Raw genomic sequence first — 72,089 nt, 5'->3', positions numbered from 1 at the left:
AGTAGTCATTTGTACTGCTCTCCAAATGTCAGGAAGACTACTCTTAGAAGCTTAAGAAATAATTATACATGACACAGCATATTTTTATTTCTGGCTTCAGATCTAAGAAAATAACTTAAAATAACTTCAGTATTAGAAGGTGAACATTGGAGGAGCAGAGTGACCTCTTTAATATAGTAGGACAACACGCTACTATTAAGTTGAGGTTTCATAAATTGTGGATATGAATTAGGGGAAAAAAATCAGCACTCTTTTCTTTTCTGTTTTTTTCTCATTTTCCTTTTTTTCTTCCCTTTTCTCCCCCTGAATGCTATCATGTAGACCTCCGAGTTGTGTTGCTAATGTTAATAATGCTTGCACATATGCTTTTGCCAGTAAATAGATATGGAGCTGAAAAGGCACATGTAGTGGTATGATAATACTGGAGAATACTTTTCACAGGTATTTTATTTCTCCCGTAAAGGAAACTGATAATAATTTGAAAAGGAAAGGCTTATTTGATACTGTTGCTTAATATTGTACTATTCTTTTTTAAATGTTTATTTATTTTTGGGAGAGAGAGAGAAAGAGAGTGAGCGAGCAGGGGAAGAGCAGAGAAAGAGGGGGACTGAGGATCTGAAGCAGGCTCTGCATTGACAGCAGCGAGCACAATGTATGGCTCGAACTCACGAACTGCGAGATCATGACCTGAGCCAAAGTTGGATGCCCAACTGATTGGACACTCAACCAGGTGCCCCAATATTATACTACTCTTGATGAAAATATGAACTTTAGTTTAGCCTGGTATCGAATTACTTAGCATTTTAATAAAAATATGAGAGTTGAATTGGTAGAATAAGGATAGCCAATTCAGAAAGATGGAATAAAAGAAAAACATAAAAGCGTGAAACACCACTGACAGCACCACAGCTAAAGCAGTCCACTTCCCCAAACCCATAAGCCCTGTGTTCACCTTGTCAGCCACAGAGAACAATCAAGGATTGTGTAACAGAAGCAGAGAGTAGAATGGGGGTTACCAGGGTGGGGAGGTGGGGGAAGTGGGGAGATGTTGGTCAAAGGATACAAAGTTGCAGTTATGTGGGATGACTAAGTCTAGAGATGCGATGTATAACATTACTACTATAGTTAATAATACTGTATTGGATACTGAAATTTTGCTATGAGAATAGATTTCAGGTGCTCTGGAAACACACAAAGAAGGTGGATGATATGTTAATTAGCTTGACAGAAGTGATAATTTCACTATGTGTATGTATGTCAAATCATTATGCTGTACACCTTAAATGTATACAATTTTTATTTAAAAATGTATATATATAGGATGCACTTCATATGTCCTAAATCATGCAGTTTCAACAGTGTAATAACTTTCCCAAGGAGGTGACAACTGGTTCGCGCGTGTGTGTGTGTGTGTGTGTGTGTGTAGAATAGTAGTCTTTAGAGGATAAGCATATGCACAGTATATAAAAAGACATAAAGTGTATCTATGATACTAATTCTCATAGGGTAGGGAGTAAATAGAAAAAATGTCTAAAAATGTTCCGTAGGGGGAGGATGATAATGAGAATAAATGGTTGAGAAATTGCCCTTAATGTTATCTTCATGATGTGTAGAGGAGATAATTTACTTCTATGTGAAACTACTTAAAGAATTTGATATTTATGTTAGTGCATTAACTAGGAAATGGCCACGATGGGATGAAGCCCGAATGGTAGCATGTTTAATAAATGATGGAAGAGCCTGAGGCAAACTGATAGGCTTCTCAATAGCCTTATTATAAATCTAACAAACTTGGGCTCAAATATACTCTGTTTTGGAAATAATGAAGTGGTAGGAAGTAAATCCCTTTTTGCTTATTTATAGAATCTTACGGACAGAATCTATAGTTTCCACATGTACTTGTACAGTAGACATTGTCTTATCTGACCTCCACTAAATTTACTTGCCAGATTAACAGAGGTTCTCCGTATTCTCTGTAATAATCTCTGGCTAAGGTCCATGACCCAGGATAAAAGGCTACTCACTATTATATCCCACACTTCTGTTCTCCCCAGCTGATTATATGCTCATTAAGAGTCAGCTTGGTTCATTCCCAAACCTGCTAATACCACTTGCGTTTATTACTATATTTAGTTTTTATTTAATGAAATAGCAGGTAAGCCTATGAAAGCAAAAAGAAAGAGGATTATTGTTTGCACAAACACCAAGTTGAATTCTTTAGAAAGAGCCAATAAAGGGAGTCTCAAATTTAAATTGAGAACAGTCAAAGTGGTTGTGTGCTTGATCCCAGCCATGTTCAAGTACAAGTACAGAAAATGTAGAGCTTTGGATTGAATTAGACTTGGGGTTTTTCCAGAGGAATATAAAGGAGGGAGAGAAGGCAGGTCTAGGGAGTTAGTGAGTTAGTGAGTATAGTAATGGATCTTGTCTTTAAGCTGGATAAGGAGGAAAATGAGAACACAGAAGGGAGGAGAAAAAGGATGGCAGTCCTGGTCGACTGGAGGGGTTTGAGATAATGGAATCATCTGAAATATTGGAGATTGTAATTGAATGGAGAGTATAATGCTTGAAGTTGAGATCACGAGGGATGCAGTCAATGGTAATGACAAGATAGCCTTGTCATTGGTGGATTGGTGGATGAAGTGTTGTAGAGGGCAATCCATTGGTGGATTGGTGGATGAAGTGTTGTAGAGGGCAACTCAATAGGAGTGAATAAAAAGCTTATGAGATATCACATTATATTGGAAGGATGTTGAAATCACAAAGAATGACTTCAGGAATAAGGCTGGGGAGAGACAGTGAAATGGCTCAAGCAATAAAGAAGAAACATGCAATTCAGTAAGCGGCAAGTCAATAAGTGCCAGAGGTGCTCAGAGAACAGAGAACACTGTGGTCTGCTATGCTGGGCAAAGTGTTGTGGAGCAATGGGGTTAACCTGGGTGTTGACGGTTGAAAAGTCAGGTTGGGATAGACAGAGAGGACCAGAAGGTCTTTCAGATGTGGGTCATAGAATGAGCAAAGGACAAATGGCAGGAAAGAGCCTGGTGTATTTTTGAGGTCAGTGAGTTTACTGGGTGTGGTTGCTTCGGATTCAGAAAGTTTGGAATGCCGGACTGAGGATTTTTGTTTTTGTGCTTTTTGCTTTTTCTGCAGAAAAGTAATTATTGGTTGGCTATTGTCTTCCTTCTGAGTTCTGATCTTGACTGATGCTATCTTGTGAGCCAGAATTCATTCTTGCATTGAAGTTTAAGGTGGTGAGAAATTGCCTACGCTTGTAAACACAGGTGAATAGGCAAACATATTGAAACATAAAAGGGCAAATGGAAATAAGTTAGAGAGTTAGAAAACAAAAATTGAGCCTATGCCCAAGTTTACGTAGACGCTACATTTGCAGAAGCTTATGCCTTGTAAACCTCAGATTCTTTATCTTTGAACCCTGATCTTAGAGTTCTTTATCTTACAATGTCACTTCTTCACTTTTGTGATTTTTTTCCATAGAACTAAAAGTAAACTAAGTTAATTCTACCACCCCCACTTCCCTTTGACTTTCCATTCACTATTTTTATGAAGCACAATAACAATCTACTGATTTGAGAGGAGATATTATACCATACAGAGAATGTGTATGTGGAGACCTTCTGACCAGGGTCTTCTCTTCCTTTAGCTAGAACAACATTTAAAGCTAAGTTATCAGAAAGTTTCTAGGTGATATAAAATCAGAATAAGGTAATTTTTTTAGTGACATCAGGTTATGCCATGCCCAATGATTTCTGTTACTCTTCATCACTTATTCCAATCGGGGTCCTGGGGGCAAAGAGATCGTGTACTCAAAGGTTTCATTGAAGAGACCTTAACGAAGGGATTCTTTACAGGGGTGCAGGCAGCGTAAAGGGTACTAACAAAGATGATGAGGCACCCAGGAAACTAGCAATGTTGGGGTTCTGTTACTGTTCCTAGGCCTGAAGGGACACAGAGAGCAAGTGGTATTAGAGAACCCAGCACAAGTGTAGCCACAGGAAGGGTGGCCAACAAGAGCTGTGGCCACAAGCAGAGGATTGCAGCCCCTGCCCAAACATCACCAGTTGGGGAAAGAGCAGACAGAATAAACACTCTGGTCTCACTTTCTGCACCCTCAGGCTTCTCCAATATCTGTAACCCAACTGGAATCCAGAAGGCAAGGGAGTCCAGATGATGCAGCCAAAGTGGCTAGCCTCTCAAGGTCCAGCAAAGAAGAGAAAAGTCAAGACTAGATCTGGAGAGGAAAAAAGAAGAACAACCAGCACTCTACTCTTTCAACTCTTCAATTCCCCAGGGTTTCATGTGTTTTCAGTTTCTCCCAAGAGCAAAACTTTAAGATTCTGAAAAATTAGGGGCACCTGGGTGGCTTAGTCGGTTGAGCATCAGGCTCTTGACTTCAGCTCAGGTCATGATCTCACAGTTTGTGAATTCGAGCCCCGCATTGGGCTCTGCACTGACAGTGCAGAGCCTGCTTGGGATTCTCTCTCCCTCTCTTTCTGTCCCTTCCCTGCTTGCATACTTTCTGTAAATAAATACACTAAAAAAAAGATTCTGAAAAATTAAAAATATGAAAAAATTATTTTTGTCATTAAACTAGGTTTAGGGTTTTAAAGAGGGATCAGTAAATAGAACATATTAGGAAATAGTCCAAGTGAATGGCAGGTGGAAGCCAAAATACCATGTTTGTGATTGCTTAAGTTATGTTGGAGGGAACAGCTTAGTGTGAGGACCCGTGAATCTACCAACTGAGCCCAAAATTCATTGGTCTTCTCTGGCACCAAACCCTGTGGGGGAAAACCTGTTTCTGGAGGAAAGCAGAGAATGCCAGCTTCCTGTGGGCAATCTGCCTCCCTTTCCCAAAGAAGAGGAGGAAAGAGTAGGTCTACCCACCAGGGCAGCTGGAGGCTTCAAGTCCAGCATGTGCCTCTTGAGGCCAGCTCCTTCTCAAGAGGAAGATGGATGAGACTAGGCTGCACATGCCTACTTATTGTCCCCAAATTTACCAGGCAGAGAATTTTCTCCACTGCCTGCCAGCAGGGTGAGTTAAGAATGTTGGAGGGAACTGCCTTTTGTTGACCACATTTTCTCATTAACCATTTCATTCAACTTACACACAACTTTCAGGAACTGGGCACCCTAGAGATGCTGAGAATGCAAAGATGAATAGGATGTGATTTATCCCTGGATGGTAATCAGAAGAGCAGCTAGCAGTTATTGAAGATGTACCTTAAGTCGGGATGTATTTTTCGTTCATTTGTCGTGAAAGATTCATGGCCATCGTATCAGACTGATACCATTGCTAAATTTATTTTATAGATGAAGAAACGGAGGCATGGCAAGTTTCAGGGACTTGTTCCAAGTCACAGAAATTAGTAGAAGAGCTGGGATTCAAATATAGGCCATTTGGTCCCAGAGCTAATGTTCTTAACCCCTTTCCATGTCACAGGCCAGTGCTGGAGACAGGCCTGTGCACAACTAGTCACAGTGTCACGAATGAGGTAAGTGCTACTGGAGGGATGTACAATGTGCTAAGAGAGCAGAGGAAGGAGTGACTAAACAGGCCTGAGTGCATGACACCTGTGCAGTTTCCCTTGTCCATTGCCAGAAATTGACATAGTGGAGTCTTTTTAGGGCATGCTTTATTATTACTATCCATGGATTCAGATACAGAGCTCAATTTATGTTGTCCTTCTGCTTCTCCCAAGCACAACAGCACTTAAAATAATTTCTTCCTGACATCTTGGATCCCTTCCAAGGTTCTGTTCCAACATTTGGACAAGGCAGAAACAGGAAGAGGATGTCCTAATGTTCCCTGACTAGAGATTTGAGTTGGAATTTGGAATAGTTTTGTGATTAAAATCATTGCTAAGACTCTATTGTCCTGCACTATACATATGTGTGTATGTATACACACACATAGTTTATATATAAACTATATATAGTTTATAAATCACTAAAATCTTCTGTAAGTTTGAATTTCTATACCTTTGTGTGTATCAACTATATTATATACATTTTATAAATCACTAAAATCTTCTGTAAGATTGAATTTCTATACCTTTATACGTTATAAGCCTTATGTTACATGATGATGATTTTTTTTTATAATGTGGGATTTTGTCACCTCAAAGACTTTTTTTGGCTATGACTTTATCATAAGTTAGTAGTAACATATCACAAACTCTCCTAACAACACAAAACAAATTCACTTTTCTATATCATCACTCTAGGTAGGAATTATTTCAATTTGGCCCCCTTTAATGAGTCATTTCACAGATTATCTTTAAGATATTGAACATCCATATCTTTGGTTTTTTAATCATTTGATACTAGAGTAAATATCATTAAGTTTATATGACCAGACCGCACACTATAAACTGGTGCTGTTGTCTGCCTCTAAGAGACGGTCCATTCATGTCAGGATATTAAGTACATCCTGCATTTTGTGTAAACACCAGGTGGGATTCTAATCCATTCAGCACAGAGCCCCTCACTCTTTCCTTCTTGATGAATGAAAATCTCTGGGAAGTCCCTGCTCAGGAATTCTCTATACCTTTTGAAGTCCATAATCTCACTCCAAAATGACTCAAGAAGAGGGCTGGGTCAATTCCTCCCAAGCCTCCTTTATTCACAGCCTATTTCTTGGGGCAACCTCAGAAACTCACAGAAAAAAGCCCAGGTTAACACGTATCCCTTCTTGTACTAGATTACTCTTTCAGGGTTGCAAGGTAGGAGAAATCCTCCCTCCTGTCCAAAGTTAAAATCGTCTGGGAGCTTTGTGCCCCTGACTCATTCCTACCTTATTTTCCTTCTAGGGCCATTGAGAAGCCATTGTGAGACAAAGTGATCCTCACAACCATGGGATAACCTTTGGGTGAAAGTAGTCTTTGGTTTATAGAATAAATGATGACAATACTCAGAACCGACTAGAGCACAGGAGTTTCCCAGGTGGGATACAGCCCTGCTTTCTGATCTGGCCAGACATCACCACACAAAGCGCACAGGTGCTGGGGCTCTACTCTCATGGCCTTTCCTTCCTTACTACTGGTGTACCATGCTGGCATGGGTGGTCTGACAAATGGGCCAGTTCTGGAGGGGGGCACAGTACAGTAGCTTTGCAGAAAAAGAGGCTGTGTCTTCTGATGATTTAACCATCACCAAAGGAGTAATATGAAAATTGACAATTGTAGAAAACCACAGGCTGCCTTTTGGTATTGATTCTTCCCTTCCCCCCCCCCCCCCCCCCCCCATAGTAACAGAATCCCTAACACTGGGATTCTGGGAACAGCCTTGAAAGCTCTGCTGCTCATATGACTAAGTTTTGGCCAATGGGATATAAGTGGAAGTGATGTTATTTCTGGGTTATGCCCATTATGGGGAGGGGCAGGCCCTGTCTTTCTTCGACCTACTTTCTGGTTGGCTGGGATGTTGGTGTGAAGGTATTCATCCTGGACCACGTGGGTTCAAGGATGCAGAACTACACAATAGAAGGCATCTGGGCCTCTGAGCTTTGAGCTGCCATACCAGTCCTGGACTGCTTACTCCCAGACCATTAGCTGAGAGAGGAAAAACCATCGATTATGTTTAAACCACTATTATTTTGTGTCTCTGTCAAAACAGTCAAGACTTGATCCTAAATCAGTGTGACTTTGGATTTCAGTAGAATAGAGTCAGTTTTAGTTGAGAACATTGCTTTGTTATTGCAATTCATCTGTTTCAACAGGTAGCATGACTCTTCTCAGAGCTCTATAGCTTTCATGCAGGGTGTTGCCTTTTGGGGTGTACATAGAAAAAGAAAGCCCTGTGAAATTGGGCCTCTGCTAAAATAGAGTAGAGATCTGGAATTTTTATTTAGACTCAGAAATCCTGCCCAGAACTGTCACTTACTCCAAACGCTGCCATATTTCTCTGGCACTCCCCATGATTGATGTCTATAAGAGCAGGAGTACTTTCTCAGACACAACTATAGTGTTTAAATTTGTTGCTAGGACATCCATGGAATTTCCATATTCTATCCCAGGAAAGAAATCTAATTTTTCTTTGATGCTACATTCTTCTTTAGCCAGAAATACAAGGCAACCGCTGTTTGCTGTAGCGTTTTGGCAGAACTCTGAAGCGTGGCCTGGATCTGGGAACCCACGATCCAAGAATAAGGCACCATTTACGTACAAAATTATTGAATTTGGGTAGAAACTAGGCTCAGCTATGCTTGTGAAGCCACTGTCTTGCAGGGTCAAAAAGAGCTTATTTTTCAAGTAAGTGTGTTTCACTGTTTACTGGCGACTACCAAAATAATTATTTCCTGTGTGGGTCACTGGGAGTGAGGTAATTCCAAAGAAAATGTTCCATTGTGCTTACTGGGCTGGGCAGTGCTACAACTCCAGACATTCCCTTAAAGCAGCAGTAACCATGTTGAATGATAAAGTCTTGTTCATATACCCCTAGGAGGGAGATTCATTTTCTAATTAATATTTGCAGGACCTTGAAAGAGATGGCAAGTATAAATGTACACACACACACACACACACACACACAAAGAACATATCTCTGGTGCCCTTATGCTGATTCATTTAAGTAGTTTTATAGATGTTTTACAAAGAGAATGTCTATATGAACCAAGATAATGCTCTCTACTCCTTTCTTTTTTTAAAATTTATTTTTTATTTTTGAGAGAGAGAGAGCATAAGTAGGGGAGGGGAAGAGAGAGAGGGACAGAGGATCAATCCCAAGTAGGCTCCACTGATAACAGAGAGCCTGACACGGGGCTTGAACCCGTGAACCATGAGATCATGACCTGAGCTGAAGTCAGATGCTCAACTGACAGAGCCACCCATGTGGCCCATCTGCTCCTTTCTATGTAAAAGTTGAAACTTACTTTGTAAAGTAGTTAATGGTTTACCTGTCTTGAGGGCATGCTTCATTTGCCTGTGTCCTCCTAGCCCACATTAACAGGCCCATCACTGAGTGCAATGCTCATTAGTCATCTGTGGATGAACGTATGGCTTGTAAAGGAAGTGAATTTCAGGGAGGGGACTACTATTCCAAAACTGATGTCCCTGGAACTATGACACTGAGATAAGAGAGTTTTTCAGAAGGAGGTCCTGGCCAGCTAGAATTGGCATATTCCTAAGGCACCAAAATCTATGGTTCCAGAGATTAAACAATTCTGTACTTCCTACTACCATATTCCCTGGGTTGAGAGGAGTAAGGCACGGAATTATCCACACCAGTTGTTATATACTGGCATAGCAGGTACAGTGAACTGTGGCAGCCAGATCAATAGGTGATAGACAATTGAACTAGGCTGGATGGACTACTACTAAATTTTTTGTTGAGTTCCTATTATGTGCTGAGATACAGAGGTGAAGAAGCCAGATGTGGTCCTTGCCCTTAAGAAGTTTAGCTTCTAATGGAAGAGATGGACAAAAGTACAAATATATAAAATAACTATAAACTGTGGGCATTTAAAAAAGTAAGCTGGATATTGAGGTAGGGAATAAAAGAAGTATGGCAGCCAGAAATGACTGTCAGGAGGAGAAGCAAGCCTCCAGAAGAGCCAAGGGGAAGAAGATTCCAGGAGAAAGCTCAAGTGAAGTCCTGCTGCCTAGAAGAAACTGGTGTTTCAGAGGATTAAAAACAACACTCATGGGTCTGCAGCAGAGAGAGGGAGGGAGGGAGTGTGCTCTGACAGAAATTCTCCAAGAATTTTTTTATTTACTGTCAAGGACAGACTATCAAATGGAAGATGTGGAGTGCTTGCAGTGGTCAGGGGGCTTGATGTTATCATGCAGAGCAGGAGATCTGAGCCTGAGTGTGGTCCTTTCACTGTATATTGAAAGTCTCAGCACTGTATGTCTCACCCTGTTGAGGGACAGTGAGTAGAATGGAATGTTGGAATTCATCTAAAATGCAGGAGAAAAACAAGCACAGGTGGAACGGTCGAGCTTGTGATTCTGGCCCAGTATCAGGCCCACATGAGAAAACCATGGTTGGGAGTGGCCATCTGTGCCTGGTCAGGCATGGAATTGGAGGCTGAAGAGCATACTGATATTGAGGTCTCTAATGTTATTCACACTTTCTGCTCCTTGACCTTTCAGGATATAAGACATCTGGGATGTGTCCTTTATGAATGTCATTAAGATGCTGCCAGATTCCAGCTGAGGCTGAAGAGCATGTGTGTGTGTGTGTGTGTGTGTGTGCGTGCACTTGTGTGCACCCCACAGGTTGGTGGATGGGCTGCTGACGGCAGCCAGATGCACTGGCTTGTTCTGGGATTGTTAACCAGGAGTCTGATGTAATCTTGGGCAGGAGAGAAATTACATCTTCGTTTTCACTAAGCCCTGAAACTTAGCATTGCAACAATATACTTAGGCCACAAATCACAGTAATTTTAGCAGTACTCATGACTTTGTTATCAGTAGAAATCACATGATTATGAGAGGGGTTTTTAGGCTTTCGAACCACCAATGGGTCCTTGACACAAAAAAGTTAAGAACTGTCAGATGTCATGGACACAGTCTCGACAGTTGGATGTAATAGGAATGTTGGGGACAGAATGTCCACACGTCCTCTTGCATATCAAGCCATGTGAAGTAAGTACTGAGGCAAGACTTACTCATCAACCCCATGTTTGTGCAAATGCATACATATTTTTATTCAGCTTGTGGATCAGTTCAGAGACTGAGTTTTTGAGAAATAAAAAGAGAGGGATTGATCAAGGGAGACTTAGAGAGAAAATGAGAGAGGAGGGAAAGTGCCCACAATCTTGGGTACAAAGACTGCATTTCCATCAACGTTTCTTAAGTAGACGGCTGGAAAAAAGCACACGTAATCTTGCAACTCCGACCTCCTGGAGGAAGGCCATTCAGTCAGCCTGAGTCTTCCCCATTTCCTCAGGCTGTAGACCCAGGGTCCTCAGAGGTGACACCGCAAGAGTGCACAATGCAGATTGTTAGCCAGTCTGCCACCTTCCCCGGCTTAGCCACCCAACAGGTGCTATTTTTAGGAAGTCTAATTTCTCAGCAGGGACATAACACCAAAAGCCCTGAGAAGTCAGCCTGGTTTCCCAGAAGTCTGAGGTGGCACCCAGAGAGAAGAAATCCTTTCATGCCCCTCTGCTGAAATTAAAATATTTCTTTTTTTTTTTAAATTTTAATTTCTTTTTTTTAACGTTTATTTATTTTTGGGACAGAGAGAGACAGAGCATGAACGGGGGAGGGGCAGAGAGAGAGGGAGACACAGAATCGGAAGCAGGCTCCAGGCTCTGAGCCATCAGCCCAGAGCCCGACGCGGGGCTCGAACTCACAGACCGCGAGATCATGACCTGAGCCGAAGTCGGACGCTTAACCGACTGAGCCACCCAGGCGCCCCAAAATTAAAATATTTCTATTTCTGCACCCTGAGGCGATGGAGACAAAAAGGAAAAGGAGATGTTTGTTCACTTTTTCAGAGACTTCAGAAACCGGATTTAAAGCTTAGGAGGCCATTCACTCGCTCCCAGCCTCCGCCCTCCACCCCACAAACTGAATGACGGTTTCTAAACGTGCCTCTTCTGTTGATTCGTGGTCTAGTGGAAGCTCTTTCTAAAGGGACGGTTTAATGAGATGATGGTTTAATTGTGAAGAGCAAGGAATCAGAGAATTCAACTCTCCCAGGATCAGTCTCAGAGCAGCAACAGAGCGGTTCGGTTCTTTTCTGCTACTAGTAGTCTTCTCATCTGTAAAATGAACCAGTAGCCAGGGCCCCTCCCCATGGCTTCTATGAGATAATGTGTGTGAATTGAAAGGTGCCTGGTCAATGGTCGTTAATCTGGAACTGCTTTCACTTCCGTTTCCCTAGATGAATGTGCCAATCTCAAAGAAGTGCCCTCCTTTTTAATTAATGCTAGGTATTAGATTATGATCTAGGCCTATTTCTTATCACCTCTTTCTTTTTCCCCCTACAAATTATCCCATCTTACCTCTTCAGTCTTTCTGCAGTATCTTCCTTGCTAGATCATGAAAACATGCTTACCTCTCTGTATCTTCTACCTTAAACAGACCCTCCTCCTGACCTCACATCTCCCTCTGGCTCCTGCTGCCTCCTGTCCGCATGATTGGGACCCATCTGCCTGCAGAGAACAGTGTTCTGCTCTGGCCCCAGTGGTAGCTTAGTGGTAAAGACTCTGCTCCTGTAGGTGGGGCCTCTGGTTTTCTAGCAATGACCTAACTTGGCGGGGTGGGGGAGGGGTAAGTCTGCCTAATTCTGGGGAGCCTGTTGTGGCTGCCCATCTTAGCCACATTCTTACCAGTGATATTTGCGTCTTCACCAAAGCCTGACTCCTTTGTCTTTTTCAGTCTTACTTGATTTAAAACCGTATTAGCAAGTAGAAGGGAATAATTTGTTAACCTCCTCCAACCCCAACAATGTAAAAATGCCAAGATTTAAGGGACAGATGGGGGAAGAGTAGCCTGCAATCTGATCTGTGTCCATGGCTTTACTATAATCCCAGTCAGGGAGCCACAGAGAGCCATTCCTATCCTTCCCCTGGCCCTTCCCATGCTCCTACTGAAATCCTGGTCACCACCGTGATTCAGGCAGCTGATATCAATCAGTTGGAACTGATGTAAGAAATTAAACCTATCTGACAGCCTGGATCTAGCATGCTTATGTTCCTAAACCTGAGTCAGCAGCCCAGACCTGCATGCTGACCCATATTGTCCTCAGTGCAAAGAGCAAACTTCTTACCGTGGCATGACTGCCCTGAATGTCTGTCACCTCCCTTGCCTTTCCACAGTGTTCTTTCTGCTCCAGCCACACCGAGCTTCTTATGGTTCCTTAAACAAGCCATGAACTTTCAGGGTTTTTCCTAGAAGGAAGTTCCCATTCTTCCCCATTGCTGATTGGGCCAATTTTGCTTATCCTCCAAACTGTAGCATCCCTGCCCAGAGAAGTTTCTCTAAGCAAGTTAGGGGCTTCTTCTTCAGTGTTTCTTCCAGACTTGAGTCTTGCCTGGACTCTCAGCACGTAGAACAAGGCCTTCTCTATTGTGGGCACCAAACATGGGTTTATTGGGTGAACACGTGCCTTTTCAAGGTCACTACAGACTTCCTAGTGTTGTTTGTTCTGTTTTGAAGCCCACTAAATAATTCCCATATCTCTACAAAAGTCCTACTTGGCATAGCAAAGGTGGATAAACTTCACACAATGAACAGCAGCATGAGAAATCAGAATCGTTTAGGTTCTTGACATGGATGAGATTTCCCTGTGTTTCCAATATTGATTCTGGCCCCTCAATGAAGAGAATGATGAGTTAGCTTTTAGTCACTTCAAATCTGAGCAGCCTAATATATCTATGTATCTATATCATCTATATCTATATCTAATCACCTATCATATAACAGAAACTAAACAAACCAGTTTAGTCTGAAATTTTCCTCAAGACCGTGTATGAAAGACATACACACTATGGTGTAAATGGATGTTTCTGGATGGATTCTTCCTTTTTTTTTTAAAGTTTATTTATTTATTTATTTTGAGAGAGAGAAAGTGTGAGTTGGGGAGGGGCAGGGAGAGAGAATCCCAAGCGGGCTCTGCACTCAGTGGGGCTTGAATTCCTGAACTGTGAGATCATGACCCAAGTTGAAGTCGGACGCTTAACTGACTGAGCCACCCAGGTGACTTGGATGGATTCATAAATACTACATTTGTCTGGACCTTGCCTCAGACCATAGCCTTGCTCTCAACAATTCTATATATTACTCAGTGCTACCAAGAGAAGTGTAGTCACCATCTGTCACCATATAACATTCTTGATCCCTTACTGTTGGGCTTCTTGTTGTAGTCTTTTCTTCTCATGTTTCCTTTTTTCCCTTCCATAATTTCCAGGAGAAAACATAAAATCTTCATTTTTATCATCAGTACATATGGAAGGTTAGTAAATGTGTGTGAGTGTATAAGATGTGGGGGTATAGTGACTTAGAAGGGAAAATCCTGCTTTTTCTAAAACTTAAAGGAAAAAATAGAACTTAAAAACTTGGAGTTCTTTTAGCTTATTTCTATATCTGGCACATAGGAAATACTTAATAAACATTTGCTACAATTGTTCTTTTAATTTTAATATTATTAGTATAATAGGATCCAGTACTTGAAAGCAGGTTGTTTTTACACCAAAGCATGTGTAGGGAATATACTCTCCTGGCCCTACACTCTCCATAGGAAGTAGAGATTGTATATATTCTCTGGAGTTCATCCAAGCTACTTTTGGGACAAACAGGATCATGTATTTGGAACAGAGGTCAACAGCTGCTACTCCTCTGTGGCATTCCGGAGATGTGGACAGATGTATTCAGATTGACCTTCCCTATTCTGTGAGTGTGGGAACCAGTGGGAAGGGGTAGGGGGAGGGGAGATACTGTAGCAGGGAGGGTGGGAAGGTTCCCTTGGGGCCCAGTAATATGAGAGACCACTGAAAATAATGTTGAAGTGAATAGCTCTATTTCCTGGAGGTTCTGGGCTAAAAACATGTTAGGGGGATGAAGGCCCTTAAATTTTTTCTAAAATGAGGAAAACCAGGCATGACAGTTTTCCCAAGGCCAGGATAAGAGTGCACTTCCTGAAGAGGTCAGAGGTTTCCTCCTTACCATTCCACTGATTGCACAGTAGGGAATAGAAGAGGGTCAAAACAGGTTTAATACAAGATGTGGAGTAAAATACATTCCTTACTTTGCTCTCCCAACCCCAGTCATATTTAATTAACATTCCAAATATCCAAATATCCCAGTGGCTTCAAAAACTTAAAAATTCAGCCTGACTCAAGGCCCTTGGTACCTTTGTATAATGCCAGAAGTAAGGCAGACAGCTGGTCTTCTATAAGACTGAAAGAATGTGGCTCCATGAGGCTGTTAGATTTTCTGAATAATAGGATTTGAGAAAAGCACAGTAGACTTCCCTCCTAATAATACCTTTAGGTCCTAAAACCTGTAAATTTACATGGTCGTAATGGGTTAGCCAGAATCTGGTTGTTGGTAATCTTTCTCAATCTTTCATGATGGTGATCGATATTTTCTGTACTCGCCACTCTTCTTTTTCCCCCAGATTACCAAGTGAATGAACCTGTTTTCATGAAAACACCTTTTCCTCAAGCTGAGATTAGCATTGCCTAAGCTCACCATGTATCTTTGCTGATGGGACACAGATTCCTGGTCTCGTCAGGATGGATTCCTTTACTGACGATGTCAAAACTCTACACATATTATTTCTTCCTCTCGACTGGGTCAGCAGAAAAGTAATGAGAACCACATACTCCTGATTGAAGAAAGACTTTGCAAGTCACAGAGAATTGTCACTGAATCTTTTTTTTTTAGGTATAATTAACATACAATGTTATATTAGTTTCAGGTGTACAATATACTGATTCAACAATTTTATGTATTAGTGCTACCAAGATAAGTGTAGTCACCATTGTCACCATATAACATCATTATTGTACTATTGACTATATTCTTTATGCTGTGCTTTTCATCTCTGTGACTTATTTATTTTATAACTGGAAGTTTGTACGTCTTAATCTCCTTTATCTATTCATTCATCTCCACTCACCTCCCTTTGGGCAATTACCAGTTTGTTCTTCCTGTTTAAGAGTCTTTTTGTCTGTTTCTTTGCTTCTTTATGAAGTTGGTGCTAAAGGTCAGATGTGCCTATAAAAAGATACATTTCTCTCTAAAATCCTTGCTCCTAAACACTGCACTATCAATTACATATTCAAGCTGCTGTTGACCAGGGTTATGTCTGCTTCTACCATGATGTATGGATCCAGACCAAATGGAGCTTATCCCTGGTTTGCTACTTACTGTGTGATTGTGGGTAAATTACTTAAATTCTCTAAGTTTCTGCTTCCTTATCTATAAAATGGAGATATTAATAGTACCCACCTACTAGGGTTGTTGTGGAGATTAGATGAGATAACGTATGTGTAATGCTTAGCTACTAGCAGGAAGTCTCCAGGAAATGTTAGCTCCAGCTTTTTTTATTTTTTGTATTTTTTTAAATGTTTATTTATTTTTGAAAGAGAGAGAGAGAGAGAAAGAGAGAGAGAGAGGGAGAGAGAGAGAAAGCTGGTGAGGGGCAGAGAGAGGGAAACAAAGAATCCAAAGCAGGCTCCAGGCTCTGAGCTGTCAGCACAGAGCCCGATGCAGGGCTTCAACTCACGGACCATGAGATCATGACCTGAACTGAAGTTGGATGCTCAACTGACTGAGTCACCCAGGCACCCCTGTTAGCTCCAGCTTTTACCACTTGGAGTGGTAGACCTGCCTCTCTAAGTGCTCAAAAGGTTTTTAGATAGTTGTTTTTGGCTATTTTTTTTACCATATTTTTCATGTAATCCTTGATAAAACCTCCTAGATGGTTCTTGCAAAAAGATCTTTTTGTAATAGCTGTTTACTCAGTGGGATTAGTCAACAAATATGGCAGTTATTTTTTTGTTTTTCCTTTTTTTAGGCATAATGTTTTTCAAGATTTGGTCCTGCTTGCTTATGCTAACATGCATGACTTTCTTAATGTCATTGTTGTCTTTTTTTTTTTTTTTTTTAAAGTTTTTCGTACCAACAGCTGAGGTGATAGTACACAGATCAGGGAGAAAATCTCAGGCTTCATTATTTTCCCACAATCACCATGTGAGCATTTGAACCTCTGTAAGTCAGAGTTTTGGGGAGAATTAGAAACTAAAATGAAAGGCAAGTTTCTTGCTGGAATTTAGATCAAAGAAGATAATATCCTGGTAGGCTTGCTCTATATGAGTTAGAGAGAGCCGCAGGGCTTCTCATCGTTGTTTGGGTTGACAACTATGATTCTTTATATTCTTCAGTAATACTTTGTAGTTTATACGGGTGTATGTTACTATTAAAGCATTGTGCATCAAGGAGGAATACTATGCTAATTTCTTTTTTTAAACATTATTATTTTTTTAATGTTTTTTTTTTATTTTTGAGAGAGAGAGAGAGAGAGAGACGATGAGAGAGAGAGAGAGAGAGAGAGAGGGAAGGGGAGACAAAGGATCTGAAGCACTGGCCCTACGCTGAGAGCATAGAGCCTGATGTGGGGCTTGGGCTCATGAACCCTGAGATTATGACCTAATCGTGACCAAATCGTGACCTGAGCTGGAATCGGAGGCTTAATGACTGAACCACCCAGGCGCCCCTATGCTAATTTCTAAAATAAGAGTTCTGGTGGTGCTCACGCTATGAAGTATGTGAAATCAATCCACATAAATATACCGAACATACATTCAATGATCCATTTTGGTTGATCCAACAAACATCTATTCAGCCTATTATAAATGTGGTGAAATGGAGATTCATGAAATCTGATTTCTATCCTGATGGTGGGAAGAGTTACACATTATGTGAGATATAAACAGCTTATTGAGTGAGGTATTTTCATCTCCATTTTACACATGAGGAATTCAGACTGTGAATTTCTAGGATCATGTAGCTACAAAGTGGCCCAACTGAGGTATTTGACCCCTAAACTCACAGGACTTCAAATCTTAGCCATTGGAATTCAAGATGTGTGATTTTCTCCCTATTCCTACCATTTCTCCAATACCAGCTGGATGTCCTACAGTTCAATTCAGTTCTGACACTGTTTAGTTAGTGTCAGATCCTACAAATTAAGGACTCAGTCCCAGGAGACTTCCTTCACTTCAGATGCCAATTCCAAGTCTCAAGTTGTCCATTTGTACTTCTGTCTGGCTTGCCTATAAACTGGGTTTCTACGACTCCTTACTTAGGGTCAATAATTTGCTAGAACAGCTCACAGAACTCAGGAAAACACTTACCAGTTTATTATGTAATTAAGGATATGACAGAGGCTGCAAATGAATAGCCAGATGAAGAGAGATATAAGGTGAGGCCTGGATTCTAAATTCTGGAGATTCTGTCTCTGTGGATTTAGGGTGCACCACCCTCCTTGCTTGTGATATGTTTACCAGCTCAGAAGCTCCTTGAACCCTGAATTTCAGGGATATTTACAAAGGCTTCATCATATATGCATAACCAACCATTAACTCAATCTCTAACTGTTCTTCCCTCCCCAGAGGATAGGGGCTAAGCTTCTAATCATAGCTTGATCTTTCTGGTGAACTGCCCGCATCCTAAAACTATCCAGGAACCTACCAAAAGTTGCCTCCTTAGAATATAAGATGCTCCTATCACCCAGGAAGTTCCACAGGATTTAGGAGCTGTGTGTCAGAAACTAGGGTCAATGACCCAAATATTAAAACAGAAGATGCTCCTAGCAACTTCATTGATTAGGAAATCACAAGAGTTTTAGGAGCTATTGCCAGGAGCCAAGGACAAAGACCAAAATATATATTACATCACAATCTTACATGCTCTGAGATTCTTTTCTTCCCCCCAGGCTCTTACCCCTAGCCTTATTTCCTATTAGGTTTCAAATAGCCTATAGAATTTGGACACTTGTATTATATTTTTTTCTGACAAGCCATGTAGTTGGGACTTCAGTATACTTGTTGATTGAGTAAGGTCATTTGTTTCATCATGTTGCCTATGTCCTTGCATTTCAAGAGCATGTGCGGATTTAAGGAATCTGGAGTTTCTCCAGAAAAGTACATGTGCTGTTTTATGAAACACAGTTGGATTTATATATCCCCAGTGCTGTCTTGGCCCACTAGCTCCTTTCCTCTCCATACTCCAGTCACACAGGCTCTAATAAGACATCTTCTTAAATATGCCTTGCAATGGAAATGTAACAAGCATTCCCTATTCTTTGGTCCTGAAGGAATTTACAACACTGGGGAGGGTTGAAAGCAGGGAGTCAGTAAAGTGCTGTGGTTAAGGAATAGCGGTTCAAGTTTGAAAGATCTAGGTTCGAATCCTGGCTGCACTGCTTCCTGCACTTCCTAACCCTCTCTCAGGGTCAGTCTTCTCATCTGTGTAATGGGGATAATAATAGCCTCTTCCCTATAGTTTGTGTGAGTATTGAATGAGATCAGGCATGTAAGCTGCTTGGTACATTAGCGCTTGCTACTATTATTGGAAACGCACTAGAGTCTCAGTACTGTACCCATGTACTGAAATGGTGTCCCTTATTTGACCTCTATCATTTCTACTTCTTAGTATATGTGAATGCTTTTGAATTTCAGGAGGAAATGTGAAAGGATTCTAATAAAATGATTTACTTTTTTTGTGTGATACATGTTGAAAACAAGAAGTCAAAGTTTGTGTTTCTTTTTATTCTAAAGAATGAAAACCAAATAAAGTTGGTCAAGTAATAAAATCAAGTACATTTAATTACTTGATTAAGTCATCTATCCTCTCTGGGCTTTAGTCTCCTTTGCAAGATAAAGGCATTAGACCAGATAACTGCACTATTTCTTTCTACTTAATTTGATTCTATTAAACACTACCGTAGATACAATATTAACTAGATGCTATACCGTCATCCTTGGTATACTTGAAGATAGTTATTAACTCACATCTTAGCCTTTGTTATCAGTCATTGGAAAGTTTGGGTGGTCTTCGTTTCTACTATACATATTTTTAACCCTGGTAATGAGTTTCAGAGCCTCAAATTCTAGATCTGTGTAGTCTGGTGGCTCCAGAATAGGGGTTATCTTTTAGAGAAGGGTACCTTGCCTTCTATCACTGCTCCTGGAAAGACATCAGGCCCTAGGTAAGATCTAGAGGGTCAGAGCCAGGAATACTGGGTCAAATTCTGGAAGTGAATTTTCTCCAGGACTGGGGACATGACTTCCTCATTTACTTTTAGTTCAGAAGTGTAAGTGAACCACTGCCAAATTGCTCCAAAGTGCAGAGAAATATGTCAGTACAAAAGGGTCACCAAGATCTGTTTGTGAGAAAATTGAAATGAGGACAAAGAGGGTCTGTCCAGAGACAAAATACTTTTGATCTGTCATTTACCAGATGAGGAGGAAGAGACATGAAGACTTTTTCCACTTGTAGCTAAATCATCAAAGATGTTCACAGTAGCATTTCAAAATAGCAAAAAGTTGGTAAGAACATTAAGGGATTTTTTTTAATGTTCATTTATTTTTGAGAGACTGAGAGAGACAGAGCCTGAGCAGGGGAGGGGCAGAGAAAGAAGGAGACACAGAATCTGAAGCAGGCTCCAGGCCCTGAGCTGTCAGCACAGAGCCTGATGCAGGGCTTGAACCCACGAACGGTGAGATCATGACCTGAGCAGAAGTTGGACACTTAACCGACGGAGCCACCCAGGCATCCTGAACGTTAAGGGATTTTTAAATAATTTATGATATAATTATAGGACAGGATATTATATCTCAATAAAAATGATGTTTATAAAGAATACTTACATGTCATGGGAAAATGATTACGGTATAACAGATAATAGTATATATCTGTTGAAAATATAAATAAAACATAATATTAAATACATAAAACTCTTAATAGAAAAACCTATGGAAGGCAGTGGACCAGAATATTAACAGTGTTTATATCAGGGTGGTAAGATTATGGATGAGTTTTGTTTTAATAATTATTTTTAATAATTAAAAAGGTAAAATGAATCTTTTAATAAATTTTATATATGAAATATGTTCTTTCACAGTCAGAATAAAAAGCAGGACAGGTTATCTTAAAAAAATACATAATACCCCAAATTAGGGTAGTCATATAAAGCTTAGATTATCAGGAAAGGAGTAGAAAAATTATGAGAAAGGTCTTGAGAAAGCCAGTGAGTGCAAGATCTTGACCTGGATGGCCAGATGAGGAGAGCAGTGTTGGCTCCACCAGTGGGCTGGCCGTATATGCAGAAGGCCTGGCCAGCAGCAGAGGGTTGTGAAAGCATGGTGACTGGTCTTGGGGAGCCTTCTAGAGAGCCTGTGTTCATGCCTCTTACTTAACCTTGAATGGTTCCTTGAGGAACCTAGGGAGATACAAAGGGGCTTTTTGTTACACTAATGACATATGTGAAACTTTTTGACTTTCCCACTGCTCAGGGAACCCTTTCCAGATATTCACTGGGCTGGCACCTGCGTGTGGGGTGTGTTCCTCAAAGTTCCTGGAAGGGAGTTGGGGGAGGCTTGGTATAAACTAAGGCTTGTGTGCTGAATGCTCCACAGAGCTACCTATGTCTAACACAAAAGTTCAATTCCTAATATTTATAACTCCTCCCAACACTGATAGGGATGTTTCCCAAACCCTGTAATTATTGTTGTTGTCTTTTGGACACAATCTCTACTCATGCTATAAAAAAATCTCTCTGCTGTGGTTGGTTTCTCTTCCTCTTTTGAGAATACTTTGTTTGTCTTCCCTTCAATTCTTGGTGGATTTCAAGCACCTATTCCACAAGCTCTGATACCTGTGTACAGAAAATAATTCTCATCAGCCCATCATAGAGTAACTGACATTCTTTTTCAATGACAAGAAAAGCTTGTCTTTAAAAGAAGAGGAAAAGTCTAAAGTCATCAAAACAATGTAATATCCTGTGTGAAATGTTGCAGTCATGATGCCTTGTGGTTTAAGTCCCTTGATCATGTGCCCTGAGTTGGTGGTGGCTGTGGATGACGGAGACACTCAGACTCTGGCAGGTGCATCTTCAGCTGCCCTCACACTTTGGGCTCCTCGGGGAGGAGGGGCTGGAGCCCTGGCCCACCGTTAGCACAATGATCCTCAGGCTGCTTCTGGCTCTCAACTTCTTCCCCTCAATTCAAGTAACAGGTAAAGAATTTTGATTTCTTTCCTCCTCTCAGTTTTTCTTTTGAAGTTTTCGATTGGCTTGGCTCATCTTAAATTTCAGACAACTTATGAAATGTAGTTTTTCAACTATTTGAAATGTAGTTTTGCTCTAATATGGCAACCTGTTATTTAGGAACTCATTGATTCTCAGTCTACAGTATGATATTTTAAGAAACATTCTTTGGAATTAAGTAAGATTTATTTAGCTAGTAGTTGACAATGTTTCAGGGAGCTCTAAAAATTATGCTTTGAAAAAAATTAAGACAATTACTATAAGAGGGTTGGTTCTGAAAGCTCTGGATTTAGACCACTAGGGTTCATATCACAGATCCATTTCTTACTAGCTGAGCTTAGGCTAGTATGTAAACTGTATGAGTCTCAGTTTTCATGTCTATAAAATGGGGATACTAGTAACCTCATCTCAAGGTCACTGTGGGGATAAAATGAAAAAAATCTGTGTGAAATGCTTAGCACAGTCAGTGCTTGGCTTGCAAGATGAATGTTAGTCGTAGTTCCTATGTCTACTCAAATTGAATTCAGTGTGTCAGAATGAATTCTGGCGTCATTGCAGAAGGTGGCACAATCCAAAATCCAAATGCTAATGGAGAATTAGTTTCTTTTACAATTGGCTGAAATCTGTTACCTTAGATTAAAATCCTTTAAATTCCCAATGGTGATGATGAAGATGATACACTTAGTGCTATTATAATGGAACTCCTTTTCAGATGAAGAGATCAAGGGGTAGGGATGTTAATTTGTCTGAGTATATACAGATATGAGTTGTTGGTTCAGGGTCTGAACCACCTTAATCTGACTCTTCAGCTCTTGACGATTATACTATTCTGCCTGATGTGATGTGGTTTACGATTTCATAGCTCCAGATATATCCAGGGTTAAATTATCTTTGAAAATCACAATTCCAAACAGAAAGAGCTTGTTGCTTTGGTGGGCTGGGGACGGGTATTCGAATCGTTCTCAGAATTTGAAAAATGTCCCGCTTGGCTCAGGATTTGTACTGATTAGTGAGCACATCTAAATAGGATAATTATTTTTCCTTTAAGGTATGTTGACTAGCCAGTATCTTCAATGTTCTTTCTCATTTATTTTGGTGGTGTGGAGACTGCATTATTTGATGTTGTTCTTAACATCATGTGCATGAACTCCAAAGGGTATAATTTCCCAACCTGCACAAGTGAAATACTTACATATACACCCATCTATTCCATTGCCTTTTGTGCCAGTGAGCACATTTACAAACTGTGTGTATTTATAAAACGTGCCGATACAATGAAAGACATAAGCTGGTGATGAGCTAGGTTATGCCCTAGTATCTGGTGCCAAGCATTTAAAACTACCAAATATATTTTAAAAGAATTTAAAAAATTTCTTTTAGAAAAAGCTCTTTAAACTATTTTTAAGGGATCTTTAAAATTTATTTTTTAAAGATATTTAAAATTTCTCAATTTGTTACACAGTCAAGGATAGACAGAAAGGAAACACAAGCCTCATTCTCACCGAAACTATTCAAGTATTTGTACACAAAATACTCTCCTGATGTGCTTTGTGGACAACCATCTGTCATCAACTCACTGAATCTCTTTTGAAGATATTTTTTTGTAAGATGCAAAGCTTTATATTTTTCCTTTAGAACATTTATTGAAAGAGGAGTAGCTAAAACTGTCATTAAGGATATACACATGTGGGACCTCTGTTTTCTACTTGGAGATATATCTGCATTTCAAATGCCAACTCACCCCCATAATGACTTTTAAGATTTGATACTGAGTGGCCGTCTAATGAAGTAGGGGTAGAAATGCTTTGAAATGCTTCTTCCAGTAAGAAAACTTATGAGAAAAAATAACTACAACATAAAAAGATGCATGATCCATTCTAATCAATGATTCAAAACCTGCCATATGCTTTTTGCCTCTCTGTATTTGCCTTCCATAAAGAAATTATAGATAAAATAATTCTCTTGTCACACTGTAACTGTCCTCCCTAGGATTGAGAGAGATTACTGGTATGTCTGTGTTGAAGCGTGTGTGTGTGTGTGTGTGTGTGTGTGTGTGTGTGTGTAGAACTGTTCTTTTCCACTATTTAAAAAATTTGAACTCACTGGCTCACAGCATAGCTTAAAATGTTTATTCTATGAAGGTTAAACCTAACCTGATTCTTCATGATTTTAATGACACTGTAGAAAGATCTTTACAGCTAACTTAAAAAAATATATAATTTAGGAAGCATGAGGAAACCTTAACTTAGACAAATCCTTTAAGAAAGTTACATGTTTCCTACCAGATTTGGGCAACTGTGCAGTTGAGATCTACAAATTGAGAGGATTTTGTTGGACTTTCAAATAGAGTCCAACTTAGAATTGCAGTCCTTGAAAGGGAACCAAGTTGTGGTTGATGGTAGAAGGAATGTGCATATCGTAGATGGCATTGATCATAGATTTTTCAGCCAGTATTGGTTATTTTTCACCAAGGCTAATCATCCAGCATGAAGATAAAAATCAGGAAAACACGATTTATTTTTCTATCTGAGGATTTCTTTTCATCTTTCCCCAAACCTCCACAAATAAACTGTCCAAATGTCCAGTTTGAACACAGTGGATTTCCCCAATGCTTTTGCATTTCCCTTGGCACTTCTTTTTATGAGAGAGGCATAGAAGGCAGGAGGAAGATGATTTAAAAAAAAAATCATCAGTGAAGCAAGGTAATTAAAGACTTCATTTTTAGTTCAGCAAATGACCCCTCTGAGGTCGTTGTCCACAACAAGAAGTAATTGACCTCTCACAGGAAAGTGTTGCTGTGAGGCTGGGCTTAGGAAAGATAAGATAGAGAGATGAGCATTGAAAATGCTATATAATTGGCAGATTGCTGTATCTCATGACATCCACTATACTGTAGCCCGTTTTTCTGACTGTTAAAGAATCTACTGGGTGTTTTGTCATCTCAAGTAAATTTGATGGACATTTCAAATGTACAGACATTGCTTAAGAATTTATTTTACTCTACTCCCACACATATGATAGGATTATTACTTTTTATTTTTTTAAAGACAACCATCCAGACAGGACTTTTATAGCAAGGACCATAAAATCAATATCAATATATCAATACCAAGGAATAGAATGAGTCATTTTCACAGACTGATTAGAAAGAGAAATTGATCTGTGATTGTAACTCTGAAGCTCTCACATTAAAACCCTTTTTATGGATGGGAGGTGGGGATCTTGCTCTCTCTTCTTTAGACTTAGACTGTCTTCCCTTTTAATGTCTTCATTTTATTTTCCTGAGTGGAGAAATGCCACACGATTACCATTCAGCTTTTACAACCTGTGGTTATTTTCCTCCAAGTAGTTCCTGTATGCAGTGTGCTGACGTTTACAAAATGAAAATTTTTATGCCACCAATATCCTAGAAGACAATTCCATTGTGGTTTATCATCTCTAAAACAATAGCTCTTTATTAACTAGTACGGGCATTGATAAGGATACACGATTGCAAACTTTCTCATCTACAAATTGGAGGGCGGGCAATCTTTCAAAGCAGTTATTTTACAGCAGGTCACTTAAAAGGATAAAATCTTTCATTTTTCCCTTTCATCTTGGTTAAAGTTTTGCTTGCCTTTTTCTTCAAGAAATTTGTTACTTATGTAACTTCATAGAGGCTGGTACTTTTCTCCTTAGTAGATGGTTTAGCTGAACTCTTGGAAAAAATGACATCTGGGTGGTTTTGTGACTAACTGAAGGGGTCTCTGGTTTTTGAAGACGTGTTTAGGAATCTATGTCTCTTTTATGGTCATTTCTTGACTCTTTTGGTCTTAACATGGTGTTGTCATAAAAAAAAAAAAAAAAAAAAAAAAAAAGGTACCCAGAGCTTTCAGTCTGAGAATCGTTGCATAAGAATTGGTCCGTGAAGCCGGAGAGAAGGCAATCCAGGCCCCAGGGAGAAGTGATTGCAAAGTAGGGGTCAAACTTCTTGCTTGCCACTCTCATTTTGATGATTCTGAACATTAGAAGAGAGGAACACTGGATGGAGTCAAGGGCTCGTTGGTCACTTGTTAGAGGATGTGAAAAAGAGAGTTTAGACTTCTTTGGCCTAGTATTTCAATACTCACGTCATAGGCATCTTGATTTAGTCTGTGTGTCACCATACATGTTACGTGTGTTTATATTTTCATTGCTGGATGGAAACCTGCACTGTGGTGGAGAATTTCTTAACTATGAGCTGCAACTTTATCTGTGCATCGCCATTACCGTCATCTTGTTCATTTGTCATCATCTTCATTATCTGTGGGACTTCAGCTGTCAAGGTAACTGGGTTAATGGTTCCTGATGGTGTCATAAATGTCACCCACTCATAATTCACTCTGACCTCTGATCTAATCAGGACCCCTTTTCTGCAGTATCTAAGTCAACTTTGTGGCTCATGATTCACCATGTAATGTATTGATTATAGCAGGAATTCCTGTTCACCCACTCATTCACACAAGAATCTGAATTATTGACATATCTTGCATTTTAACAGTGACATAGATTCCCTTGTTAGGAACTGAGGTGGGTGGGTCTTTTCTTTTCTTTCTTTTTTTGTTGTTTTTACTTGCTGAGATGGTAGAGGTTGTAGTCTTCATTGTTTAATTAAGAACACTTGTCAGATGCTGAAGTGGCAGAATATCACTGTCGCTAGATCTGCAGCTTTCATGTGATGTGATGACTTTCTTTGATATTGAACACTACTAAAAAAGAGGGTACACAATTTAAGACCAGCTTTAGGAACATCGGGTCCAGGAGGGTTCCGTTTCTCATCCACAGACTCTGTCCCATAGAAACTGGGAGAGAATGGGCACGTATAAGAAGACTGTTTCCTTTCACGTTGGAGCTCCTGGGAGGACTAAAACCAGGCTGTTACTAGGTTTCTGTTCTGTAAAGTGCCTGCTTTTTCTTGTGCTTTAGCAAGACAGGTCTTCATTCATGTACTCATTCTATAGGTATTTATTAATATCTTCTATGTGCTATTCTAGGTTCTGTGACTGATATAAAAATCCAGTTTGAGTTTCAATGAAGTATAAATGAGAATTGTGAAATCTTTCTAGAATTTTTTTCTTTCAATTTAGTATCATTGAGAATAATTTTCTGTTCACAGTAATTTATTTTATGCCAAACAGTTACAAACAGAATTCTCCATGCAAGTGGTGGATTCAACCACAGATACTTAGAGATGGGCAAGAACTTGGACATCTCTCCAGCTATAGAAAAGCAAGTTGTGTTGATGGTTCCTAGATGATGCTCATAGAAAGGTGACTTTGCAACGTGTCCTGGCATTTTTGGATGATCTTAGACTGGATCCATCTCACTTATCCAATCTACTTTCTTTCATTCCCTAATATAGGATCCTCAAACCCAATATTGCAGCTTTCTTCATAGTCGCACCTACCTGAACTCTGTGTTTATGCCCTTTCTGATGCTGCATCCCTCCTGGAACTCTCTCTCTCTCTTTCCATCCATCCAAATCCTACTCATCTTTCACTTTAGAATATAGTGCAAGATTCACCTCCTTTGAGAAAGTTCTCCTTGGGCATCCAGCCTGTGTTATGGACTTGTAAGAAGAGTCCCAATGGGAATGTAACTCAATCTAACAAATATTTAGTAAACCTCTGTTATTTTTTTAATCTCTGTTGGAGTCTGAAGGAATATAAAAAGAGGAAAAGCACTATAAAGACTTACTTAGCACACAAGAGCTGCTTGTGTAATTAACCAAGTTCTCTCTGACTTTATGATCCAGTTGAGAAGACTATACATGACAGGATATGGCAGCTGGAAACAGATAACTAACTCGGTGCAACTTCCTCATGCTGTTTGGTGCCTTAATGATTTTGCATATATTATTCTTGTAATCTGAAGTGTCCCTTACACCTCTCACCTGAAGAAGCCTTCTCTGAGACCCTAAATGGCAAAGTGAGGGACTTCTTTCCTTCTCAGGTTTCCCAAAATTGTTATTATGCATTTATACATCTTTTTATCTGTTTTTTTTCCCCTAGACTGTGAGCTCTTTGCAGGAAGAATCATGTCTTATTCATCCTGATAACTTAACAACACACTGAAGTTATAACTTATTTCAGCACAGTGCTGGAAGCATTATAGGTGTTCAACAAATACCTGAAGAAGGAAATGAATGAGTTACTACTAAAATGAAGAAGCATAACATAAATCTGCTAGTAAGATTAATGCAGAATATAAGCATTTATGGAGAGGTGGGAATTGAAGTGGATATTAAAAAATAGGATTTGAATGGATGATGTTATTAATAATAATTGCTAGCTAACACTTATTTAGCACTTATAATGTGCCAGACACTGCTCTACCCGGTTTTCCCTATATTAGATCACTTATTCTTCCCTGAAATCCTTTGGAACAGTTACTATGATTATCTTATCTATAAGATGGGGACACTGAAGCATGGAGCAAATAGAGTGACTTGCCTGTGCTCACACAGCTAATAAGTGAGTAAATCCAGACACTCTCGCTCCAGGCTTCATATTCTTACCAATTCCATGTTACTTCAGGAGGGAGAAGCAATACAAATAAAGAAATTAAACAAGGCATACTGTTCCGTGTTCTTGGAACAAAGGGCCAGTCTGAATGTGTGGAGGCTTGAAAAGTTAGGGTAGAATCAGGTCAAACCAAGGATTGAATACTGATAACCCAAGTTCAGACTTCATTTTCAAGGCCTTGTGAAGCAGCTGGAAAGTTTTTGGAAGCAGGATGGTCTAGAATGCCTAGAGATTAATGGTAAGGAGATCATGTTGTAACACTCTGCACTTTGCCAGGAGAAGGGGTAGATTAGAATTTGGGTAGCAAAGGTGGGAACAAAAAGAAACAACTATTCTGAGAAATGATTGAAAAGTAGAAATTCCAGGATTTAGTGCCTGAAAGAGAAGGAGGGATTAAGAGTGATGCCAAGGTTTTTGGCTTAACAGGGGAATGGTGGTATCACCACCTGAGATGCAGGTGTTGCTGTGCAGCTGAGTTTGGGAGCCAAATAGTGTTTAGTTTTAGACACACTGAGTTTGAAGTAAGGGCCTGAGATGGCAGAAAACCTGAAGCTATGGGAGTTGGGTAATAAGAAAACATCTAGGAATCCTCATCTTTGGAGTAAAGCTGATGTCATGAGAATGGATGGCCACTAGAAAGGAGAGAGTATAGCTATAGAAAAGCAGAGTTGAATCTTACCTGGAAAACAGCTCTGGTTAGGAGTTGGCTAACACAGATGACGAGCCAGTGAAGGAGACATAGAATGTGTTTGGAGAAATAAGAAAAGAATAAGGCTCGATAGAACACCACTAAAGCCAAAGGAGGAAAGAATTTCAAAAAGAGATAGTGCTTAATAGCATTAATTGTATAAGGGGAGAAGTGAATAGTGACTTGGGGAGGTATTGGTTTTGGCTCAAAGGAGGCCAGTTGGAATTTTGGAGCTTAGACAGAATGGTGGGGAAGCGAGGTAACACTTCAAAAGGTCAAGAAAAAGTGGAGGGGAACAAAATAGAGATAGTGGAAAGAGAGGAAATTGCTAGATTAGAGACAATTGGGAGCTTATATCACCTATAATGTCTACCATTTTTTCATATATGGTAGGTATGTAATAAATGTTTGCAAACTGAATGACTTCATTACGTTTGACCTGTGGAAGAAGCCAAATGCTGTTCTTGAGGGAGGGAGTGAATAAGTGAATGTGCAGTGTTGAAGGGGTGGAGGGGAAAGAAGACCATTGGGAAATAAAAGAGGAAGAGGGAGAAAAATAAAGGAGAATGGAAGCAGTTTTCTCCAGGAGATGGGGAGGGAGATTTGGGGCACAGAGGATGGGAGTATCAGAGAAAGGAGGATAAATGTCTAAGAGGAATGAGGAAGAAAAGAAGAGATTTATAGGGGCAGAGATATGTATGTTAGTATGGAGCTAGGGTAGATGGATGATTCCATGCTGGCATACCTGACATTAAAAACTTTTATTAAATATGTGTGTGTGTGTGTATATATATATATATATATATACATATGTGTGTGTGTATATATATATATATATATATACATATATATACATAATTCTTTCAGAACAGACCTTGGTGTTAAACCTATATCAACAAGAGCTACTGGATAATACATACCTTGACTTTGAAGGCTTAGCCCATTTGTATTTTAAATTTGCTTGAACCTTCAAAAATGAACAATATGGCTAGACTTGGCCTCAGCTCATGCCTGAGATAAGAGGGTCACAAGGTTCAGAACAATCTTGCCCAACATCATGGGCAGGGCTCCAATTTCCAGTCAGGGAAGTTAATCTCAGAATCTCCATGTGTTTTTCAGAACAAGGATGTAGCTGCTTGCCCTTGGCTTTGTGGAGGACATGTCTGTTATTCTACAACCCCCCTCCCCCCTTATTTTCCCCAAACTTAAAAGCTAAAGTCACTGATTTCTCAAGGAAAGGGGATGTGATTAGAAGTTTTAGTCTGTTGAATTGTGACAAAACTTTTCTAGGCCCTCATTTCCTTGTCTGATATGTGAGGAGGTTGGATTTGAAGACATCTCAGGTCTATTTCTGGTTTAAAAATGCTTCTTACATGGAATAAGAAATGCTGGCTTTTATCTGCTCTCACGAGGCAACTCGGCCACCCGCCCCTTTGTGGATGCTCTTATGATCTGAGAGAGAAAATACAAAGAATTGCAGAGCAGACATCTCTGAAATTGCTTGGAGAGACTGCAAGCCAGGACATTAAGTACTAAGATGCTTAGAAATTATGGCAGGACTTGGTCTTTGCTCCCTCTCTTCCACCTTCCTGTGTAATGTTAAGGTTCAACTTAGTAATTATTTTCAAACTTCCAGGTCATGACATTTGCCTAGAAGATTGTGTATGTGCCAAGGTGGCCTCGAGGAGGCTCTTTGGAGATGTAAGATTGAATTATCATCATACTGTTTATGTAGAAAGCTGTGAAGTACTGGTTACCTACCATTTGGACTATAGGTAACTACTGTAGTAGTAGTAGTAGTAGGTAATTACTACTAGGGTAATAAAACTGGATATTTGGGAGTGGTCTGGCAGCGTGTGTATAAGTTAAGGTGCTCTTCCTGGTTGGCCTCTTAGATTTTCCTTGTAGCATTTGGAGCTGAGAGGACAATTGAGGACTTCTGAATTGTAGGGCTGGGTCACATCACACTCATTTCCGTCACTTTGTGCTTAGGGAGCTTCAGTCCTGGAGCGCTCACACTCTGCACTCCCGGGCAGCGTCCGAATGGGGATGGATGATAGGGATGGCTACGACAGTGCAGGCAATGGCTTTCGGCAGCCTTAACATTAGCTGTTATCTTCATACAGAGGACATCCTGATGTATGTGTTTATCTCCGACTTTCTTGAGCTCTGGTCCGGCACATCTGATTCCTGGACCTTTCCTTCAGGATGCCTTACCCACCTCTCAAACCCAGTGTATCTAAAACTGAACCCTACGGCTTTTTTTTTCCAAACAAATTTCCGCTCTTCACTTACCAAATTTTGTTAACAATGCCTCCACTGCCACCCTCCCCCTCCCCACAAACTCTGTGTCGTTTCTGATTCTTGTTCACCGTCAGTGAGCACAACCAAGCACCAACTCCACGTCCGTCCGTCCTTTCCATCCCAGCCCCCTCCTCAGCTCTGGCCCTACGAGCTCACATCAGAGCTACTGCAACAGCCTCCTGATTGGTCTCTGCCTCCCCTCCACCCTCCTTCAGCTAGTGCACCCCGCAGGCAGCACTTACCACACCGTTTTCAACTCAGCTGTCTTCAATACGTCCCGTTGCCTTTCTAATAAAATCCAGGTGTCTTTTCTTGGCATTGAAACCTCTCTATGATTGCTATCAGCCATCTTTACCTATTTCCCCTTTATGTAAAAGGAACGCCCTGCTGGTCACCAATGAACCTTTATGCTAAAAGTCATTCCCTTGATCTTAGTCTGTCTAAATTTGCCCCAGACTTCATGGCCCGGCTAAAGGTCAGTCTGTCTGCACAGAAGCCTCCAGAATCATCTCATCTGGAAATAAGGCCTTTTTCACGCGACTGTCCGTGACAGGGCTCCTGCACCGTACTTGGCTTTGGAGTATAGCTAATTGCGCATTTGCCTTAGGATTTCACCTAGAAGAAAGAGGCTGAGTCTTTTACATCTCCCAGGAACCTAGGACATTTTGTTCTATTACTTATTTGCTGAATAAATGCATGACTTTGTCATGGCAGAAGTCAGAATACCAAAGAACAATTTTCTGACACATTGAAATTTCTTTTCAGAAAGTACTCATTGATCGTTTTGATAATTTTTCTCTCTTCAGAATTAATGACTAGGTGCTCAGATGGGACTTTTTGCTACTGAACTATTTGACCTCTGAGTTACTTTCCGACAATTGCATGGAGCACAATAGTTTTTTAAAAGGACAAGAACAAATGTCCTCTATGCTAGAGTGTCCAGCCTGTGTATAAAAAGATGAGGGTGAAGATTGGAGCTTAGATTGGTGCTGGTTAACAGCAGCTTGTTGAGTAAATTTATTAATTAGGTTTCTATTTCTATTTTTATTGCTACCTGTAATCATTGTACTTGTTTGAACTAAGGAATCTGGATTTTGTATACAAATCATCCTTTTGATACGAGTAAATATGCTTGACAGAACTGATGGTTGTACACACACAGTCTTGGGCAGGGCTGGTCCCGTGGCCGGTTTCTCTGAAAAAAGTCATTGCATCTGTCATGGTGGCCTCCTCTTCATGATTCTCTTTCCTTCTGGTTCTGGTAGGCTTACCCTGCCCATGCCCTTTTAGACCTAAGGGTGGTCATAATTGCTGCCGTGAGCCAGTTTCTAGCATTTGCCTTGTGGTTCCACACTTTTGACAACAGTCCTTTTATAAATAAGCCTTCCTCCTATTGCCCAATTTTGATCGTGCCATTTGTTTTCCGCAGGGATCCTGAATGAGACACTCTCTCTCTTTCTCTCTCTCTCTCTCTCTCTCTCTCTATATATATATATATACACACACACACACACATACATACATATGGCTGGCTTTGAAAATACAACATGCTTTTTCAAAGCTCTTTTTTTGGAGGAGCTTTCCTTAGATCTTTATTCCTTGGGAAAATGGGGAAACTTTCAAGACAATAGTCATTAGAAAACTAGATGGAACAACCACAATGTGATTTTGAAAATGTAATGTGTATTTTTGTTTTCATTTTAACATGAATTTCAGAGAGTCTGGAGCCATTCAAGGTATGCTAGGTCATTCCTAGCTTTGTTTTTAGCTCAAAGAAGATGGCAAAATTCTGACAAGTGTTTTGTAGTCCTCTTTCTCACATTTGTATGAGGCAAAGCCACCAGACAGAGGAAAGAGCCACTTTCCTCCCAGAAAGCACAGTTTGTCTTACAGTTCCCTGAGCAAACACTGGATTGGCCTGTGAGCAAGCCTGCCCTTAATGGAGCCTAAAATGGAGCAAGTGGTCAGATGGCCACGTGTTAAAGAGTATCCTAGGCCTGAAGAGGAAATATACTCAGAGGAAAGTTACAGTAACTTCACCAGCTCTGTGGTCGGGAGGGAGGTGCCATACCCCAAGGAAATCAGCGTCACCTTCATACTGCGTTCGCAAACACCACAGAGCAAGATAGTTGAAAATAGAAAGCTTTCATTTTCTTGGGTTCCTGCCTGACACGTTAAATTCTGTTCAGTCAGAATTTTAAAAAAGGAAACGACGTGATTAGGATCTTACGATCTGATTTTTAAGCTGCAAAAAAAAAAAAAAACCAAAAAAACCCAAAAACCCTCTGATTGTGATGTGCAGAGATGGAATCCAATAAAGTTCTTGAGAGGTTCTGAAAGAAAATCACATTGCCAATTAAAGATGTATTATATTTCTACCTACTGCTTCCTTAACGTCTCAATGCAAATACCAGTCTTGAGTGCTGTCTACTCTATTCTCTAGTTCACTAGCCCTAGGTGCTATTCTGTTTCTCTGTGGTGCTATGATAAGGAAAAGGAAAGATGGCATATCATAAATTAAACATGATACATATATGTAATTCACAGGTGTCCTGAAGAATTTTCCCAGTGAGGTTTGAATGAAAAGTGACTATGTTTCAACTAATGTTCATGTTCAAAGTGTTTTGTGCAAGTGCATTACAGGTAAAGAAAGTTTGAAAACACACTTTTTCTAGGGGTGCCTGGGTGACTCAGTCAGTTAAGTGCCTGGCTTCAGCTCAGGCCATGATCTCACAGTCTGTGAGTTTGAGCTTCCATTAGGGCTCTGTGTTGACAGGTAAGTCTGGAGCCTGCTTTGGATTCTGTGTTTCCCTTTCTTTTTGCCCCTTCTCCACTCATGCTTTGTCTCTGTCTCTGAAAAAAGAATAAACCTTAAAAAAAAACCCAAAAAACCAAACACACTTTTTCTAAATATGACCATGAATCACCAGAAATCACGTGAATCTGCTGAATGCACAGTTAGTTTTCTATTCATTCATGATTTCAAGCATTATTTCTAGAAACATAAATAAATAATCTTAGCTGTTCCACTATTTGTGTGACCTTGTTTAAAAAGTCACTTACTTTTTTCATTTTCAGTTATCTCTTCTATAAAATAAAGGGTTGGCTTGGATTATTTCCAACATTCCTTCCAGCTGAGCACTTTTTGCATGATGGTACTCCAGCAAAATGGTGGAGAAAATTGAATTTAATTTGGTTTTATCTTGATCTCACTCCATTTATTCCCCTACTCAATTGTGTTTTCCTCCCTAATTCTCACTTCTAGTACCATCCAACTATCCAGTCCTGCTTTCAGATGATCTAGGATCACTCACCGAAATTGTGTTGAAAATTTTACACAATGCAACCCAGAGGGAAAAGAACAATACATTACAAGTCATGAAGCATGAGCCACGTCCTTAAGGTCACTTGTCCTAAAACTTGGGCAACTTATTTGGCCTCTTTAACCTCAGTTTCCCTATCTATAAAATGGGCATAAAAATGGCTGTCCTATATGTTTACTTCAGAGGTTTATATGGAGTTCATATGAGATAAAATAGGAAAAAGCATTTTGTAGTCCTATGACTGTAGGCCACAATTACTAATTGAAGTCAATATATTCCCTACATGGCATTTTAGGATTCATCTTCTTTTGAAATCCAAGCATTAACTGAGCTGGTGAGAAGGGTCCTTCCAGCGTCAGGGTTCCTTCTCTGGTGCTTAGAACCACACCTTAGAGATGGTTATCCGGTTCACCTGTGCAAAGAGTTGACAGCTATTAATGTAGTAATTGACCCATTTACAATAGGGAAAAAGGGAAAGTTTTTTGTTTTTGCTTTTGTTTTGTTTTTTTGTAACCAGTTCTCATGGAAGCACATGTAACTTCCAATTTTCCAAAAGTCAACTGTATCACAAGATTCACAGATTATCTATGGGAAATCTTTTAGTTCTCACTGCCTTGCTTATAAGGAACAGATAAGTACATTTTCGCCTCCAATCTTATTCTTCATGTTGCCTGTTGTTAAGGAGGAGTTGTGAGGGAGAGAGGTTTGAGGTTATAGCTTCCTGTCCCCACACCTTTAGCTGATTTAGCTGCTAGGAAAGGCTTTGAAAGCAAAGCACTAAATTCATCATCAAAACAACTTGTCAATTCAGTTAGAGAAATGTCAGTCAAGCGAATCTTTTGAAACCAGAAGCAAATACAATTGTTGAATTTACAGTATTTTTCTTTTAATGTAGTAGGTTTGACCTAGGTGGACCTTGCCTAAGCACTCACAAGAAGGAAACCAAATATCCACAGGGAAAGGCTTGGTCTGCTAAGACCAAATTAACCTGAGAAGGATGTTTTTCACTCCTAGCATGAACTAAAGAGCAAAAAGGAATCAAATAAATGTTAGTATTGGGAAGCTAGATATTTCTCTAGTTTTTTTGTGAGTCTAGGTATGTTCTTAAATTTTACAATGCGTTCTTAAATTATTTGAAGTACTGTGTGGACTCCCTGAAACTCAGAGAACCAAAATACGTATCAAAGTCCAATGTCATTTGTTGTTTCCGTTATTGGTTGCTATGACTTATCCATGTTATTGCCCCACTCCCCTAGAGTAAGGGGTGTGGATTTTTACAGTGCTCCATTTTAAGAAAAAATAAGAGGAATCAGAATTAAGGTGTCTACTGTAAGTTATAATGATCACATATATTCAATATCACTTAGAGGAATTGGTTATCTTTTTCTACCACCAAAAGTGAATTTCCTTCATTGAGTGTCTCTTTAAAGCAGATGTAGATTTTGAAGTCCTATGAGATGGTTTCACACTTAGGCTTCCCTGAATGATTGACATGAACCGAGGTGGAACCAAGGGCTATCAGGATATAAATGTTGAAAACAAGAAGTTCTGTCAGCCAATCCTTAACTTGGGTTGAACCCTAAGCTAGAAACCATAGCCACATGCTCACACATATTTGGCAAACCACTTGAAGCATAGCACCTAATTTTAATATTATGTGTTGACATGGAAGACAGAGAAAAGTAAACATTGACAAATACATTGGACGTCTCTTTCATCAAATGGCCATGTAATCAATATTTTTCAAGCTTTTTCCTGACACAGTATTGGTACAGGGAGTCACACACAAAAGGATTATTCCTTCCCTCTTGCAGTTGTTGGATGTGCCATCAACCGAGAGAATACCGAATATGTAACAGCCAGCCAAGACACTGGGATCTTGGATTGCTTTTCCCTGAGAAATTTCTCAATTTGTAGTGCTGAGGTAGAATATGTTCAGGAGATATCCCAGCTGTCTTAAACATGCTGAGGTTTGACTTTGGAGGCTCCACGATAAACAGAAGGAAAATATTATCACTATATTATGCTTTGTGAAGGAAAATCAGTTTCAGGAGAGGAAGACTACCACTTCTCCTTTGTGAAAACAGAAAACACTGAACAAAGTTCCAGGCAGTCAACTGTGTTCCCAGGAACCTTGGAGGTAACTCACATTTTCGTTGCAGTGATCTCTTAGGCTGGAAGAACGTCTTTTCATAGCCCAGATGTATAAACTTTACCTCAGTTTCTGAGCATAATGAGTGAAGAAGAGATGTAGGCAAAACAGTATTACTTACTTGGTTGGTCTGTGGGCCTGAGGACAATCATTTTTAACTCCTCCTTCTCCCTCACTCACCACATCTAAGCCAATGCTGAGTTCTGCCAATTTTTTTTTTAACTGTTCCATCTTTATTAGAAAAGAAACCAGAAAAAGGGAGTGGGGCAAGCCCAACCCTAAATGACCCCTCCACTATGACACAGGCAAAGCCCAGCTCATCCGGGCATCAAGGTGTGGACATGGCCACCTAAACTGGGCGTGGACATGGTTATACAAAGTCAACGTCTCAGAAAAGGTTGAGTTCTGCCAATTTTAACTTGTAAATATTTCTTGAGTTCATCCACTTCTTTGTAATTGTAGTTCAGGCCCTTATCACCTCTTGCCTAGACTACTATGATTGTATCCTAATGGTCTCCATGTTTTCTTACTTGTGCCCTTCAAATTTACCTTCCATTAATTTTTTTTATTTATTTTTGAGACAGAGAGAGACAGAGCATGAACGGGGGAGGGTCAGAGAGAGAGGGAGACACAGAATCCGAAACAGGCTCCAGGCTCTGAGTGGTCAGCACAGAGCCCCACGCGGGGCTCGAACTCACGGACCATGAGATCGTGACCTGAGCCGAAGTCGGCCGCTTAACCGACTGAGCCACCCAGGCGCCCCTCCATATTTTTTATAAAATGAAATCACCTTTCTGCTTACAATGCTTCAATAGGTCCTCGTCACCTGCAAGAGAGAGCCCAAGCTATGAACTCTACTTGTTTGCCAATCTTGTCTTTTACAAGTCATGGTCCAGCAAAATTGAGGTAGCTATAATTCTCTACCTCTGTCATACTCTTTCTCACCTCCTTATCTCCTCTGCCTAGACTCTTCTTTTTCTCTCTTTGTCTTATATTCCCTGCAGTCCACTACTTCATGCCCCATGTCCTACCACACAGTCTCCTACTTCACCCCATCCCTGACACAAAGGCTCATCTTAGCTAGGCTTTTACTTAATAAATTTGTTGAATAAGTGTATGCATACGTCAACACTTAGGTCAGCACTCACTTTCAGAAATCCTGAGCTGGTTGTCCAGTCACACCTAGAAACACTGTGCAGATCACTGTGCCAGTATTTTAAAAGTAGCCGTTTGTTTACGTACCTTTCTTTCCCATCAGGCTGTAAGCTGCCCAAGGATAGAAACTGCGCCCTATTCATCTTTGGGAAATGAAATTTTCTCTTCTGTGTGCATCTTGGGAAGGTGTCATATTCTGAGTTACACAAGAATATTAAGCAAACTACTGGAGTATAAATGCTAGAGCTTCTCTTCCTTCTTCCGTCTCCCTTCCTCTCTCACTGTGGGTGCTGGGAGAAGGAAGCCAAAGTGGCTAACCTTCCAGGGTTTCTCTCTAGATTTTCTTGGTTTATCTGCTTATTCTCCCTTTTATTACCTTGGCAAAGAAGTCCTGTTGTCATCTTTTTCCTTATAGCAGCTCTTGAAGGCAGAGCAGGAAGAATTTGACTGTCTCTTAAAACAGAATCCAAATAATTAGTAAGAGAAACAACCCCTGGAGGGCTCAGTAAGCGGAAATACCAATAGCTAACCTGTACTCCTTGAAAAGGAGGGGAGATGCTGGCATTTCTTGCTGGGTTTGGTTCTTCTGGTCAGAAATGGCTCAATGATTCTTTCTAGGTAAGCAAAGTATAAAACCAAACAAAATAAAACAAAACAAAACACAAGTTGCATTTCCCTATCATAACAGGTTGAACTTTTTGATTCCTTACATGTGCTTTTCAGTGCTTTTAGGGAGTGTTTGAATGAATCATAAATGAAGCTCAGTTGTTGAGACACACATTTTGAATAAGGATTTAGTGAGATGGTAATCAGACCTAGCTGCTGATAACAATGATACAGTCAGATTACCATCTTTCACTTATTGATTATTTAATGAGATCCTATTATTCACATCGTACCATACAAAGAAACATAAAAGGTTGTCCTTGCTCAAAGAAGACATGGAAACTAGAAGTCTAGAGGAAATACACACAAGTCAAAAGCTTGAAGCATATGAAACAGGAGGTGCTCAAAATGTAGAACCTGACCAAATGATACAGATAGTAATTGTTTTGAGACCTGAGAAGGGAGATATTCTAGGCCATGAAATTAGTTAACAAAGTATGGAGAGAGTAATGCTCACACAGTACGTTGCTGAGATGTTGACTTAAATAGTCTGGCTAATGGAGGCTTGGGTTTGAGGAAATGAGGTTGGAAAAGCCCATGGAGGCCTATGAGTTGAGGATAAGAAATGAGTTTTCAACTGTAAGGTTCTGTAACCACTGAAAATTAGAATCTCCTGAGAAACTGAAAGTACTGATGTTTGGATCCTGTACACAGAGATTCTGATTGAACAGGCCTGGGAATCAAGGGTTTTTAAATTTTCAGGTGATTCTAATATGCTGTCAGCTTAAGAAATCTGTTACACGATAGTGATTTTCAGCCCTAACTAAATATTAGAATCAAAGGGGGGGATTTTTATGGCAATAGTAAAGATGATCCATAGAATGGGAAAAATATTTGCAAATCACATATCTGATAAGGAACTTGCATCAAAAATATGTAAAGAACTCCGATGATTCAACAATAAAAAGGCAACCCAGTTAAGTAGGCAAATAATCTGAATAAACATTTCTCTAAAAAGGATATATAAATGCTAATAAGCACATAAAAATGCTCAACGTCATAGTCATTTGAGAAATGCATATCAAACCACAATAAGATACGGTTTCATATCCACTAGAATGGCTATAATAAAAAAGATGAACAATAACAAATGTTGGCAAGAATGTGGAGAAATCAGAGCCCTCATACACTGCTGGTAGATAATGTAAAATACTGCAGTTGCTTTGGAAAATATTTTGTCAGTTCCTCATAAAGTTAAACAGAGTTAAACCATATGACCTAGCAATTCCCCTCCTGGTATACACCCAAGAGAACTGAAAACATGTCCACACAAAAATGTGCACACGAACATTCATAGCAGCATTATTCATAATAACAAAGAAGTGAAAGCAAATGATGAATAGAAAAAAATTTGGTATATCCATACAGCAGGATATTATTTGGCCATGAAAAGGAATAAAGTTCTGATACATTTTACAGCATAGATGAACCTTGAAAACATTATGCTAAATGAAAGAAGCCAGACAAAAAAGGCCACATATTGTATGATTCCACATATGTGAAATGCTCAGAATAAGCACATCCATGGAGATCGAAAACAGTTTAGTGATTGCCAGGGGCTAGAGGGAAGGAAGAATGGAGAGTCATTGCTAACGAGCATGGGATTTCTTTTTTGGGGTAAGAAAAATACAATATTCTGGAATCAGATTGTGGCAATCCATTCATAATTTGTGAGTATAGTAAAAAAACCACTGCCAAAGGGAAAGGAGGTGGGGGTGGTGGGCAAAATGGGTGAAAGGGACTGGGAGATACGGCTTCCAACTGTGGAATGAGTAAGTCATGGGAATAAATGGTACAGCACAGGGAATACAGTCAATGATATTATAATATGGTTGTATGGTGACAAGATAATAGCTACACTTGTAGTGAGCATAGCATAAAGTATAAACTCGTTGAATCACTATGTTGTACAACTGAAACTAATGTAACGTTGTGTGTCAACTATAAACAAAGAAAACAAAATGAAACACAACCACTGAATTGTATACATTATATACTTTATTATAAAGTATAATTATAATATACTTTATAAGTATAATTGTATACTTTTTTTTATAAAAAAAAAAGAGTGGCTTTATGGTACATGACTTGTATCTCAATAAGTTGTTTTAAAAAATGAAAATAGATGATACAAATCCCTTCTCCCATCCAGCATAGACAAATTTCATCAGAATTTCTGGAAATGGGACCTGGATAGGTTTTTGTTTTTGTTTTTTAAGTTCTTGGTGTACAACTAGTGTTTAGAACTATATAGGTGATAAAAAGCTTTTAGTGATTTAGTTCTATGCATCTTCCTTCTTCCCAAAGCAAAAACAAAACACCTGAGCACTTGAATTCAAATCCAGGCTAAATTGTAGGTTTTATTTTAATAGATTTTTATTCTATTTGGCTCTTCAGTATGGGTGTGTGGGATGTTGCTTCAAATAACCTTAAAAAATATTTTTTAATGTTTGTTTATTTTTGAGAGAGAGAACAAGCATGAACAGCAGAGGGGCAGAGAGAGAGAGAGAGGGAAACACAGAATCCAAAGCAGGCTTCAGGTTCTGGGCTATCAGCACAGACCCTGATGTCAGCCTTGAACTCATGGACCATGAGATCATGACCTGAGCCAAAGTTGGACGCTTAACCAACTGAGCCACCCAGGCACCCCTAACATTTTTTTTTAAAGAAAATGAAAATAGGTAGACAATTATTAGCATACCCCAAAATAATGGCAAAAATGTTTGGTTCTTATTAAAGTTTGAGTCAGAGACACAAAGCAATTCATTGTTTTAGAATAATGGAAAATTTAGAGAACCTTGCAAAGTTGATTCTTAATGCTTAAGTGGTCTATTTCTCAGGTTATTGTAGTTTACTTGGGTTTTTTAGTCTTTGCTTTGCTCATCATCTGTTTAGTGATTTAGACAAATCATCTATTATTTCTAGCCCTTAAACAGTCTATATATATATATATATATATATATATATATGTGTGTGTGTGTGTGTATATATATATATATATATAGTTGTGTTCCAGGCAATGGGGATATAGTGGGAAGTAAGATGGGATGGATATGCTCTCTTCTACATGTAGGTTATAACACCTAGCTTCAGGTTCTTTGCTTTAAAAGTGAAAAGATTGAACTAGATGGTCTCCATATTCTTTGATCATTTACTGGAATAGCATAAAGGTAGAAAAATGGCAAAGAGGGGGAACTCTTGTATATCTCTTCTATCTTCTGTGATTTAAGGGAACAAATATGTGAAGTTCTTGAGAAGGCTTCTCTCAGAATATGCTATGGAATGTAAGTTAAACTCCTTGGGTTATGTTTTCTCTTACTCTTCATCCTACTTTTTCTCTTACTCTTCATCCTACTTCATCCTTCTTACTCTTCATCCCAATAAAATCAAATGGCTCAAAACATTTTAATTCCTTCACAAAAACCTGCATCACAACTTAAAGACAAATCTATTTGTGTATCTATGTCAGGTGTTACAAGCCATTTCTAAGTATCCCACTCTATCAGGAAAATAACAAAATTAAACATGATTAACATCTTTGGAATCTTAGTCAAGATTCAAAAATTCCAAACGCATAGCTGTGGTGCTCAATGCTAAAAGGAGGCCACATTCTGCCCTCCAAGTGAAAACATTCTCCATTGTCCCATTCTAAGAAGGATGGAAATAATATAAAAATGTAAACTTTTAAACTCTCAGTGTATTGTCTTCCGAAGAGTTCCTGCATCTTCTTCTGCCAAGAGAAAGCCTTTGCTGGAGATCCGTTTATTTTGTTCATTAATATATCTTGATTTCAGGGGGATAAAAAAGTCCTCATGACCTTGTTCTAAGCAAATGATTTTTCCTCCTTCAGAAAACAAGATTTTGGTGAAGCAGTTGCCCAGGCTTGTGGTGTACAACAATGAGGTCAACCTTAGCTGCAAGTATACTCACAACCTCTTCTCAAAGGAGTTCCGGGCATCCCTTTATAAGGGAGTAGATAGTGCTGTGGAAGTCTGCGTTGTGAATGGAAATTACTCCCATCAGCCTCAGTTCTACTCAAGTACAGGATTCGACTGTGATGGGAAATTGGGCAATGAAACAGTGACATTCTACCTCCGAAATTTGTTTGTTAACCAAACGGATATTTACTTCTGCAAAATTGAAGTCATGTATCCACCTCCTTACATAGACAATGAGAAGAGCAATGGGACCATTATCCACGTGAAAGGTAACATGCAACTCTACCAGTGCACCACTCTAAAGTAATGGTTTTCAATGGCAGTCTTGAAAACTAGGTCATGATCAGTGACTTCCCAAAGAGGAAGTCTGCACATTCTAAGCTAGTGATATTTTGCATACTTTGATTCATCTCCCATTCTTCCATAATGTTCAGAAGGAAGGAAATGTACTCAAGTGCCATTCCCATGTCGTTTAACCCACTCTATTCTATTTTTCAGAGAAACATCTTTGTCCAGCTCAGCTGTCTCCTGAATCTTCCAAGCCATTTTGGGCACTGGTGGTGGTTGGTGGAATCCTAGGTTTCTATAGCTTGTTAGCAACATTGGCCCTTTGTGCTTGCTGGGTAAGAGAAGCAACACTGCTTTTGTGTACCTTTTCCACTACACATGTAATCTGAACATGTTCAAGAACTATGCCTGTGTGGTTTATTCTCTGTTTAACATGTGATTGTTACTATTATTGCTATTATTTCCCTGCTAGGTTTGAGTAGGCTCTCTTTTAGCTTTCAACTGTATTGGAGATGAAAACCTAATGTGAATTCTAGTTTTTAGAAGGCATTAATTAGGTGGCCAGGCAGAATAAGAAGCTAAACGGGTACATTGCGGGTGATGGTTGGGAGTCTTAGGGCCAGGTACTTTTCTTCTCCCCATTTTGCAATATCATTATGACACGTAAAATAGCTTTAATATACATATATGTATAAGAATCTAAGCAACTTGGGAATCTAGGCAATGAAACCAATGAACAATTTTGGTTCAGGGTCAAAAATTGTGAGAAATTTGGCTACTGAAATTATGCATTCTGCATTCAAACCTAGCAAAGAAACTAGGTCTGTTTATCTGAGTCATATTTTTATCTCCTCTGAAGCAGTTGAATTTTGTGAGGCCAAGTATGGTTGCTGTCATTATGAAACTATAATGGGAGTTAGACTTTTCTGAGCTCTCAGCACTGAATTAGAGTTTACCAACTTGTGCAAATGTTCAAGTAACAAACTTGGCATATTTTTCTTTACCTTCTTCAAAATTGAAGTTTTGAACATATCTTGATGACTGTATCTACTGTTAAATTGGGACTCCCTTACCAAAGGGTCTTTCCCCTTACTCAGAAACCTCCCATTCTCATGTACATGGTGTGGGACAGAGTATCTCCTGCTTTGATTCCATGTTGTCTTTGAGTTTTTTTTTTATAAGTCAGATGCATGTATGAGTCATGTCTTCAATAAGAAATGTTACTCCTCAAGGACAAAGGACTATTTCTCTTGATATTCACCATCCATCTGGTATTAAGCATATTTAATGCTTAATGAGTGCTTGTCAGATTGTTGAATTGATAACCCCCATAAGGGTCTTTAAGGCATATTCCACACATTTAACTAATTTACACATGGGTCAGTGAAAACCATGACAAGTGGAATCATCCTATTTACTATAGCATTGTTATAGTGCTGGGGTGGTGGTGGTAGGTGGAGGTGAGGAGGGCATCCCGGGTTCATGGTCATGTCAATGATAGATGCAGCCTGAGATCCTTTTAAACTTCATTGGCCTATTACCAAAGTTTGCCTCTCCATCCTTCCCATTCCCCACATGAATTGTGAGAGATTCTAAGGGCAGATGGATATTTGCTAAGCTGCCTGTTGCCTAATCTGTACCTTCTGCAGGGTAGGGAACAAAGTGGCTACTTTTTCCTGGAAATCCTTTATACTAGATATCAAGTTGATATTTACCTGTCTTGCCTTCTCTAAGTTGCCCAACCCTGAGAGCTTTTTATGTAGAGAAAATTGCCTAAATTCTTCCTCTGATGTCAGTTGAGTCCCTCATCTTTCTGGATCTTGGTGTTTTCATACAAGGTACCTTCCCACTTTTGAACCTCTGTGGTACTTGCCAATGATTTAGAATGTAGAACCTTAGTCCTTATTTTCATCCCTTAGGAATTTCAATGTCTTAATCTAAAATATAGGTGCAGCGGCTTTTTGGGTACATCTCCAAGACAGGTGCTCCCCTGTAATATGCTGACTTAGGTCAATGTAATTTACCAGCTTCCCAGGAAGTAGTTTTGAGAATTACTTTAACTTTCAGTGGTCAGAAGGGTGCTGCTCATCATTTAAAACTTATTGTAAATACACATTAGAATATCAGTTACTATTATCAGGCACTAAATCCAGGCTCAGTGACTGGGACTGCCCAGAGGAACAAAGCCTGCTTCTCCTTTTCAGTGAATTTAAACAGTTTACTTTCAAATTGGAAACATCATAGATGCTATGGGCTTTTCTTTAGTAGCACTACTTGCTTTGTCTTGATAAAACTTATTTTAGTCTTATTCTAGTTCATAGGTTCCCCGTGAATTAGGAAGAGCCAGTTGTTGGCATAATCTTATCTTCTGTGGTCTCTTGTAGTCAGGTTGTCCAATAAGAACTCTTTATTTACATCTCAACCTAGATCTTTATACTCTCTGACAAAAAGGGTGTGAAATAAATATATGTGTATATTTTGTAGAATAATACAGCATTTTTACCTTTGGCTCATCTTTCTTGCTGCTGTTACTATCTAAGCAACCACCAACTTGCTAAGCTAGACAGGGCATTAGGGATCCCTAGAGTTCAGCCATTTCCTGGGTCCTATTCTGGGATCCTATTTTTGACTGGTCTACATTGTGCCTTGGTGTAGCTGCTGTTTTCCCGGAACTTCCTGAGTGCTTGTGATGTGCTACTGTAGGCAGTTGTAGGTTGAGTGGGTTTCTGGGAGCAGCTGCACATTCTATCTCTGTTCTTGACCTGTTGCTGACATTTGAATAAATAAAGAGCTATCCTCTGCCAGGCTGCTGCAGAACAGCACCTGTTACTGTCACTCAATCCACCATTCACTCAGCTGAATGGTAAAACCTATTCTCTTTCTTAAAGGAGCCTTTTAAAAAACATGGTCTTCTCCACTATCAATCACAATGTAGGGAATGTAGATAGTATGTGGATAGGTAGTATCTGCCTTTAAATTCAGTGTGTTCTTGAAGACTGTGTCTTTAAGCGAACTGTCTTTTGTCTTGCTGTTGTTTTGAGGAAATAAGGAGGTAAGAGTGGGAGTGGAGGAAGGGCAAGGGAAGATAGATTGTGAAGTCCCACATCTTTAGCAGACACAGCGGATTGGTGAAGGGGCAGAATAGATGACCCAGCCACACAGACACATAAGGCAAATACTCCCCACACATATAGGCACGTGCTAGATGCAGCTGGACACTACAGGTTCTGTATGGTGTTCCCAGCCATGCACGTGTCATTTCCATCCCACTTTTATGTTTATGGCTAAGTGGACTAAGTCCACTATATGATAACAGCATGAGGGTAAGCATGGGAGCCAATTGAGCAGATCTTTCATAGTCTTTGTGCAACCTGGAGAGCCTCAGACTCAAGACATCTTCATTACTGGGGCCAGCTATAGTTTTATTTGGGTGTCTGAAGGCAAAGGCTGCTATTGGGAGTCTGGCAAGGGAAGTCCTCAGAGCTGTAGTAAGAGCTAAAATTCTTGCCAGGGTATCATTAGCAGCCTTCCACATTTATTTGGGGGCAGACACTTCCTTGCCCTTACTCCTGCCGTGTCATAACCTTGTGCCCAAGAGAACTCTAGTCTTTCATTTATAGAAAGGATGTAGAGCCAAGATGTTTGAAGAGCAACTTCCCTCACCCACTTGGTTTCCATGGCTACTTCTCTTGAATGAATCTCCCAATTATGTCTGTTTAATGTTATGGTCTTCTTAGTTTCAGCTGGATCATTCATCCATCATTCAAATCCCAAATGACCAAAGCTGAATTTGTAACCTTCTCTTACAAATCTACTTCTCCTACTGTCTTGTCTTATATCTATGGATGGAGCAGCATCCTTCCAGGCTCCCAGGCTCAAATCATCAGTCATCTCTGGGTATGAGCAAAAAGGAATGGACAAGCAATCCAATAATATTCATTCTAAATTTGGTCACATATTTTGTATCCATTACTTCCCTTTCACTCCATTCATTTTCATGATCAGACTCTTTCGATCATGATTTATCAGTCTTGGCACTATTGACATTTTGGGCTGGATAATTCTTTGTTGTAGGGGGCTGCCCTGTGCATCAGAGGGTATTCAGCAGCATCTCTGGCCTCTACCCACTAGGTGCCATAGCATTCTTCCTAGATGTGACAACCCAAAATATCTTCAGACATTGTCAAATGTCCCCTGGAACAGGGGATAGGGAGCTGGTTGTGTCAAGAATGAGGCTTAGGTCGTCTGGTTTGGGCAACCGTATATATGGTAATATCACCCGCTGAGATCAGAAACAATGAGAGAGGACCAGACTTTATGGGAGGCTCTTGAGTTTCCTTCTGGACATGGTGAGTTTTAAGTGCCTTCGAGGTCTAGGTCAGAGATATAAATTTGGGTGAATAGTTGCAAATGGGGATGAGATTGCCTAGAGAGAGAGAGGAAGGAGTGAGTAGAAGTCTATGGGGAACTCACATTGAATGACTACTTAAAGAAGGATGAGCTTGCAAGGGAGGCAGGCAAGGAGTAGCCAGACAGGTAGGATGAAAACCAGGATGGTACCATCTCACAGAAGGCAAATGGAAGAATGCTTCAAAAAGGAGAGAATAATCATTAGTGTAGAATGTGGCTGAGAATTCAAATGATGACAACTGAAAACATGTTAGCTGTATTTGGTAATGTGGGAGTCAGTATTTTTCCAACCTTCAACACTTGCTCCTGCCCATTTGACAACGAAGGTATGAATGGTTCATGGAGGAGTGCATGGAAATAGGCCAGGGCAGAAGTCACTTGCTTACGTATTTATTCAAGTGTTCATTCCATTCACATGCAACATATCTACTTATGCACCAGGCCTAGGTGCCAAGAAATAGACATTTTTTTTTTCATAATAGAGAATTCTGCATTCAGAAATCTGGGTAGCTTTCTATTTCTAGAATTTTTATGGGACTTTTATCAAATATGTAAATTTTACCATCATGTTGGTTCAGAAAAGATGCTCCTAATGCCCAGTCAAAACTTTGCTAAGATTTATGGCAAGTATGCTCTTGCTCTGGGTTTAGGATTGCCCCTACTTTCTTCCCTTACCCCTGATAGAAAGGGGAAGAAGGAGCAGAGTCTGAGGAACAGAGATGAAGGACACTATTGTCTTTACAGAAATGTACGTGCATATAAAAGAATAGGAATGTAAGTAGTTGTCTAGAACCATAACTCTCCACTAATTTGGACTCCACTGCTATGAATTTTATGATCATTTCAGAATCTAAGGTCCTCTTGGATTACCTGTGGAAAAACAGCTTGTTAACCAAATGACTAACATAAGAAGATTGCAGTGGAGAAGCTCAACCTTTTCACAGGAGGAAGGGCCTTAAAGAGTACTTACATATCAACAAAGGATATGTTAATTAGATATGCTTTTGGAATTCAGATCAAATGATTGTATTAAGAATAACATGGGTACATTTATCTAAAATACGTTGTTTGATTCCGATTTCACAGGTTAATTTGGAAGAGTCCAAAGTAATTAGGTTTGATTAGTCACTATCCAGGTCCAAGGCGCTCAATGAAGTCAGGTGTATTCAGCTTCATTTGACAGTCTATGTTCTGAATAGTTGCTCCCAAGTCTTAGAGCCCCTCCCATGACGTCTCTTTCTGTGCCCCCGCCCCCTTCACAGTGATGTTTCTCTTTTCTGCAGATGAAGACCAAGAGGAGTAGGATCCTTCAGAGTGACTATATGAACATGACCCCCCGGAGGCCAGGGCCCACCCGAAGGCACTACCAACCCTACGCCCCAGCACGCGACTTTGCGGCATACCGTTCCTGACATGGACGCCTATCCAGATGCAAGCCGGCTGGCAGCGCTTCACCTGCTCAACACAACTGCTCTGGATAGGAAAAAACTGCCTCGTCTTCAGCCGGCCACCAGCTCCCATTAGGGGCTCCTATTAGGCCAACGATGCCAATGTTTCTTGAATGACTAGACCAAATAACATTATTTTGAGGCTCTGATATGAAGTTAAAGAATATTGCTGTGGCAGGCTCTATCTTGTAGTGCCATGACCCAAATTTCAACTTACCATGTATTTATTGACTTGATCAAGAGGTTACAGTAGAGAACAAAAAGCCAGTGGATTCTGTTAGCCTTGAAATCTGTTTTCCATTTCACTTCTCTTTCATCTCACTCACCTGAACACTGTGGCCAAGTGGAGTGTGATATGGAAGGACTTTTTAGATGGAGAAGAAAGGTTACAAAACCATTCCTTTTGGTTAAAGGCGGGTTTAGGTAAGGGTGGGGGAGGGGGGAGACTTCATATTTTTAAAATCATTAAAACACTGTCTCTCATTCATGAAATGAGCCACTAGTTCCTATTTAATACTTTTGGTTAAGAAAGATATAGACATTGTTTTTTTTTTTTTTTTTTTTTTTTTTTAATTCTGGTCATATTTAGTCCTTTGGACCAGTGGACTACCTTCAAAGCAATTTGAAGCAGTCTTGCTCTTCTTACTCCCTGCAATGGGAATTCAATGTAGTACTGACCATATGATTTGAAAAGAATAAAGTAGTCCCCCCAAACCACAGAAGAATGTGTCAGGAAATGAAACCACCTGATGTCAAAATTATTTGAATACTATGAAGTGTTATTTCTTTAGCAGATCATTTCAGTCACATCATAGAGGGGGCTTTTCTGTTCCATATATTTCAGATTTTCTGGGTTGGTCTCTTTGTTATCTGTGCAGAAATCTAAAGTGGGATGCTGAAAGCGTATCCAGAGCAGCAATGATACTGTGAAAAAGGGGTGTTAGTACTCCTTAGGGTATATGGAGGATGAGTCCCAAGATGCTTCTTCTAAAGGAGGAGAATAGAAGGGAATGATGGGACTCTTGCCAGTGTGCTCAGGGAGTGGCTGGCATCTGGTGGAAGATTTCCAGAAGACAACAGGCAAAAGGAAATGTGGCAAGAACTCCTTTACAGAGACTTTATGTGCTTTAGGGCTCTGTGCTCCAGAACTCTGTGGGTTCAGCTGTGTGTTTACCCTGGAGGTCCAATGACATGGAAAAGTATTTTGGAGTATGTCTTTTGAGTCCACATCAAAGTTCTCAAGATACTCAACAAAGCCTGACCCTGTAAAGCCTGACCTTGTAATGAGCACAGATATTTTTCTGCCTCCGGTTTGGGTCAAATGGAGTATGCCTGGGGACCTTGAAGAAGAGCTTTACTGCTGCCTTTACAATTTGTTCAGTGCCTTGATTTATTCAGATGTTAGAGGAATCTAGGTTGTAGAAGCAGATGAAATAGATCTTGTCCAAGTCCCATTACTAGTTGGCCTCAGGCAAGTTGCTGACTTTCTAAGACTCTGGCTTTTCAACTATAAAATGGAGGTAATGATCATAATCTACTGGACCAGTGATGTACTGCTCTGTCCCTATACTATAATCTCCATCAGGGCATGGCCCAAATTTGTCCTTTTTTCATGCTTGTCCCTGATGCTTAGTACCATACCTGACAAATAATGTTAGCTATTATTATTATTGCCATATAAATTATGTATAAAGATTAAACTGGGAAATGCCCCGAGAAGGGGAAGAATATTGTAACACAAATTTAAACCCACTACCCAGGGATAAGGTGCTATAAAATTTGAGAATCTCTTAACTTCTGCCATTTTCCTGTTTTGGAATATTTTAGCTTGTAATGAAATGTACAGCATTCTGCCCCCCACTTTTATGTATAGAAAGAAGTCTTCTTTAATTTTTTTTTTGTGTGTGTGTGATGTGGGGAGGGATAGGAATCCTATGATTCCAGACAGAAAATATTGTACTTCAGTTGACTTTGAAATGGGCTTCCATTCCACGAATACAATTAACCCAAAGAAGGTCAAACTCGCTAGTACTTGGGTGACAAAAACTCCTGAATTTTTACTGGCACGTGTGCTGCATTGCCAGCCTCTTGGCACACAGAGTTCTTTAATCCAAGTGACTGGATTGGATTTGAAAATGATAGAGCTAGAGAATTTTTAGAAAGGGCAATGTCAAAACATAAATTTCAAAAATGGAAAGATTTGATCTTTGGTAAAAAAAAATGGTTTTATTTTCTGATGGGAAAAATAGGTCTACTATAGATGAATCACACTTTAGATTTCTCTTACTCACTCTGAACAGAGCCAAAGTAGAAATGTTAACAGGGAAGTCCATTTTCATTATTAGTATGAGCCAAGAAATGGTTTAAAAACAGTGGTTGGAGCAATGCTTTTACAGTTTCACATAAGGTAATTATGAAGAAAATAATGTCATTTGCTGCTATTATTGTAAGAGTCTCATAGTTAATAGTATTTCTATAATTTTTGATTGTGAACTCACTTATATTGGACCAAGCATGCCAGTTTAAAGAGACCAAGTGTACATTATGTTCTGTGTACTCAGTGGTAAAATTACTGAACTATCACGTACCTGTTTTTAAATTTATGCTTTAGTATTTGTCTTTCAAAGCAGGTATGCTTCAGTTTTGGCCATGAATCTGGAGAAAACTTGCTATTTAAAAATGGTGTGGGATAAATCTTTTAAAGTAAATCTCCAGTTTAGCTTTTTTAAAAAAACCCAAACTTTCAGATAGTAGTTTTATTTCAAGCAAGGTACACTCCTGGTTTGTTTACTTGGCTTTAGTCACAATTTCTCATCAGACCAATGGTTTAGATCTTTGAGATGTCAGGCTGTGCATTTTGTGTGATGTGAATGTTCTACGAGAGACATCAAACTTTAGTCTTGACCCCATCAGTCCCTTGGGTTAACTAATGGATCCACTAGTTATCATGGCTAATTTAATGGGGATGTTGATGGTTAAATGGATGTTAGATCCCTCATTTCAGCTTTTTGCTCTGCTGGATAAGAGCCACAGCCCACCTAGGGACTGACCTCAAAGTGTTAAATTCAAATACATTCTGGAGGTTAGAGATGGTGGCAGTGATGGACCCAGAACTAGGGTCATCACTGCTGTAGACCTGTAATTGACCCAAGTCAAGGACAGTGGCAAGGATTTTCTCAAGTCCTGGGCTGAGTAACTTCTTGGGATCTGTAAGCACATTTGAGGCTCAGGAAATCTCTCCTAGAGGTATATGCATACTTTCCAACATATTTCTCCTCAAACATCACAGGCATGTTTCCATCTCGGGGCTTTTACACATACTGTTTCCTTTGTCTGGAATGTTCTCTTCTGGGTATCTATCTGGCTTGCTCCCTCATTTCCTTCAGGCCTCTGCTTAAATGTTACTTTCTGCCCTAGTTAATACCCCCACTTGCCCCACCAACCCTATATACTTTCCTTGCTTGCCTTGTTACCATAGCATTTCACCATCTCTTATGCAAGATTTTTTTTAATTTATTTTATTATTTAAAAAAATTTTTTTTTTCAACGTTTTTAATTTATTTTTTTTTGGGACAGAGAGAGACAGAGCATGAACGGGTGAGGGGCAGAGAGAGTCTTATGCAAGATTTTTAAAAACTTATTTATTTGTTTATTGTTTGTTTCCCCAAAGTAGAATGTAAGCTTCATGAGGGATGGAACTTTGTCTGCTTTGTTTATTGCCATATCCCCAGTGCCTAGAATAGTACCTGGCATGAAATGTATATTTATTGATTAAATGAATGAACTGCATACACCTTATGTATTAATGGTCAGCTTAAATGTACTAATCATACTCTGAGAAGGAGAGAGTCAGCTCTGTTTTCTACTTTTCTATTAATAAGTTCAAAAATCCATTTTATCAGTGAAACAGGAGGTAAAACATATGTAATACACAGCCGAACCTGATGAAAGAAAACCTGATAGATAGAAGTTCATTCACATTTTAGAAATTTTTGTGCAGTGATGAAAACCAATACTGTTAGAATCATCTTAAAAGGTCATGCTAAATAAGCCACAGACAAGAGTAAGTTGCTTTTCCATTGAGGTTCCCAAATTTACTCTTAACAGAGTATCGACCATGTTTTAAACATGACTTTAGACTGAGACTTCTAACACTGTTGCCTTGGTAGTTAAAATCCCATCTCACTATGAACTGCTACTCATTTCTCTCTCTCTCTTTTTTTTTTTTTTTTGACCCCAGCAAATTCTATAAATGCCTTGCCTGGCTATGATTCAAAAAGAGCTCACAGATGAGAATGCTGGGGATAGATAATTTCAGCTTCTTTATCTGTCATGCTCATAACTGAACACTCTAATGGCTTGTAAGAGTTTAAAAATAAAAGACCAACAACAAACAAAATTGTGGCACTTTTAGTAAATTGAAAATTCAAATCAGATATGTTAATCACCACACACACACACACATGCACACACACACATGGCTATCATCTTGCAGGTAGGGGAAGGCCCTTGAAAAAGAGACACAGAGCTTGTCTGATAATTTACATAGTGGCTCCTATTTATTTCATTGCAAACTCTTCTTTGAAGGTGGCCTGAAGTCAGATAGGTGTACCATGAGTTCTTCTCCAAAGTGACTCTTCTTTGTTGAAATGGAGCTCATTAAATTTAATAAAGGTAAACTTGAAAAAGATGAGTTTATATGCATCCTCCTACTCCAAAAAACCCTGAACTTAGCTAATCACTCATGAATTCAATTGGACAAACCAATTCAATCAGAAAGGGACAAGACTGGTAAAAATCAGCCATTAAATGAATCTGCTCAATAAGTGCTCCTTTATTGGGCTAATAAAAATAGTGTAACCTAGTTATGTAAAAAGGTTCTAGCACCTTGAAACCCAAGTTCAAAGTGAAATCAAGTGCAAACTTAATAACTTTACCTAACAGATCTCCCACCATGTTCTAACTACATAACTATTGAATGATATAATTGCTCACAGCCCTGAATTACCTTTTTTTCTCTAGTCTGATAAAAAATATGGATTTTTTTTAAGCAGTACCCTTTCTCCTCTCTCATCTTGCCTGTAACAGAGATAATGGATGAGTGAGAAAAATCAAAGAAACTTCTAGATCCATCATAATGGAGGCCAAACCACCACACCAGCAGCAGCAACTGGAATGGTCTGAGAGTCATTACCAGACCCTTGTTTGGTAACTTATTTGTGTCTCCTAAATTGAGGCACTGCCTCACTCTTGACTTTTCGTCAGTGGTACTCAGAAGTTTGGTTCTTAAGGAACAAATCTGCATGGGTGGATCTCTCCACTTTCTCTGATGGCATCCCAAATGAATGGATGCTTTCCCTTCGAAGATTCACAGGCTCTCAGAACTTAGAAACCCAGACCACTGTCCAGAGCAGAATGTAGTACACTTTCGTGGTATTTCTTTTGTTCTTTTCAGGGTGTGTGGACACTTGGGCTCCATACTTGAAAAATGCTCGGGATGAAATACAGGTGATCCAAGAATATTTTGTCTTTTCTAAGCTGACCTCATTATTGAGGCTACTCAAAAGGCCAGAATATATGCTTTCCAAAGACCAGCTTGGTATCCTGTTTGCTTGATTAAATTTTGAAAGGTGTTGGAGTGCCAGGAATTCAGGGGACAAAAAGTCACAGAAGGGTGAATTTATCCTAGAGTAGGGGTGGACTAGATTCTCCTTACATTGCATCTTGATAGTGCTGTCTTGATGACAGATTTAAACACTCCTCTGGCTCCAAAGAACAAGTTGTGAGAGCTGGGTGGAAATGTCAGTTGAAACAGAAGAGCAGCAAACAGCTTTGTTTTCCTATAGTTGTGGTTTTACTTGGTGATGATGACACATGAAGATGAAAATGTGCAGCATGAACTCCAGTTGTTATCTGAGTGAGCATCTCTGCCAACACTGAAGGATATGTGTGGGTGTCACCTGCAAGCAAAGAGAGAGAGAAAGAAAAAGAGGCCCTGTTTCGGAAAGAAGAGCCAGTTAATCAAAGATCAACAAGTGGTGATGTTTATTTCATGAGCTTTATCTTTGATTTCCTTCCCCTCGTTAATCTTCAAGTCTCAATTTTGTCTCTGGACTAAATATATAAGTGTCTGGTGATTGAGGAAGGGTGGAAAGGTGGGCTTGAATGGGGATCATGGCCATTACTATAGTCATTCGGTCATTTTTTCGTCTCCTGGGCACAGATTAACAATTGATATGTTAGCTTCTAAATGGTATGTTAGCTTCTAACTTTTGAGAACCTGTGGCATATTATGCAAGGATAGACAAACTTGAGATTGCTGTTGGGGACCCTTTTTCACTCCCAACCCTGTGCAACTCTTGTTTCACTTGTTTTATGCTTCTTCCTCCTTCCTTCCTATTCATTCATTCAATAACTATTCAACGAGCACCTGCTCAGCTCTAAGAAATGGGGTAGATACTGGGTATGTGGCAGTGAGCAACACGGACATTATTATCTCTACACTTACTAAATGTAAAAGGTAGACTTTATGTAGCCCTTTTCCTTCTTTAAATACGCTCCTCCTCTTGGTAACCATTTAGTCTTAATTATGGGCTCAGACCTTCATGTGGCTCTTTGATAACCTCTGTTCTGTTGGTTTGCCTGAAATCTATTTCTTTGAGGTGTTCTTATTTAACATTTCTAGCACCTTTAATGTCTTAGATGAGGTACTGATAAACTTTTTCTGGAAAGGGCCAGATAGTAAATATTTTAGGCTTTGCAACCACATGGTCTCTTGCAGCTATTCAACTCTGCCAGTGTAGTGCAAAAGCAGCCATGGACAATATGTAAACAAATGAGCATGTCTGCATTCCAATAAACCTTTATTTGTAGACATTGATACTTGAATATCATGTAACTTTGATATGTTACACAATATGAGTATTCTTTTGATTTTTTTTCCCAACCACTTATACATGTAAAATCCATTCTTAGCTCATGGGCTGTTCAAAAGCAGGCTGTGGGCTGCATTTGGCCTGCAGGCTGCAGTTTGCTGACTTAGACCCACGCCACAATTTTAGTTACAATTATGTCTTTGAGTTCCAGTCACCATCTGCATTTTTAGGCTGGAAGCAATCAGTTTGGATGCGTAAAAAGGCTTCTTGGAAGTGGTGAATGTTAAGCATCTGTTTTGAAAGAAGGACATGGATCATGCAAGAAGGAAGAAGAAACTTCGTCTGAGGGAAAGTCATTTTAGGTAGAAGAAATGGGAAATTAAAAGTAAAGATGAGGAGAAGCTGTTTGAATGAGGATGCAGTCCCCTGTACATTATTGCTAAAAGCCTAAAAATCTTGGGAATTGTGGTTACTCTTCTCTCAAGTCCAGTTTGCCTTTTCTCCTCTTTTCTAAGCATCAAATCCTTTTAGTCTCCAAAGAAACAAAGCAAATTTTGAGTCACAGCAGGTAGGGGCCAAAAAATATGGCCTTGTTTAGTGTAATGAACAGGACCACTTTCACGGTGAACTCTTCCACACGTAGCACAATCCAACATGGGGTAGGTGCAGCAGAGATCAGAAGCAGCTGTCTCAGAATTGGCTCCCTACTTTCTGCCCATCATCCATGATTTCAATCTGCACTTGGCTGCCATTTTATAGGTGACCAAGAGTGACCACCCCCTGGAATCCAAACTTTCACAGGGAAGTGGTAAAATCAGTTTTACTTACATAAGAAGGACACTGACCTGGCTCTTACCATTCTCTCATCTCCATTCATGTCTCTTGTCTACAGCTGCTGGTTACACCCAAGGTACGAACAGTCTCTGGAAGCAGTCCAGCATATGTGGGCACCCCAAGTCATACACCCATCTGGGCAATTTAAAAATAGAGCCAAATGTAGCATTTAGTCCGATCTGTCCAGCCAAGATGAGGAAATTGCCTCTAAAAGGTCAGATGATTAAGATCATTGTGCCAATAGTCTAGGATGTCAGTAATGAATAAAGATTCTGGCAGAATGAATTTATCCTGACTTTGTATATGGCATTCAAGTTCTGGGTCTACATGAACAGCCTCAGGAATTCCAAGATTTTTCTTTTCCGTCATGTAGGCCCACTGTGTATATTTATGTGTTGTGTGCCCTGCACAGGGCCCCTAGCCAAAGGGGGTGGAGGGGGCTGAAATCCCTTTGGATCCCCTTAAGCTACTCACCTGCAAGAGCTATGTCCACCTGCAGAGAGTGCCTTTCTCTACTGCCCACACATATGGACTGCTGAGGTCCTGACAGAATGCTTGCCTTTCTGCTACTTGGTGACTGAACTCCTTATAGAATAAATTAGGTCCTCATTCTCAAAACAGGAATTATCTAGGATGAGCAAGAGTTAAAAATCAACCAAAAAAGTGGAATTGTTCTTAATACCATAAAAATTTCTCTCTTGGGTCCCTTCTGTATTCTTTTCCACACTATTTATTTATTTATTTATTTTTCTGCACAATTTAATTCAGTTGGGTGGTTTTCTCTGAAATACTTCTTGGTGGGGGGAGGGTGGTTTAGGAGTAATGTGAGAAGAAACTTCCTGGCTCAGATCTCAGAGGAAAAAACCTGTGCCCTGGAGAACACCAGGTTTGGAGTTCTTTCCTGGGCTGTCCTTGGAACTTTTCTGTTAATGGCAGAATGTATTCTTATTTTGTAGTTCTCAGTACATGAGGGGCTTGGACTAAATAACTTCAAGTCTGATATCTATAATAGGTATGGTAAAATCATATTCCTGATTATAACTCTGCCAAAATAATCGTCCCCAAATAAATTCATTGCTTTGGGTTTTTGCCCATCACCACATTCCTATTTTATAGCTATAAATATTTTATGTTTGATATTTTTCAGTAAGGATTATTTGAATAAATCTATAATTTCCTATAACTCTTAAATTCAATAATTGATCATAAAGGTTTCCATTACTTTCTCTAAAGAAAATCATGAATTTTATTCATACATTTTAGGTCAGAAATCTTGAAAACTTTTTGGAACTTATGGATTTCTTGTGTGAATTTAATCTTAAAAGCACCTTCATGTTATAGCACAAGAAACTATTACATCATTTTTAGAGTTTATCACTTTCCAAATAATAAACTTCTTGATGACATAAACTTTACATTATTTAGTCTTCCATGGTGAACTATTATCTTGAATATGATACGTGCTCAGCACATCTTTTTTTGTTGTTGTTAACATTTTGTTTTAATTTAATTTGATTTAATTTAATTTAATTTAATTTTAAAGAGAGAGAGAGAGAGAGAGAGCGAGAGCGAGTGAGAGCATGCCTGTGCAGCAGATGGCTGGGTAGGGTGGGTGGGGGGAGAGAGAGAGAGAGAGAGAGAGAGAGAGAGAGAGAATCCCAAGTAGGCTCAGCACTATCAGCACAGAGCCCAATGTGGGGCTTAAACTCACAAACCATGAAATCATGACCTGAGCCAAAAGCAAGAGTCAGATGCTTAACTGACTGAACCACATAGGTACCCCACTCAGCACATCTTAATTGGATGAATAAATGGATGGATGAATGAACATCTGTCATTTGATAAATATCTGCAAGCTGTTTTGGCCTTTGACAGATTAGATGAACTAGCTACTGTGAAAAGACTTGGGAAAATTGAGGACTACTGATAAAGATTTAGAGTTTCATAAATTGTCGAAATGTATTCTATTAATATATACATTTTCAGACATTGTTTAGACATTCAGAAGCAAAACCCATTTCTCCTTCCTTGGCAACAAACAGAACTCTAATTGTGTTCATGTATCTACCCCCATTGTGCTTCTGGGGCGTTCCAGAGAGTGGGTAATAATTGGTTTAAGCCGGAATAGTGGTCCTATCTTCTCATTAGTGACTGTTTTAAGCATGGACATGTGACAACATTCTGAACTAGAGCCAAGGCAGTGTGTTCTAAGAGGTCTCTGGGAAATTTTTTCCTGGCTCTTTAAAAGAGGTCGGTGGAAATAAACAGTCTCTTTCCTGCTACAGAGTGTTGTGTCTGTAAGTGGCATCTGGAACAGTCATTTTAGGACTGTGAGGAGAGGAGAGTTAACCCAAAAAGAACACGCTGAGATACACAGAGCGGGAAGAGAGGAGGAACCTGTGTTCTGATGACATCGTTGAGCTATAGAATGAACCAACACTGAAGCTGTTCTTCCTTCAACTTCTTGTCATGTGAAACAATAAATAACTTTATCATTTAAGGCATTTGAGTTGGCTTTTCTGTTGCATGAAGCTTAAAGCATTTAACTAGTAACTCGTTTATGCTTATTGATGTTCATAAACACTCAGATTATATTACTTGGTATACACAGAACTTGACTCACTAGTATCTTGTCTTGTTGACATGCTCAGTAATTAGTCTCTGGTAACTGTGAATAATTAAATGTTATGCTAGATGTATACTTACGACAGTATTCATACCTGCTGACATGGGAAACTTGGGAAACTTGCTGCCTTGAACACACTGCCTATTGGGGTGTTGTAGATTGCAGAATAGCTGAAGATACAAGAACCTCACAAGAGATCAGTAAGACTTAACTGATAAGAAGGAGCACCTCCTACAAGGAGTCTGGGGAACTTATAGTCATATATATTTATTTTATTTTATTTTATTTTATTTTACTTTTTTAATCTACACCCAAATTAGTTAGCATATAGTGCAACAATGATTTCAGGAGTAGATTCCTTAATGCCCCTTACTCATTTAGCCCATCACCCCTCCCACAACCCCTCCAGTAACCCTGTGTGTTCTCCATATTTAAGAGTCTCTTATATTTTGTCCCCCTCCCTGTTTTTATATTATTTTTGCTTGAATTAAATATATATGTGAGATACAAGAACACTGGTTTGCTTCCTTATAGTGTAGGACACTACACACCAGTAAAATCTAGCTGAGTGGTCTCTTCTTATCCCTGCGTTTGTTTGTTTCTCTTTTTTACCTGTTTATGCCTTTATTGTCAATAATTGTTTTCTGTTACATAAACATGCCAAAAACTGAAGTTTTTGACACTTTCTCTTTTTTAATTTTTTTAACATTTATTCATTTTTGAGAGACAGAGCATGAGCGAGGGAGGGGCAGAGAGAGAGGGAGACACAGAATCCAAAGCAGGCTCCAGGCTCCGAGGTGTAAGCACAGAGTCCGGTAGGGGACTCAAACTCACGGACCGGAAGATCATGACCTGAGCTGAAGTCAGATGTTTAACTGACTGAGCCACCCAGGTACCCCTACACTTTCTTCTTTCATTCTTTCTTTCTTTCTTTCTTTCTTTCTTTCTATATAATTTATTGTCAAGTTAGCTAACATACAGTGTATACAGTGTGCTCTTGGCTTCACGAATAGATTCCTATGATTCATCACTTATATACAATACCCAGTGCTCATCCCAACAGGTGCCCTCCTCAATGCCCATCACCCATTTTCTCCTCCTCCCCACCCCCATCAATCCTCAGTTGGTTCTCTTTATCTAAGAGTCTCTTATGTTTTGTCTCCCTCTCTGTTTGAAACTATTTTTAATGCTCCTTAAACTCCGGGGAACCAATAAGAGAGAGAGGTCATAGTAGGTGTAAAACAATAAATATTTTAAAATATCTTAAATTTAAAAATTCAAAATGTACTTTGTTAAAAATATAAGTAAAAAATTACATTGTTGATTTAGACCAGCAGCTTAAAATTAAAAAACAAAACAAAGCAAAAACCTCTCCCATTTTTCTTCTACTGAAATCCTACCAAAAGGTCAAAGTAGGTTTGTTTAGTAGGCTTAGCCCCGATTACTTCAGTATCTCTTAGTTTCTGCAGTGGCTACTCAGGTAACACCAATCTTCCTTGGGATGACACATTAACTTCTAGAGTAGCTTTGGGATTTTCTGGAGGAAGCCTTGTGTCATGTGAAGAGAATGCAAACTGAGCACACATATGTTCAGTATAGTGACAGACACTGAGAAGGACAGAGAGGTTTAACACATAGTCCTGATCTCAGAAATTTACTATCTGGTTGGGTAAATAGAAGAGATTTACATAAACAGTATATGCTAAGCTCCAACTAAATGTTATACAATTCAAATTCAGAGGTGAAAGATCATGGTGGACTGGAATTTCAGATCTGGCTCTGGACTGGAATGAATGTTACTGTATATATATCTTTTAAAACTTGTGTGAAGTAGAATTGCTTTGAGGGGGAGTATTTGCACTTTCAATTTTTAGAAATATTGTCAATTTGCTTTGCATAGAGATCATACTGATATATATTCCCATCAGCCTTGTACGAGAGAGACTGTTATCCTATTTATTACCAATAACACAGTTTTATCACAGTTTGATCTTTGCCAATTTGGTAGCTTAAAATGGTATCTCATCATTGAGTTAATTTGCATTTCCTTTTTTGTGAATCATATTCAGTATCTTTTCATATGGTTAAGAGTCATTCATGTCTCATTTTTTGTGAACTATCTACTCACATTTTTTGTCCATTTTGTTTTCAGCTGTACTATTGCCTTTTAATGTAGGACCTCTTTAAGGAAACTAGCTTTTTGCTTGTAACTCCTTCATTTTAGTGATGAGCAGATGCAAGCTCCTCATCAATATCTGTGAAATACTCATTCTGCGCCTGCACTGAACTTGGCACCGAAGTTAGATATAGCCCCTGTCCTCAGGAAGCTTCCGGGTTGTGGGAGACACGGTACCAGTCCCATGTTTTTTTGGTCTATTATAAATAAGGCATAGGGAGTTATTGGAGCTCAAGGGTGTGGCACCACCTACGCATGGGAGGAGTTGGGGAGACTCAGGGAAGCATTCGTGGAACACGTGACACCAGCTGAATCTTAAAGGACAAGGGAGACTTAACCAGATCACAGAGAAGAGATTCACATTTCAGGTAGAGAGACCAGCTTGTGCAAAAACACAAGCATGGTGCCTTTGAGGAGTTCAGCATATGATTTCAGAGTGGCTGGAGAGCAGGTTGATACGGGAGAATGTAAGAGATGAGACTAGCAGTGTGGCTGACTTCATATTATGATAGACCCATGCCAAGAAATTTGGAGTTTATTCCAAGGGCATTGGAAAGCTAATAAAATTTATATATATTTTAAATCTTCATTTTAAATTATTATAATTTATGATTAATAACCTTACCTTATGGAAAGCCACACAATAAACACTAAAAGTCTTCCTCATCCTTGTTCCCTCTGCTACAGTACTAGTCTTCATTTTTTTTACAGTTTCTATTTATTTTCATAACCCTAAATATGTGTATATTCATATTTCTTGATTTATTAAACTTAACAGTACTTAAATACTTTCCACAGTGAAAGATGAAGATCTAGCTCATTTACACTAACTCCTACCCTCCCAACTTTCTGGAAGAGTTTTAAGCACAGGGGACCCAATTAGATTTGCATTTTAGGAAGGTAATTTTGCTAGTGTGTGAAGGGTGGTTTGGTAGCTGCTATAGTAACTGGAACAAGAATGTGGGACGGAGGGAGGGGTTAGTGGAAGGTGCTTGGGAAGGTTAAGATGGTGGCTGACTAGGAGTTTTTGGAGGGAGGGAGAGAGTTGCTCTCTGGGTGCTGACTGGTGTTACAGCAGGTGGTACTTGCAATCTAAGACACGGATGTAGGAGGAGACAGTGATTTTTAGCAGGGAAGGAAGATGATGAATTTCACTTTGGATATGTTGAGTTGGACATGTTTCTGGGAATCCAGGAAGAGATGCCTTCTGAGGCAGCTGGCCATAGAATTGTGGCACTCAAGAGTCAGACCTGGGCTAGTAGATAGATTTTTGAGTCAGGCATCAATCCACAGTTTATTCATTTTCTCATTTGTTCCTTCAACACATGTTTGTTGAGTGTCTTCTATGAGCTACACGCTGGGTATAAAATAACGACAGCAGACAAATTTCCTCCTCCTGGAACTTTCAAAAAGGTGGAAGATAAACAGTAACACATAAACTTACAAAAATGTGCATACAGTCTGAGGTAGACACTATGAAGAAAAGAATAAGGCTTATGAGCTAGAATGACAGCATAAAACAAATTTAGACTGGGGGGACAAGGGGAGAAATTATGCATAGGTAAGTCATCTCTATACCTAGACCTGGAGAGTGCCAAGCATTAAGGAGGTCTTGAACAGAGGGCCTTTTAAAGTTGAAGTCATGGGCAGGCCAAGCCCTAATCTTCGTGGAGCTCAAGATGAAGTACTAAATACCTAAACATCATAAATCAAGGCAACAAAGTGTCAATAAATATGTTCTATTCCCCGACTGAGATGAATTTCATGATGACAAAATATAAAAATAAGTGTGAAGACAGAGCAAACTATGGACTACAGCTGAATTCTGCTATTATAACATATGGCTGGTCTTCCATTAGTGGGTTGAGGTGTCTGAATGAGCAATAAAATTAAGACACATATCATGCTCTGTTTTTTGAACTAGGTGCTGGTTATTTGCTCTGAAAACTCACTGAGCTGTACATGTATGATTTGTGTACTTTCTGTATTGTTACACCGTAGCAAAGAGTTTTAAGAATTTGTCATATACTTATGTCATAATTCTATTTTTCTTGTTTTTATTTCAGCACAAATCATACGTGTTATAATCAAGACTTTAAACACAATTTGTGTATCACTGACTGTAATGTTGAATGAGACAACTTATCTGTGTTCACTGTAATTCTTTGTCTCAGTTGAGATGATGCCTTGATCTCAGATGGTCAGAATATAGTCTGTAGAGAAATTTGTTATAGGATTACTTATAGGTGAATCTTCTTCATATCCATTTCTTTATATTTTATTAAAATGCCACTTTTGTTGTATTTTGCACATGTAGTTTCTCTTCATTTGGAAAAATAATTTACTCTAAAATAAAAAGTGCTTTCAATTTATTTTAAAAAGAAAATATCCATGTTATATCTATTTATTTTTTGTAATAAATAACAAGGAATAGTCCATAACAAATAACTGTAGCCAGAACAAGTACAGAAGTAACTTCATTTTCTAACAAAACCACAATTTGTTTTTTATTTGAGGATCTTCTGTTATTTCACTTCATTCTTCTAATGGATTCTCTGTCTTGTCTAAGCTAAGTCTAATTGCTTTAACAGTATTTAGTTGACATTCCCATCATGTACTCAAAAGCAGTTGTAAGGTCAAATTTGCTATCTGTTCCATGAGGATTTCTGTTTTTTGACAGGTCCATAAAATATTGTGTATAATCTTTGAATTTTTTCAAAGAAAGTTCACTCTCAGCATATTTGAAGCCATATCTCATATAGTGCCAAATACAAACAATGAATCATATGTGACCTCTGTGTTTTGGGCCAAAAATTCTGGCTTATCTACATTTTTCTTTCCAACCATGTTAGTGTCATTCTCATAGGCTTTCTTTTGACAATTGGAAAAATTTATTAAAATAAAATTGTTTTAGGGTCTCCTGGGTGGCACAGTCAGTTGGGCGTCCATCTCTTGATTTCAGCTCGGGTCATGACCCCAGGGTCATGGGATCAAGCCCCCCATCAGACTCCATGCTGTCAGCATGGATTCTCTCGCTCTTCCTCTGCCTCGCTCTTGTTAGCCTGTGTGCACAAACACACATGCACACGTGCCTGTGCACTCCCTCCCTCCAAAAAATAAAATAAAATAAAATAAAATAGTTTTATTAATTTCTTTTGAAGATTTGAGTAAATGGTATTAATATTTTTATAAAGGTTACATACTTTGCAATTCTACCATGTAATGCCCATTTAGTTGCCCTTGTAAATGTGGTGGATACGAAGATGTGCAGTCCAGATCCCCTGCAGAATCAACGCTTCATTTCTGAGCTGCTAGAGTGCTTGCTTCAGATGACACCTTCTCTAGGAATTGCTCTCTGCTTTACCCAGAGTTATGCCTTCTCCCTTAGAACAGACTTTGTTCAATGGTGAGTCAATTTGGAGGTGCCACCATTGGGAAAACTCAGCAGGGCCAACCATCCCTTTTCCAGAACTTCTAGTAGAGTTGACTGAGGCTTTTGTTTTAACTGTAACTGCATCACAGTTCAATTTCTTCCTGTGCCCAATCCATAGTCCACATGAGGGTTCACTTTTGGTGTTGTACATTTCATGGGTTTTGACAAATATATAGCGATGTGTGTTCATCATTATAATATACAGAATAGTTTCAGACTGCTAAAAAAATTCCCTGAGTTCTACCATCATCCTTTTCTTCCTCAAGGTCTTTATTATTTGCCTATTTTTGAGCTAAAGATAGTTACTTCATACATTTCAATGTAAAGAAGAGAAATGATTACATTTACTCTAAAAGAGAAGAAAATTTGAAGTCTGACAGCATGGTCAGCAGTGTTCATTAGGTAAGATAAGTGATGAAATCAGCTCTTCGGATTTCGCAACTGGGGCCTTGGTAAGACTAGTTGCAGTTAAAAAGTGGGGCTGGAAGTGAAGTTCTAGCAGGAAAAATTGTTATCAGATAGTGAAAAATGGGAGGTCAAGAGAGTGAATTTCTGGCAAGAAGTTTCCTTCTGAAGAGAAGCTTCTTGACATCTGAGCTCCTTTATTGGTCTGGGAACTCCTTGATGGTATCTCCCAAGTTCAGCACACTATGTAGTAACTGGTCCATGACAGTCTCTCAAATGTTTGTAGATTAGAGAGCAAGAGGAAAGGAAAGTTTTGTTGTTGTAAGAAGGCAAAAATTTAAGCTGCTTTAAGGAAAGAGGGCAGCTAGTAGAAAGAGAGAAATGAGAGCTGAAAGGATAAGAGAGAAAGTCATGGATGATGAAAGATCCTTACTGAAATGGGGTGGTAGTGCTGGGGATGGGGACCTAGGGTTGGCTAGAGCCCTGAATCTTGGCCTGGAGAGTGATTCTGGCTGCCTTTTACACATACATATCTGTACAGCATGCCCTGAGCATCCATTATTTTTAGGGTGTGGGGAAAGGCCATTTCAACCATCTATTCCTGATCTTTTTGCTGCACTATGCACTAAATAGAAAGAAATGGACTGAGTGGGATTTGTTTTCTGCAAAGCAAGCTCTTCAATTCTTCTCTTAGTGCAAAATGCACAGGATGACTTGATTTCAGAAAGGCAAATACAAATCATCAGAGCTTGCACTATATTCCTTTTATGTGTGGACAGAGCAATTCCCTACATGGGACCAATTGGTTCTCTGAAGATTGTTACCTATACCTACAAATAACACCCAAAGGTACTCCTGTTTTCATTCTGTTATCTAATGGTATGTAACAAACCCTCCCAAACTTAATGGCACAAAACAACAACAACAATACAATAAAGAATAATAATAATAATAATAATAAATCTTATGGTTTGAAAGTTGACTGACTCAGCTTGCTGATCCTCACTTTGGTCTCTGGAGCTTCTTGAAAACCTGAAAACTTCCAGGATTTCCAAAACTTCCCAACGCTTTCTACCTTGAAAGCTTCTCATGTAGTCTGTCAGCCGATGGTGTCTGGCTAGGAATTCCAGGGGTGCTATTAGCCAGAGGCTGTTGGCCTACATGGAATTTTCTATATGGCTAATATTCCTAATAGTATGGCAGCTGGGGGCCAAGGGCAAGGATCCCATGACAGATTCAGCAGAAACAGTTTGCCTTAGGAGTTAGAGCAACCCATTTTCAAAGGGAAGAGAATTAAACTCTAACTCAAGATGGGAGGAGGAGCAAAGAATTTTAAAATAGCCATATCCCAAATCCCAAATCAACAACAATGTAGTGAAACAAAGCATGGCAAAGTGGAAAGGGTATAACATTTGGAATTAGGAGACTTGACTTGGTGAATAATTTGCTATATACGATCACTTTAATATTCTATATTCTCTTTTTTAAAAATGTATATTCTCTTTTTTTTAAAATGTAGTGTTTTTTTTTTTTTTGAGAGACAGAGAGAGAGAGAGCAGGGGAGGGGCAGAGGAAGAGGGAGAGAGAGAATCTTAAGCAGGCTCCATGCTCAGCATGGAGCCCCACTCAGGGCTCAATCCCATGACCATGACATCATGACCTGAGCCAAAATCAAGAGTCGGGGGCTCAACTGATTGAGCCACCCGGGTGCCCTAACATTCTATATTCTCTTACGCTTGGAAATGAAGATGTCAGAAGATAATGTCAGTATTTGTTGGGAATCCTTCATCTGCATTCAGAATATCTGTAGTCTTTATTACTTCTAAATTCCTTCTAAATATCTTATATATATGTGTGTAGCTTTCATATGTTGGCATTCAAGGAGCTAATAGTTGGGGTGCCTGGGTGGCTCATTCATTTGAGATACTAACTTTTGATTCTTGATTTTGGTTCATATCATGATCCCAGGGTCCTGGGATCTCACCCCACTTTGGGATTCTGCACTGAGTGTGGAGCCTCTTCCCTTTTCCCTTGCTTGCACACATTCTCTCCCTCTCTCTAAAAAACAAAAATTAAAAAAAAAAAAAGCTAATAGTTGAATTTTCTATAATAATGTATGGCCAATGTCTAGAGAATGCTAAGTAAATGAATAAGACCATAGCTATTATTTGTTTAGTGCTAGGCACAATGTTAAGCATCTTAAATATATAACTTCCCATCTTCATGATAGCCCCGAACACTGTCTATTTTCAGCATTTTTCAGCTGAGGGAATGGAGACCCAGGACAATTAAGTAACTTGTCTAAGTCCATGTGACAAGAAATGGCAAGGCCAACTATTTCATCCAGCTTCAAAGTTTCCTCTCTTTTCACTAGTGCTCATGTTAATTTCACTATGGGCTATGTGCTTAAACCATCCTGACCTTAAGATCTCTTCTAATTCAGAGATTCTACAAGTCTGTGAACTTTTGTGTCAAAGCATGGTAGTAAAGGGATATGAAATAATACTGTATGAGGCTTCCTTCCCACTTGTTTTTCTCTTCTTCATAATTTGGTGGGGGGAAGGGGATAGTCCAGAAATTGAAGTGATTAATACATCTCCATAACTCTTTTAACAAACAAGTGAGTACAGTGGTTTTCACACTCAAATCAAACCCAAGATTGTTTTCTGACTGTAGATGGGTCTTTGCAGAATGTAGTCATTTATAAATTAGGTGGAGCTTGTGCCTGGCTGCCCTCGCTGGAATGGAGAGAATGAGCCATGATGGTCTGTAGGAGTGTGGGGGTCATACTGGGGGAGGTGTGGGCAATCTTTTGAAAGACAATACCACAGTCAGAGATATGTTACACCTGGGTGGCCTCTGGGTGTTTGGGAAGGATTACAAGTACTACATATAATACAAAAGGAAAAAAGAGGGGTAGGGTCTGGCCCAAGAACTTATGATCTGACTCATAGAGGCATGAAAACATTTGAGAGAAGGGGAAGATGTGTGCTTCAGTCAGATATGAATGCACACATATAGGATAGCAAATGTATGCTTTGAGAGCATACTGGAACTTTATCATGCCCCCAGTAAGGAATTGAGTGCCACTTGAGCTATGCTAAGGCCTAATATGTGCTGGATGAAAAAACTTACTATGCATTCTGTCTTTATATTAGCATGCAAACCAATGCCTTTAAACCCCATATCATAGAGCATAGGCATCTAAACTACTATACAACTTGAAACTACCATGTAGTTTCATGCTGGGTCTTGAAAATCTATAGTAAAAGGACCTACAATTAAGACTTCATGTCATAGTATTATTTCACAAGACAGAATAATTAAATATAAATTATGATGATTATTTACCTTTATGAAAACTTGCTATGTAGGTCAGGAAGGGGTAAGTATCACTACAGTATAATTCATGTTTTTGTTGTTTTGGATTCCTGTTAATACTTTATTCCCTTGCATTCCTATCTGCTATTCTATATTACATAGAATGGGCTTACTCATGTAGTCTTTGCTCTGACAAAACATTGTTTTGGAAAATCGGTTATTCTCCACATATTAACAGATATTCAACATAACAAAAAATTAGAGAGTGTGTTCTAAGAATAAGGTAACAAAAATATGAGTATGGAAATGGAAAAGAATGGGCAAAAGGTAAAGTTGTGCTTGTTAAAGATAGGATTTTGCAAAAAGGAAACAGAAAGGTGGTCAAAAAATTTGGGGAAACACCACAGATAATATTTCCTTCAGAAAGTCACCATATATGTTAGCATATTAAAGGTTTTGAGAAGCCTTGTAATTAAAAAATGGATTTACCTTTTTGAAATATTGAAGTATAGTTGACACACTATGTTACATTAGTTTCAAGTGTATAACATAGTGATTTGACAACTCTGTATGTTGCGCTAATGATCACCAAAAACTGATTTACCTTTTCGACAAATGTTATCCAACTAATTGTGATCCTTTTGGTTATTTTTAAATATACAATATCTATTAATAACTCATGGAACTAGTGTTCTGCATCACATCTTGGGATGCTAGTTTAGGATTCTCTTTGTTTCTACTTTTGGCCTCTACAGAAGTTTGCTAATATTTGTCTTATCTGGTTTGGAGTTGAGAATTAAAACACCAATACTAATACTAAAGATCTATAGCACAATTCAGCTTATAAAATGCTGTCACATATACTTTCTCCATTGATCTTCATGGCAACACTCTGAGGTAGACATATTGTTCCATTTTTCTAGATGAAGAAAGTAAGGCATGGAGGGTTTAAGTACTTGTTATGGTAGCACATGTACAAGAGAAAGGAGTTGAACCTTAGCCTTCTGCCTCTAAATGACAAACCCATACTGACCACACAATTACAAATTTTGAAAATGAATCTATATACTTGATTGAGTATATGTAACTGGATGGGACGAAAGGAAAGAGAAGTGTGCAACTGTATAAACATCAGTGAAGGTCCTAGTCTTTCTCTGGACAACCAGCACTCCCTGCTGGAGCAGATGTGTGGATGTGGAGAGCTTTCCTGTTCTCTTTAGACCAATATTTTGCTCCAGGAGATTGATCTAAAAGAAGACCAAAGTCGTTTAAGGAGAGACAAGTAGCCTAGGCTACTCTTTAAGTTCAGACCAAAGGGTGCAGAATCCACCCATCTTCAATATCTCCAATGGATGCTGGAAAAAATAGTTTATTTTGTTTATTGACATGGATTCCATAATGACTCCATGTTTATCATGATTTGGATTTTTCAGTTAAAAAAATTTTTTTAACTAAACACTTTAATCGTTGGGAGGAAAGGACACAAAAAGTACCACTACTGAAGTGTAGAATATTTTATCCCCGTATTTGGTAACTGGATCGCGGATCAAACAAGGGCAATAAAACTTTTAACTCCCAGAAGGATTTCTAAATAGTCACATCCAAAAGTTTTTAACAAGAATTCTTAATGGCATGTGAAATTCAAAATTTCACAATACTGTTCTCAAAATCAAGGGTTTCATCTCTAATACATATGCACGTGCCTCCATGTGTGTGCATATGTGAATGTGTTTGTACAGCCATATGAAGCACAATACAGTTAGATTACAAGATCTTCATGGGAAACCTCATTTTAAGGTCAGTTATTGAATTCAAGTGTAGGAGATCTTTTCACAGTATGAATCAAGAAATAATCTTGAAAAGGAAAAAAAAAAGACTTATAAAGAATGGAGGGGAGAAATGTGCCCAGGGGAACAATGTGCCTAGAAGCCATACTTTTCTCTTGACTCAAGTAAGGAGATCTCTAAAAATATAATATTTATAGATACAGAAAACATTTTTATAGAGATCTTCTGTAGGCGACGATTTGCAGATAATATTCCAGAGTATATTTCCCTGTCAGAGCTTACTGTATTTTCAACATTTGCACGGATGCATGTAAAAATGTATAGGAGCATAATGAGCTACACCAATAGAGTCATAGTTAATGAAGCAAGTGGTTGAATTAGGAAGTATATGTTAAAATAGAAGTTCTAGAAGGCAAAGAAATTGGTAATATGTTGTAAACGTGTTGCTATTAGATTTGGTACAAGAATGGGATATGGATCAACATAGCCCATTGATACGAATGTGATCAGAGGATCAGGACAGAAGACTATGGTTGGGACTAGAATCCTGAGGGTTTCATTAATACTCTTTCCTAGGATTTAATTCAGCAAGTCAATCAATGTGATACATCACATTAATAGAAGAAAGGATAAGAACCACATGCTCCTTTCAATAGATGTAGAAAAAGCATTTGACAAGTATAACATCCTTTCTTAATAAAATTCCAAAGTAGGGATAGAAGGAATATACCTCAGCATCATAGAGGCCATATAAAAAAGACCCACAGCTAATGTCATCCTCAATGGAGAAAAACTGAGAGCCTTTCTCCTATGGTCAGGAACAAGACAAGGATATCTACTCTGACCATTACTATTTAACATAGTACTGGAAGTCTTAGCCTCAGCAATCAGACAACAAAAAGAAATAACAGGCATCCAAATTGGCAATGAAGAAGTCAAGCTTTCACTATTTGCAGATGATATGATAACTCTATATAGAAAACCTGAAAGACTACACAAAAAAAATTGCTAGAATTAATACATGAATTCAGCAAAGTTGCAGGATATAAAATCAACATACAGAAATTGGTTGCATTTCTATGCACCGATAATGAAGCAGCAGAAAAAGAAATCAAGGAATTGATCTCATTTGCAATTGCACCAAAAACAATTAAATATCTTGGAATAAACCTAACCAAAGAGGTAAAGGATCTGTACTCTGAAAACTATAGAACACTTAAGAAAGAAAGAGGACAAAAAGAAATGGAAAAGCATTCCATGCTCATGGATTGGAGGAACCAATAGTGTTAAAATGTCTATACTATCCAAAGCAATCAATAAATTTAATGCAATCCACATCAAAATACCACCAGTATTTTTCACAGAGCTAGAACAAACAATCCTAAAATTTGTATGGAACCACAAAAGACCATGAATATCCAAAGCAAACCTGAAAAAGAAAAACAAAACTGGAGACATCACAATTCTGGACTTCAAGCAATATTAGAAAGCTGTAGTGATCAAGACAGTATGGTACTGGGCTCCAAACAGACACATAGATCAATGGAACAGAACAGAAAACCCAGAAATGGACCCACACATACATGGTCAACTAATTTTTGACAAAGCAGGAAAGAACCATCCATTGGGAAAAAGTCTCTCCAACAAATGGTACTGGGAAAACTGGAGAGCTACAGGCAAAATGAATGAAACCGGGCCACTTTCTTACACTAAATACATACATACATACATACATACATACGTACATACATACATACATTCCTGGAAACATACAATTACTAACAAGGAGATTGAATGAGTAATCAAAAGCCTCCTAACAACAAAAGTTTAGGACGAGACAACTTCACTGGTAAATTCTACCAAACATTCAAAGATGATTTAATATCTATCCTTCTTAAGATCTTCCAAAGAATTGAAAAGGAGGCAAGGCTTCCAAACTCAGGTTACAAGGGCCAGAATTGCCTTGAT

At 39.2% G+C, this 72,089-nt stretch overlaps 1 protein-coding gene across 1 annotated transcript; it reads left to right on the top strand.

Annotated features, from left to right (window-relative positions):
- The first annotated feature begins 21,513 nt into the window (after positions 1 to 21,513).
- On the top strand, positions 21,514 to 50,637 carry CD28 (CD28 molecule). Its single transcript, XM_049615088.1, has 4 exons — positions 21,514 to 21,719; positions 42,431 to 42,787; positions 43,017 to 43,141; positions 48,500 to 50,637. Exons 1-4 carry the CDS (start codon positions 21,563 to 21,565, stop codon positions 48,626 to 48,628), a joined length of 768 nt encoding a protein of 255 aa, XP_049471045.1. The 5' UTR covers positions 21,514 to 21,562; the 3' UTR covers positions 48,629 to 50,637.
- The last annotated feature ends 21,452 nt before the right edge of the window (positions 50,638 to 72,089 follow it).

Source organism: Panthera uncia, assembly GCF_023721935.1.
Source record: "Panthera uncia isolate 11264 chromosome C1 unlocalized genomic scaffold, Puncia_PCG_1.0 HiC_scaffold_3, whole genome shotgun sequence".
In the NCBI taxonomy this organism is placed as follows: Eukaryota; Metazoa; Chordata; class Mammalia; order Carnivora; family Felidae; genus Panthera; species Panthera uncia.
This window is presented reverse-complemented; position numbering and strand designations above follow the sequence as displayed.

Excerpts from the sequence above, each read along its gene's own strand:
- CD28 (XM_049615088.1), top strand. The coding sequence starts at position 21,563 with ATGACGGAGACACTCAGACTCTGGCAGGTGCATCTTCAGCTGCCCTCA. Across the intron at positions 42,788-43,016 it reads GACCATTATCCACGTGAAAG|AGAAACATCTTTGTCCAGCT; the intron begins GTAACATGCAAC and ends TCTATTTTTCAG. Across the intron at positions 43,142-48,499 it reads TGGCCCTTTGTGCTTGCTGG|ATGAAGACCAAGAGGAGTAG; the intron begins GTAAGAGAAGCA and ends TCTTTTCTGCAG.